This window comes from Rhinoraja longicauda, chromosome 4 (genome assembly GCF_053455715.1).
Source record: "Rhinoraja longicauda isolate Sanriku21f chromosome 4, sRhiLon1.1, whole genome shotgun sequence".
Lineage (NCBI taxonomy): Eukaryota > Metazoa > Chordata > Chondrichthyes > Rajiformes > Arhynchobatidae > Rhinoraja > Rhinoraja longicauda.
The window spans coordinates 1,645,535-1,717,623 of record NC_135956.1 but is presented as its reverse complement, the minus strand read 5'-3'; the positions used below and the strand labels follow the sequence as shown (position 1 = coordinate 1,717,623).

General features: G+C 45.9%; 1 protein-coding gene across 1 annotated transcript; it reads left to right on the top strand.

The window, feature by feature from the left end:
• The first annotated feature begins 15,303 nt into the window (after positions 1-15,303).
• slc30a8 (solute carrier family 30 member 8) lies at positions 15,304-45,954 on the top strand. Its single transcript, XM_078398472.1, has 8 exons — positions 15,304-15,377; positions 18,420-18,616; positions 22,786-22,932; positions 24,006-24,159; positions 28,097-28,283; positions 38,148-38,253; positions 41,937-42,071; positions 45,809-45,954. Exons 1-8 carry the CDS (start codon positions 15,304-15,306, stop codon positions 45,952-45,954), a joined length of 1,146 nt encoding a protein of 381 aa, XP_078254598.1.
• The last annotated feature ends 26,135 nt before the right edge of the window (positions 45,955-72,089 follow it).

The following is a 72,089-nucleotide window of genomic DNA, read 5'->3' as shown; positions in this document are numbered from 1 at the left end:
GACAACCAAGGTACCCATTTCAAAATTTAAATATGGACTTTATTGAATTAACCTCCTCGCAAGGGAAGAAATATTGTTTAGTGATTATTGATGTATTTTCCCGATGGGTTGAAGTTTTTCCCTCTACCAATGCGGACGCTTTGACAGTGGCAAAAGCTCTCCTCAGGGACATCAAGTCAAGTCAAGTTTATTTGTCACATACACATACACGATGTGCAGTGAAATGAAAGTGGCAATGCCTGCGGAATGTGCACAAAAAAGAATTACAATTACATATAAATAAAGTTAATAAAGTTACTATAGTGTAGACAAAATTTAGTCTCTGGAGTTATAAAAGTTGACAGTCCTGATGGCTTGTGGGAAGAAACTCCATCTCATCCTCTCCGTTTTCACAGCGTGACAGCGGAGGCGTTTGCCTGATCGTAGCATCTGGAACAGTCCGTTGCTGGGGTGGCAGGGGTCCCTCATGATCTTGCTTGCTCTGGATCTGCACCTCCTGATGTATAGGCCCTGCAGGGGGACGAGTGTAGTTCCCATGGTGCGTTCTGCTGAACGCACTTCTCTGCAGGGCCATCCTGTCCTGGGCAGAGCTGTTCCCAAACCAGACTGTAATGTTGCCGGACAGGATGCTCTCTACAGCCCCAGAGTAGAAGCAATGAAGGATCCTCAGAGACACTCTGAATTTCCTCAACTGTCTAAGGTGGTAAAGGCGCTGCTTTGCCTTACCCACCAGTGTGGCAATGTGCGTTGCCCATGTCAGATCCTCTGTGATGCGGACTCCCAAGTATTTAAAACTGCTCACCCTATCCACAGTAGACCCATTTATCTCCAGTGGCGTGTACGTCCTTGGATGTTTAGCCCTTCTAAAGTCCACAATTAGCTCCTTAGTTTTAGTGACATTCAAGAAGAGGCTATTGTCCTGACACCAGAGTGCCAGATCAGCCACCTCCTCCCGGTAGGCCTTCTCATCGTTGTTGGAGATCCGGCCCACCACCACGGTGTCATCAGCAAACTTGATGATGGAGTTTGAGCTGAACCTGACCTCATACCAAGGTTCGGGATACCAGAGAAAATATATAGTGACAATGGGAGCCATTTTGTCAACGAGGTAATAGAGAAGCTCACGGTGACCCTAAAAATACAATTAAAACATCACTGCTCTTATCAGCCACAGTCTGCACGGTTAGGAGAAAGGACTAATGGGACTATTAAAAGCAAATTAAGGAAGGCAATGGCAGAAACGGGATTCTCCTGGATAGATTGCCTCCCATTAGTCTTATTAAACATGAGAATGCTGCCAAGTACAAGGGGAATGTCCCCCTACAAAATATTGTATGGTAAACCATTCCAATACCCCGTTCTACAAAAGTTTTCTGAGACAATAAGTGAAGATAGTACCCTAGCACAGTACATGAAGAAAATGCTAATAAACAAATCTCAAGTGTTGAAAGGTTTAACAGGTCTTGACCAAACGGAAGGGAATCTCGTGGAGGAATTAAAGCCCGGATGGAGACTGGGTGTTCGTAAAAATTATCAAAGGAAAAAGGTGGTCAATCCCTCGGTGGGAAGGCCCGTATCAAGTACTACTTACTACTCCCACTGCGGTAAGAATTGGCGAAAGGCCAACGTGGGTACATATCACACACTGCAAAAGAGTAACAATCCCAACTTCAGAGTAGGAGAAAGGGGGACGGACAACGGCTGATGGCCTGTATAGGTTCAGTAACGATCGGAAACCTACATCTCCCAAACCATCAAGTGGGGGCTGATTATTCTGAGTGGAATTACATTAATCACCACAGCATATGCGAAGTATACAATATACCTGACCCAAGGAAGTACTAGCACTTTTGAAACCGACCCACGTCAGTATAAATCTGACAGTTGCAAGGACAAAGCATAAGTAACGGATGGGGTGTATGTCTGCCTAGCACCCTGCTCGAAATGGCATTATGTTTTCCAACACTCTGAGGCCTCAGGCCATAAAGAGACCGGAATCACGCAATACCAGCGGTGGTCGTTAATAAGAAAGTCCTACACCCACACGAACCCTGGCTGGAGTAACCGGGGAAGATGGGGAAATAAATACACAGCCTACTTGGAAATCGTATATAACCGTGAGGAACATCCAGAAGAAAGATGAAGGGTGGTATTACGTGTGTGTCGAAGTTAGTTGGAAGGATCCCTGTAGCCAGTTGGAAGTGAGAGTGGTCGAACCAGCAGACACTAAAGTAACAAAGACGTACAGGTATGTAGGTTAATTGGCTGGGTAAATGTAAAAAATTGTCCCTAGTGGGTGTAGGATAGTGTTAATGTACGGGGATCGCTGGGCGGCACGGACTTGGAGGGCCGAAAAGGCCTGTTTCCGGCTGTATATATATGATATGATATATGATATGATAACAGTAAGGCCCCAGGTAGATAAGGAAACTCGGGCACCACCAAAGACAGGAGAACAAATAATTAAGGTCATCCCAGTAGCAGACCTCCGGAAGAGTTTGGAAATTGAGACCGGATATACGGATGATAATGCATGGCTGGAATGGATGCGTTCCACAGTTAAGTCCTTAAACAGGACGGATTGTTATGCTTGTGCATCCGCAAAACCACAACTTATTCCAACACCCTTCCCGTTAAATGTTCCCAACTCACCAGGCAGAGTCAAATGCATGTCATCATTGAACCTTAGTAAACGCAAGCCACAGAATAAGAATTGCATAGATTTGCATTTTCTATTCCCCCCCGTAGTTAAGGACAGGATCCCACCTCCATTCACTGTACCAACCGGAGGAAAATGTAATTGTTTCGCTAGATGGGATCTTGGAGGTAAGGAACTTGGAAGACTGGAGTTATGTGAGATTATAGTAAACGTCTCCATTCCCACCCCTGCACTATCATCAAGGGTTGCCAGGGTTGAACACAACTGCTCTAGTTGAACACGAGATCGGGAGGGCAGATGTTTGGTGGTACTGTGGAGGGAGAATATTGAGGGCAAAGCTACCTAAGAACTGGAAAGGTACCTGTGCGTTGATACAGCTGATGATGCCATTTACTCTCATAACACTGAAAAATGTGAAGGAGAAATCCGAGACAGGGAATAGAGTGAAAAGGGAACTTGCTAAAGGTTCTTTTGATGCGCACATATACGTAGATGAAATTGGAGTGCCCAGAGAGGTTCCAGATGAATTTAAGGCACGCAATCAGATAGCTGCAGGATTTGAGTCTGTCATCTTCTGGTGGTCAACCATTAATAAAAATGTAGATTGGATAAATTACTTATATTATAATCAGCAGCGATTTATCAATTATACAAGAGATGCTGTGAAAGGGTTAGCCGAACAACTAGGTCGGACCAGTCTAATGGCCTGGCAGAATAGAATGGCCTTGGACATGCTACTAGCAGACAAGGGAGGAGTATGTGCAATGTTCAGATCATCTTGTTGCACCTTTATTCCCAATAATACCGCACCTGATGGGTCGGTCTCCAGGGCCCTGGCTGGACTCACTTCACTGGCAGAAAAATTGGCTGAGAATTCGGGAGTTGACACCTCCTGGACAGGGTTCCTGGACTCATGGTTCGGGAAATGGAAAAATGTTGTTATTTCTGCACTAACCGCTCTCATAGTCATTGCAGGGGTACTGGCCTGCCTGGGATGCTGTATCATCCCCTGTGTGAGAGGACTCGCCCAGCGGCTGATTGAAACGGCCCTCACAAAGAAAATGACTATGTTATACGAACTAATACCAACCAAAGCAGAAGAGAGACAATGCAATGACATTGACTTGAGAGAAACATTCCTGACTGATTGAATCCTCACGAATGATCGAACTACAGAAAGTCAAGAGAACATGTGGTTCCGTGAAGAAACTTGGGGACTTCAACTCGAAGGACATAAATTTGTTTTAGATTATAACATATAACAACATATATAACATATAACAACTACAGCATGGAAACAGGCCTGTCCGGCCCTACCAGTCCACGCCGACCATTCTCCCTGACCTAGTCTCATCTACCTGCACTCAGACCATAACCCTCCAATCCCCTCCTATCCATATACCTATCCAATTTACTCTTAAATAATAAAATCGAGCCAGCCTCCACCACTTCCACCGGAAGTCCATTCCATACAGCCACAACCCTCTGAGTAAAGAAATTCCCCCTCATGTTACCCCTAAACCTTTGTCCCTCAATTCTGAAGCTATGTCCCCTTGTTGGAATCTTCCCCACTCTCAAAGGGAAAAGCCTACCCACGTCAACTCTGTCCGTCCCTCTCAAAATTTTAAAAACCTCTATCAAGTCCCCCCTCAACCTTCTACGCTCCAAAGAATAAAGACCCAACCTGTTCAACCTCTCTCTGTAGCCTAAGTGCTGAAACCCAGGCAACATTCTAGTAAATCTCCTCTGTACCCTCTCCATTTTGTCGACATCCTTCCTATAATTTGGCGACCAGAACTGCACACCATACTCCAGATTCGGCCTCACCAATGCCCGGTACAATTTCAACATTACATCCCAACTTCTATACTCGATGCTCTGATTTATAAAGGCAAGCATACCAAACGCCTTCTTCACCACCCTATCCACATGAGATTCCACCTTCAGGGAACAATGCACAGTTATTCCCAGATCCCTCTGTTCCACTGCATTCCTCAATTCCCTACCATTTACCCTGTACGTCCTATTTTGATTTGTCCTACCAAAATGCAGCACCTCACACTTATCAGCATTAAACTCCATCTGCCATCTTTCAGCCCACCCTTCCAAAAGGCCCAAGTCTCTCTGTAGACTTTGAAAATCTACCTCACTATCAACTACTCCACCTATCTTAGTATCATCTGCATATTTACTAATCCAATTTGCCACACCATCATCCAGATCATTAATGTAAATGACAAACAACAGTGGACCCAACACAGATCCTTGGGGCACTCCACTAGACACTGGCCTCCAACCTGACATACAATTGTCAACCGTTACCCTCTGGTATCTCCCATTCAGCCATTGTTGAATCCATCTTGCAACCTCACTATTAATACCCAACGATTTAACCTTCTTAATCAACCTTCCATGTGGAACCTTGTCAAATGCCTTACTGAAGTCCATATAGACAACATCCACAGCCTTGCCCTTATCAATTTCCCTGGTAACCTCTTCAAAAAATTCAAGAAGATTAGTCAAACATGACCTTCCAGGCACAAATCCATGTTGACTGTTTCTAATCAGGCCTTGATTATCCAAATAATTATATATATTGTCCCTAAGTATCTTTTCCATTAATTTTCCCACCACAGACGTCAAACTAATAGGTCTATAATTGCTAGGTTTACTTTTAGAACCTTTTTTAAACAAAGGCACAACATGCGCAATGCGCCAATCTTCCGGCACCATCCCTGTTTCTAATGACGTTTGAAATATTTCCGTCATAGCCCCTGCTATTTCTGCACTAACTTCCCTCAATGTCCAAGGGAATATCCTATCAGGACCTGGAGACTTATCCACTTTTATATTCTTCAAAAGTGTCCGTACCTCCTCTTCTTTAATCATCCTAATTTCCATCACTACTCTACTTGTTTCGCTTACCTCACATAATTCAATATCCTTCTCCTCGGTAAATACCGAAGAAAAGAAATTGTTTAATATCTCCCCCATTTCTTCCGGCTCAGCACATAGCTGTCCACTCTGACTCTCTAATGGACCAATTTTATCCCTCACTATCCTTTTGCTATTGACATATCTGTAGAACCCCTTGGGGTTTACTTTTAGTAAATTTGTATAAAATTTGTATAAACAGGGGGAAATGATGGAAAATTTATGTATTTGTTACCTTGTCTATTCTGTCTGTGTCTCTACCTATAAGATGATTACTGGCGCGACCAGAAGTTGTTTCGCAAGATCGCTTACCGAAACTGCCTAGGGCACAAGTAATTAACAGGTCTCATTCAGTCAGTCAGCTATCTGTTGATTCCTTTTACCCCGAGGGACTTATCCGTTGCCATTGTCTCCACGCTTTTTGTTTTCAATCAATGTATAAAAGAGGTGTGTTGCAGCATTAGCACAGAGGAGGGGGGGGGGGGGGGGACGGGGGACTCGTACAGACTCCTGTGCTCTGTATGACTTTCTCTCTCTCTCTCTCAATAAAGTTCGTTCAGTTGTACCTCAGTTTTTGTAATAGTCATTTGTTGGAGAATTTCTAACACTGCCCAATCTGCCTTGATCACTATCACAGGTGGTGCGTTCCAGGGCAGAATCTCACCGTGGGATGGACGTTCTTCCTCAAATCCCTTCTAAGTCCTTTACTTCTCACCCTTTACCCCTGCCCTGGAGACCAGTTTCTGACTGTCTACCCTATTTACGTTGCTTGTAATCTTGTATACCTCCATCATGCTCACCTCTCAGCAAGCCCTGCTCCCCAGAGAAACAAATTCAACGCATGCAGCCTCTTCTGCTAATTGAATGTAAGGCAGCATCCCGGTAAAACCCCTGCCCAGATAAGGTGGCATCTGTGAAGAATTAGTAGTTCAGATTGATCACCTTTCTCCACAACTGGGAAAAGTGAGCACATGTTTAAAGCTGCCGAGGAAGGGGAGAGATGGAAGGAAAGAAAGCAAATTACTTTTGTGATCAAATGAGATAGTAAGACACAATAATGCGACACAGTGGCACTGCTGGAATAGCTGCTGGAATAGCTGTAGCCTCACAGCGCCAGAGACCAGGGTTTGAACCTGACCTCGGTGATGACTATGCAGAGATTACACATTCTATCTATCTACTCTCTCTTACAATGTGAATGTTCTAAGGGGGCCTATGCATTATTCCCATCAGAGGTTCACCTGCACCCCCTCCAACCTCATCTACTGTATCCGCTGTTCCAGGTGTCAACTTCTCTACATCGGCGAGACCAAGCGCAGGCTCGGCGATTGTTTCGCTCAACACCTTCGCTCAGTCCGTCTCAACCAACCTGATCTCCCGGTGGCTCAGCACTTCAACTCCCCCTCCCATGCCCAATCTGACCTTTCTGTCCTGGGCCTCCTCCATTGTCAGAGTGAGGCCCAGCACACATTGGAGGAACAGCACCTCATATTTCGCTTGGGCAGTTTACACCCCAGCGGTATGAACATTGACTTCTCTAACTTCAGATAGTCCCTGCTTCCACTCTCTATCCCCTCCCCCTTCCCAGTTCTCCCACTAGTCTTCCTGTCTCCGACTACATCCTATCTTTGTCCTGCCCCCTCCCCCGACATCAGTCTGAAGAAAGGTCTCGACCCTAAACATCACCCATTCCTTCTCTCCAGAGATGCTGCCTGCCCCGCTGAGTTACTCCAGCATTTTGTGTCTACCTTCGATTTAAACCAGCATCTGCCGTTTTGTTTCCTATGCATTCCCACCAGTAACTTTCTTCTTGGTATTTCTTCTAGCATTGAAACTGATCTGACATATTGAGTATCTGAGCTGAGATTGTTTCCTAATGCTATACTTTTCATTTCTGCCACCCTTCTTAAATGTCAAGTTTAAAATATTCCTGCCCCAGTGATGGTCACGGTGAAACCTTGTCTCTGTAGCAGCTATCAGGATATATGAGCAAATCACCTGGTTCTTTGTGCTTGCACTACCATTCATGAAGATAATGGCAGATCTTCTAGCTCAGTGTCACTTTCCTCACTAAACCCACATCCTTTAGTATCCAAAGGTCAATCTTATTGCATGATATTCATTGCATTACAGACACAGGCAGCATAGAAACAGGCCGTTCAGCCCACCCTGCTCATGCCCACCCACCAAGTATGCATTTATACTAATCCCGTTTACCAGCACTTTGTTCAAGCCTTCTATGCCATAGCTGTACAAATGTTTGAGTAGGTACTTCTTGGATTTTGTGAGAATACTTCTGTCTTAGTACTCACTAAGACAGTGCATTCCAGAATCCAATCACCCTCTGATGAAGAAAATCCTCCTCAAGTCCCATTACCCTAAACGTATGCTCTCTTGCTTTATATAACGTTGTTTCCCACTGTCTGTGCACTTTATAATGTTGTACAACCTCAATCACCTACACATTCCCCCTGCCCCTCAAAAAAGTGAACTGAACCTAACCAGTCCCTCCTCATAACTGAAGCATTATGTTCCAGGCACCATCCTGGAATCTCTACTACACCCTCGCCAGAGAAATCACATTCTTCGTAATTCTTTCACCCGTTTATTAAGTTGATTATATCCCTTCGCATCCTCTCTGCAGCCTCCTCACAATCCACAATGACAGCCGGCTTAGCATCATCAGCAAATATGGATATCTGGCACTAGATCTCTTCTTTATGTGGAGACTAGATTGGCATCTAATTCACCCTCACCATATCATCAATCGAGATCGTTTAAAGGCCGGGTCCCCACAATGATTCTTCGTCATTGAACACATGGGCTCTTATGAATGTGCTCGTCACACCACTGTGTTTATGTGTTGACCCTTGTGCCCATCTACACTGATCCCACTTAGCTGCATTAGCATCTTACCCTTCCAGGCCTTGCCTCGTCAATGTCCGTCCAAATGTCTCTTGACCAGAGTGATTGGGTCTAATCCCACAACCTTCTCCAGCACCACGTTCCAGATATCAGTTTTGATAGCCTTACCATAGGTTAGGTATTTTGACTATCTACCCCATCTGTTTAAATTGTCATTTTAAATGCCTCTATGAAATCACCTCAGCCTCCTGCACACTGGGGAAAATAAGCCCAGTCTCTCCCCACACTAATTTCCTGCAGTCCATTCAATGTCCTGCCAGATTTCCCCTGCACCCTCTCCAACATAACCATGTCCTTCCTCTGGTGTGGTCCAACCAGAAACTTTGTAAACTTGCAGCACAATGTTCCAACGTTTGCCTCTTATTCCTCTTTCCCTCGCAGTGCCCCTTAAATCCACGCACAATCTTCGAGCCACTCGTTCAACACTTTAATCTAAAGATTGTCCGTGCCACCTGGTGTTTGGCTCAGGAAAACTCAGAGATTATTTCAAAAGATGCAAGATGCTGGAGTAACGGAGTGCTGGCAGGGCAGTATCCCTGGAGGAAATGGATGAGAGTGGGTGGCACAGTGGCATAGATGGTTGAGCTGCTGCCTCACAGCGCCAGAGACCAGGATTCCATCCTGACCTCATGTGCTGTCTGTGCGGAGTTTGCACGTTCCCCCTGTGACCACGGGACTTTCCTCCGGGTGCTCCGGTTTCCTCCCACATCCCAAATACATGCAGGTTTGCAGGTTACTTGGCCTTTGAAATTGCTATTTGTAAATTGGAGTGGATGCAGAAATAAGATAACAAAGAAAGCAGTTTGACCGGGTGATGGGGGGCTGGTGTGAGTTCAGTGGGCTGGAGGGCTTGTTTCTATAATGCTTCTTTCAATCAAAAAGAGAGAGACTTGTATATCGTACTAGGGATGGGCCCACACACACTGCCTGATCGTACAAAGTGAGGTCTTTTATACATACTCTGAGACGCGGTGCGGCGATGTCACAGCAACATCATCCAATGATACTCTTCGCAACACAGAGCTCGTCAGGTAAAGATGGCTCGTGGTTAGTCTTATCTGCCATCAACAGTTCTGTGTGCCCCCCCTGTGCCCTGTAGCACCTACCCCCACTGGGGCTGGGGTCCTGCACTGGGGCTGGGGTCCTGCACTGGGGCTGGGGGCCTGCACTGGGGCTGGGGTCCTGCACTGGGGCTGGGGGCCTGCACTGGGGCTGGGGTCCTGCACTGGGGCTGGGGGCCTGCACTGGGGCTGGGGTCCTGCACTGGGGCTGGGGGCCTGCACTGGGGCTGGGGTCCTGCACTGGGGCTGGGGTCCTGCACTGGGGGTGCAGGGAATGCCTTAATCAACCCCTACAAATGTCGCACACCACAATCAGATTGGGTATCTCCCCCATACTGCTGCAGGCTCCAAGTGGTCTCCACTGCATTCCCTGGCACCATGCCCTGCCCAGGGGCTAACTCTGACCGTACACGTATCTCACCTCCATTCTGGTGGGCACCAGGCCACCTTTGCACCCATCTCATGGTTTATTTAACAAAAGATCACACTGTTCTCCCTATGTCTAATCCATCATCATGTTTTCTCTGACATTCAGAATCCAAACGTCACACATCATTGGCTACAGATATGTTCCCAATCAGACTCAGCACATGATAAAACCACATCAGTGTCTTTGCCTTATAGTGAAACTTCCTTACTTTCAAAGATTGGAACAAATAACTCAAAGATTCATTGCATTGATTCATACAAAACCCACTAACGTTACATATGTGACTCATTGAGTTACGTCATTTTAAGTTTAGGTTCAGAACTTTCAAAACTCACTACTTGTTGTCTGATATTACCCACTGCCGATGAATCTGGCCGGGCTTCGACGATAGATCTTCTTCAAGTCAGGTGAGTGATGGTCTTCTTCTGTGTTGCTTATGTTCCAGAGTTGCGGACTGTCAGTATCCTGAGGCAGATTCCCTATTCCTTTGTAGACTTCCTAAACATTGCTCTGGGTTTTGGCCAGTTATCTGCCCTATGGTTTCAGTATCTGTAGTTGTTTCTTCCAATTTCTTCAAATTCCGGCTTGGTTCCATAATCACCGCTGCTACCTGGTCAGCAATTATCAGAGAGTCTGTTTGCGCTTGGACAATTTACCAGACTGTCCTAGTACATAGTGTCTCAAGATAGTGCAATGTTCTCAGGGCTGTTCATACCATCTCATTTCATGCTGACCAGCCCTCCTTGCTTCTAATTGCATCTCTCTCTCTCTCTCTCTCTCTCTCTCTCTCTCTCTCTCTCTCTCTCTCTCTCTCTCTCTCTCATAGATAGATACAGTACTTGATTAATATGGGTGTCAGGGGTTACGGGGAGAAGGCAGGAGAATGGGGTTGGAAGGGAGATAGATCAGCCATGATTGAATGGCGGCGTAGATGTAGACTTGATGGGCCGAAAGGCCTGATTCTGCTCCTATCACTTGTGACCTTATGACCTTACACCCGCTTTGAGCTGAGAGGTGGTGGAGGAATGCCGCCCACCACGTTATGTAGGAGAATAACTGCAGATGCTGGTTCAAATTGAAGGTAGACACAAAATGCTGGAGTAACTCAGTGGGTCAGGCAGCATCTCTGGATAGAAGACTTCTTCAGTCTGAAGAAGGGTTTCGACCTGAAACGTCACCCATTCCTTTTCTCCAGAGATGCTGCCTGACCCGCTGAGTTACTCCAGCATTTTGTGTCTGTCCCGCCACGTTAGATTGTCCTTCCTGAGAGTGAATCCAGGGACAACTTCTAGCCCAATGCAGTCCCTGGCTGTATCTCAGGACCTGTGCAGATCAATTGGCAAAGTTATTCACACACATCTTTAATCTCTCACTACATTCTCCAAACCAAGCACCTGGATTTAGGAATCTGCTCCCCCCTCTGCCACCTCACCTGGAGTACTGTGTGCAGTTTTGGTCTCCAAATTTGAGGAAGGATATTCTTGCTATTGATGGCGTGCAGCGTACGTTTACTAGGTTAATTCCTGGAATGGCTGGACTATCATATGTTGAAAGACTGGAGCGACTAGGCTTGTATACACTGGAATTTAGAAGGATGAGAGAAGATCTTATCAAAACGTATAAGATTATTAAGGGGTTGGACACGTTAGAGGCAGGAAACATGTTCCCAATGTTGGGGGAGTCCAGAACAAGGGGCCACAGTTTAAGAATAAGGTGTAGGCCATTTAGAACTGAGATGAGGAAAAACTTTTTCAGTCAGAGAGTTGTGAATCTGTGGAATTCTCTGCCTCAGAAAGCAGTGGAGGCCAATTCTCTGAATGCATTCAAGAGAGAGCTAGATAGAGCTCTTAAGGATAGCGGAGTCAGGGGGTATGGGGAGAAGGTAGGAACGGGGTACAGATTGAGAATGATCAGCCATGATCACATTGAATGGCGGTGCTGGCTCGAAGGGCTGAATGGCCTCCTCCTGCACCTATTGTCTATTGTCTATTGTCTATTTCTGGACCCACAGACCACAATCTGTGAGGATAGGTGACATCCTTCACAATAATTCTCAATACAAAGGCCCTTCTTTCCTCCCAATGCACTCACGATTTTATGGTAAAATTCTGCTCTAATTCCATCAACAAGGTTGTAGATGACATCACCGTAGAGGGCCAAATCACCAAATAATACTGAGAAGAAATGCAGAGAGGAGTTAGAGAACTTAGTGACATGGTGTGGGAAGGAATTGCAGATGCTGGTTTAAACCGAAGGTAGACCCTAAAAAGCTGGAGTATATCAACTGGACAGGCAGCATCTCTGGTGAAAAGGAATAGAAATGCTGTCTGACTGGTTGAGTTACTCCAGCTTTTTGTGTCTATCTTTAGTAACGTGGGATCAGGCAGACCACCTCTCTGCCAATGTCAGGAAGACGAAGACATCGTTGTTGATTTTCGGAAGCATGGTGGGGTACATGCCTCAGTGGTGCTGAAGTGGAAATGGTTGAGAGCTTCAAGTTCCTTCGTGTAAATATTGCCAATCACCTGTCGTAGGCCAACCACATTGAAGCAACAGCCAACAAGCCACAATCTATGTCTCTACTTCCTCAGGAGACAGAGGAAATCTGGTATGTTTCCAATGACTCTTACAAACTTCTACCGATGCACCATAGAAACGTTTGGGTTGCAATACAGCTTGGTTTGGGAACAGCTCTGCCCAAGACCACGAGAAATTGCAGAGAGTTGTGATGTAGCCTCGTTCATCACACAGACCAAACTCCCCACCATTGGCTCACTCCATCTACACCATGCTGCCTTGGAAAAGCAACCAACATTGTTGCTGACAATGTGGTTTGAAGGAGGCAACAATTAGCTGGTGGTCAGGGCCAACCCAACGTAAGTGGGGAAGGAGGTAGTGATGCTCCCTCTCAATGGCGGCACCAGCCTGGATGGCAGGTGTGAAGAGCTCTTGGTGTTGCTAGTGGTTGTTCAGGTGTGGCCCTTACCTGCTCCGCTCCCACCGTGCCACCTTCCGTTTCAACTGGCGATGCAAGATGGAGTATCTCCAAAACCGCTGCAATGCATGTCTCCAGAGAACAGGGGGAAACGTGTACCTAACACCACCCTAACAATGGCCACCTTTCTATGTTGCTGCATCAAGCTGTGCATGGAACAGCATGCAAACGTTGAGTGCAACTACCTCTCCCAGTGTTGCAACGGATGCACCTAACATCGATGCCCTGCAACGTCCCATCCAGTGGGATTTTGGCTACTGCCTGCCCGTTGTAGTCAAGTGCCTTCAGAAAAACACCTTTGCTCACAAGTCAGTAAGGAAAGTCCTACAAGCCCTGCAGGATCCACTGGGATCGTGTCTCCAGCATTCAGCAGAATGTTTCATTGCCTAGAATCTTTCTGTATGGTCAGAGTCTCAATCTCAATGCACATTGCCCTTGGTAGGGCTGGAATTAGATGAGATAACTTCTTGTCTCTTTGTGGACTGTGCATTTGCAAAGAAGGTCCTTGTGGAGGTTCTCTCTGAGCAGCTGTGTGACAGAGGATTCCAAGGCAGTTGTGTAGATGGTGGGAAGTCTGGTCTGTGTGATGTAATAGGAATCCAAGGGGTAACTTTTTCACACAAAGGGTGGTGGGTGTATGGAACAAGCTGCCAGAGGAGGTAGTTGAGGAAGGGACTATCCCATCGTTTTAGAAACAGTTAGTCAGGTACATGGATAGGACAGGTTTGGAGGGATATGGACCAAACAGCAGGCAAGTGGGACTAGTGTAGCTGGGACATGTTGGCCGGTGTGGGCAAGTTGGGCTGAAGGGCCTGTTTCCACGCTGTATCACTCTGTGACTCTACGACTCTGTGGACTTGGGTACATCTACAACTTTCTGTAATTTGGTGCTGTCATGGGCAGAGCTGTTCCCAAGCCGAGCCCTGGTGCAGTTGGCCAGTAGACTTTCTAAGTCCCTGTCACGATTAGACATGATCTTACCGAATGGCGAAGCTGGCAGGACCGTTATGCTCATAAGAGTCAAAAAGATTAACGAAGAGAAGAGCGCAGATCCGAGCATGAGACAGCAATCACCCCCTGCTTACCTGGACATCTCCTCATTGAAACTCAGGACCAAAAGCAAGTCTGATCGTCCAACTCAGCTGCGGGGGAGGGAAAACAAAACGAGATCCAGCGAGAAAATGTGATCGTCACAAAGATTCAGAACGCGAGGAGGGGGAGAAGGCCAACTTTAATCCGTATGTAATTCGATCCATTATCAAATATCTCGAAATGTCCCGGTGTAGCCTTTGCGCACGCACCGCCAACATTGCCCGAAGCCTGGCATTTGTTCACATTGCCTGTGGTCTAAGACAGCAGTCCTCACACACACAACACAACACAACTCACAGCCCACAGCCAGTCAGGGAACACACCTTAAAGTAGTCTCAGCCGCCGGGCAAGAGGCGGCACGGAGCGTGTGTCCCACATAGCTGTGTGTGCTCACTTACACCCCGGGCTCGGAGTAAGTGAGTGAGTGAGTGAGTGAGGTGCAAAGGGAAGCCTTGTTTGACAGGGGAGCTTCCAGGTGCGGACTGCCAGTGTGTGTGTGTGGGTGTGGGAGGGGGGGGGGGCGGTGTGGGTGTGTGTGGGGTGTGGGTGTGTGTGGGGGTGTGTGTGTGTGTGTGGGTGGGTGTGGGAGGGGGGGGTGTGTGTGGGTGTGTGTGTGTGTGTGGGTGGGGTGTGTGTGTGGGGTGTGTGTGGGTGTGTGTGTGTGTGTGGGTGGTGTGTGTGTGTGTGTGTGGGTGTGTGTGGGGTGTGGATGTGTGGGTGTGTGTGGGTGTGTGTGGGGGTTGGGTTGGGGGTGTGTGTGTGTGTGTGTGTGGGTGGGTGGGTGTGTGTGTGTGGGTGTGTGTGGGGGTTGGGTTGGGGGTGTGTGTGTGTGTGTGTGGGTGTGTGTGGGGGTGGGTGTGTGTGTGGGTGGGTGTGTGTGTGTGGGTGTGTGTGTGTGTGTGTGTGTGTGTGTGTGGGGTGGGTGTGTGTGTGTGGGGGTGGGGGTGGGTGGGTGTGTGTGTGTGTGTGTGGGGGTGGGGGTGTGTGTGGGGGTGGGTGTGTGTGTGTGGGGGTGTGTGTGGGTGTGGTGTGTGTGTGTGTGGGTGGGGGTGGGGGTGTGTGTGTGGGTGTGTGTGGGGGGTGTGTGGGTGTGTGTGGGGGTGGGGGTGTGTGTGTGTGTGTGTGGGGGTGGGGGACGACAGGTTCCCAGCTAGCCTGGGTGAATCTCCTCTGTCTAACATTCCCCTGCAGGTTCAAACTTCACTTGATGGAAAAGTACGGGGAGAAATCTCACTTGGTGGTGGAGAAGTCGCCCAATAACTATTCGCTGTCGCAAGCAAGGTAAGATCTGCACCTTCAGCATCCGCGGGGGGCTGGGCTGGGCTGGGCTGGGGTGGGGTGGGCTGGGCTGGGCTGACCCTGTCCAGCGGGACCTTGTGTCCACTGGCAGCGAGCCGGTCGGTGTGTGAGCCGGCAAAGTGCTCCTCTGCTGGGCTCTGCGCTCTGGGTCAACTCTGCCCCTGGGGACAGTCCATGGTTCCCACTTGCAAGTTTTATTTGACGGCGGCGCTCACGCTGCGAGATGCACTGTGCTTCTCACCGCCTCCCTTTTAACTTTCTTTTACAAAAGCAAAACGAAGGCAGAGACAGAGAGTGGCCAAAGCACAACCAGCTGGAGGGGCTGAGCGGGTCGGGCAGCATCTGTGGAGGGAACGATCAGGCGGTCTTTCGGGTCAGAAAGCTTTTCAGACTGATTGTGGAAAGTGGAAACAGAGTCGTGACAAAGTCGGGAATTCACTGGAGTTTAGAAGGAGGATAGGGGATCTTATAGAGACGTATACAATTATAAAAGGACTGGACAAGCTAGATGCAGGAAAAATGTTCCCGATGTTGGGGGAGTCCAGAACCAGGGGCCACAGTCTAAGAATAAAGGGGAGGCCATTTAAAACTGAGATGAGAAGGAACTTTTTCACCCAGAGAGTTGTGAATTTGTGGAATTCTCTGGCACAGAGGGCAGTGGAGGCCGATTCACTGGATGGATTTAAGAGAGAGTTAGATAGAGAGAGTTAGTTAGATAGTTAGATAGGGGCTAGTGGAATCAAGGGATATGGGGAGAAGGCAGGCACAGGTTACTGATTGTGGATCATCAGCCATGATCACAATGAATGGCGGTGCTGGCTCGAAGAGCCGAATGGCCTCCTCCTGCACCTATTTTCTATGTTTCTATGGATCTGATTTGACAGAGGGCAGTGGAGGCCAATTCACTGGATGAATTTAAAAGAAATTTAGATAGAGTTCTAGGGGCTAGCGGAATGAAGGGATATGGGGATAAGGTTACTGGCATTTTGGGACATGGTTCACACATTCCATAATTTCCCCAATGGCTTCCACCATCTCCTGTGGTTGAAAATGAAGATGCTTTGGTCGCCCAGCACCTCGTTCTCTGGATGGAGGTTTGGGGTGGATTTTGTGCTTCCCTGGTCTAGTGCCAGACGTGTGCTCTCTGTGGTCTAACCATCTGAACAACGGCGTGATATTGGCTTGGGGAGGTGGGCATTGACACTGGGTCTCCCAGCCTGCCTGCAGATTTGAGAATTTAGAGGATATTGCTCTGTTGCTATTCAAGTTCATAAGTGATAGAAGCAGAATCAGGCCATTCGGCCCATCTAGTCTACTCCGCCATTCAATCATGGCTGATCTATCTCTCCCTCCCAACCCCATTCTCCTGCCTTCTGCCCATAACCCCTGACACCGGTACTAATCAAGAATCTAAACTGGCTTTACCTTGCACATTATTCCCTTATCATGTATCTATACACCGTAAATGGTTTGATTGTAATCATGTATTGTCTTTCTGCTGACTGGTTAGCACGCAACAAAAGCTTTTCACTGTACCTAGGTAGATGTAACAATAAACTAAACTGAACTGAACTAAAACTATCCATGGACGTGGCCTCCACGGCCGTCTGTGGCAATGTATTCCACAGATTCACCATCCTCTGACTAAAGACATTCTTTCTCATCTGCTTTCTAAAGGTACATCCTTTTATTCTGATGCTATGGCCTCTGGAATGGGTGACGTTTCGGGTCGAGATCCTTCTTCAGTCTGAAGAAGGGTCTCGACCCGAAACATCACCCATTCTTACTCTCCAGAGATGCTGCCTGACCCGCTGAGTTACTCCAGCATTTAGTGTCTACCTTCGATGATTCTGTGTCTAATTCAAATCAATGGGATTGCTCTCCCTACTGCTGTGATATTGTGCGCCAGACATGATGTATCCACACCCTCATTTCAGCATGAGCTCGGCCCCTAGAGTGGAGTAAAAGGTCAATTGACAATAGACAAAATACATTAGACAATAGCTGCAGGAGTAGGCCATTCAGTCATTCAGCACATTCAATGTGATCATGGCTGAACATCCACAATCAGTACCCCGTTCCTGCCTTCTCCCCATACCCCCTGACTCCGCTATTAAGAGCTCTATCTAGCTCTCTCTTGAAAGCATCCAGAGAATTGGCCTCCACTGCCTTCTGAGGCAGAAAATTCCACAGATTTATAACTCTCTGAGTAAAAAAGCTTTTCCTCATCTCCTACCCCTTATTCTTAAACTGTGGCCCCTGGTTCTGGATCAGATGTCACCTGATTCCTGCGGTTCAGGTGGAAGTCACAGGTGAGTTTATGGAGGGTAACCAACAGTTTTGTGCAGAACTGCCGACCAAAGCTAATTGCACTGAGCCACGCTGTAAGAACCTTGGCTCCTGTTGTGCCTCTGTGAAACAAGCAGCAAAGGAACAGCACACGTGTTCTTTCATGTGTGAGAAAAGGCCATCTGCTCAGTCCGCCCGCATGGCAGAAGTTTTATCAAAATTGTTGTTGACTCATTAAACTTGAAACCAATACCTAAGGCGATGGTGAATGGCTGTTTCACGAGATCTTATACCATGGGGGCTACTTTGCAATAAAAAGAAAAAATGCTGGAAACACTCAGCAGGACAAACAGTGTCCGTGGAAAGAGAAACAATTAACATGTCACGCCTGGAACCCTTTTAGAGTTTAGAATACAGCGCAGAAATAGGTCCTTCAGCCCACCGAGTCCACGCCTGCCCCCTGGTTCCGACATCAACACCCCCACAAATTCCCACTGCCACTATCATCCTACACACTAGGGACAATTACAATCTGTATCAAAGCCAATTAACTTACAAACCTCTACGTCTTTGGAGTGCGGGTGGAAACTGGAGCACCTGGTGAAAACCCATGCGGGTCCCTGCCATTGCTGCCAGCTTCTGCTTCCAGGGACCTGGAGGGAGAGGCGATCAATGGTTCCCCGCCTGGGTCTGAGTCAAAAGGGTAATTCGTTACCAACCTGTGCCCTCCCACAGATGGTCACCTCAGCCACGCACGTCAGACGCAGGGAAAAGCCTGCCCCCTGGTTCCGACATCAACACCCCCACAAATTCCCACTGCCACTACAACAGCAAGACGTTTGAGCAGAGGCAAAATGAGCGGAAGCAAGCTCAGAGGAGGCTGGCTGTCGCCCTGGTCATCTGCATCTTCTTCATGATCGGAGAGGTGATCGGTGAGTACTCTTGTCACCACAGTGTCTTTCATTCCTGGCTCTCGGCAGCTCCGGGCTCCTGAGAAGGGGATAGTGCCTCGTGAATCCAACTGTTTCCTTCCTGCTATCAAGGTGGGGATCTCCTAACCTCAGGAGGGAGGAGATTCACAGTCTGCCACCAAATGAGGTTGCACGTTTGCCATGTGCCCGGCCTGGCCACTTTCCCAACCGTAAAGCCAACGAGGCCCAGATCAAATTTGCAATGCCAACTGATGACCTACTGCAGCTTGCTCATTGTAAAGCTGCAGTATGTTACAGAGAGAGGGAGGGAGCATGAAGTCACAGAGGAACTCAAGCCTCGGGATGAGAACGTTAGAAGTGAATTGTCATGCAGCGACCCAGCCTTGGCCATTCGATACAGCAATGTTCTGCAAGCGCGCATGTCAGTGGTTGAACTTGGATGGACACAAGTTTGTGGAGGGTGAAAGATGTGAAGCTTTCCTAGCAAACTGGAATATTGGAACAATCAGGTTGTATTTGTTGTAGATGGGTGTCCATCGGATTAGGTCATTGGACTTGCTCTAAAATCGTACTTCAAAATACTTTCCCCCGTAAAGCACTGGAAGTATGAGCTCACTATGCTGCATGAAGGGAAATGGGATCTAGGGTAACAATGGAACATTTCATATTAGCTTTGATGATAGGAAAACCTCCAGAAACAATAGGGACTGTGTTAGAAGTCACGGACAGATATGGATTGATTTCATGAAGCCAGCATGGATTTCATGGAGATAAGTCTTCTCCAATTAAGTTGATCAGATTTTTATAAAATTAAAAAAGGAAAACGTAATGAGGTGGTATACACCGATCATCCAAAACATTATGACCACTGATAGGCGAAGTGAATAACATTGATTATCTTGTTACAATGGCACCTGTCAAGGGGTGGGATATATTAGGCAGCAAGTGAACAGTCAGTTCTTGAAGTTGATGTGTTGGATGCAGGAGAAATGGGCAGGAGTAAAGACCTGAGCAACTTTGTCAAGGGCCAAATTGTTATGGCCAGACGACTGGGTCAGAGCATCTCTGAAACGGCAAGGCTTGTGGGGTGCTCCCGGTCAGCAGTGGTGAGTACCTACCGACAGTGGTCCGAGGAGGGACAAACCACAAACCGGCGACAGACAGGGTGTTGGGCGCTCAAGGCTCATCGATGCGCGAGGGCAACGAAGGCTATCCCGTCGGGTCCGAACCGTCAGAAGGTCGACTGTGGCACAAGTCACAGAAAATGTTAATGGTGGTCACGGGAGGAATGTGTCACAATACACAGTGCATCGCACCCTGCTGCGTATGGGGCTGCACACGGAGGACCAACAGCATATTAGGCAGGTGGTCATAATGTTTTGGCTCAGCAAGTCATAATGTTTTGGCTGATCGGTGTATATGGACCTTCTAAATACATTTGATAAGATGTTGCATAATAGGCTTGACTTCAAGTCTTTGAAGGCCATGGAATACGACGGCTGTAGAGAATTGTCTAAATAATAGGAAATAGTGATTAATGGTGAGAGTTGTTTATTAGCCTGAAGGGCAGATTACAGGGGAATTTCCAAGGGGTTTGTAATAGGGCTTGTCTTAATATGCAGAATTGATTTGGACTTCGGTATACAGGGCACAATTTCCAAATCTGTAGCCGACACCAAACTGAGAGGTGTAGTAAATATTGATGTGCACACTAATGCGCTTTAAGGAAACATAGACAGACTGATGGAATGGCCAGGTGAGTGGCAGGTGAGTGGCAGGTGAGTGGCAGGTGAGTGGCAGGTGAGTGGCAGGTGAGTGGCAGGTGGAATTTAATGCTGAGAAAAGCAATGCATTATATTTTAGGGAGATGGATAAGAAAAGGCAATGTAAACTGGAGTTCTGAAAAGGTGCAGAGAGATGGTGTGGGGTGGGGGGGGGGGGGGAGGGGAGGGCATATTAGTGCATGGCTAGTTAAAAGAGCCAAGGCAGCTTGAGAAAGTAGTTAAGTAGCACATTGAATCATGGGTTCTATAAATAGAAGCACAGCGAACAAGAGTATAAAAGCCATTGTGAACCTTCATAAAACAATGCATTAATCACAATGTGCATGTTGTCTGCAAGTCTTGATGTCAGGCTTTTGGGAAGATGTAGACACAAAATGCTGGAGTAACTCAGCGGGTCAGGCAGCATCTCTGGAGACAAGGAATGGGTGACGTTTAGGATCGAGAGCCTTCTTCAGACTGATGTCAAGGGAGGGGGCGGGACAAAGAGAGGATGTAGTTGGAGACAGGAAGACTAGTGGGAGAACTGGGAAGGGGAGGGGATAGAGAGTGGAAGCAGGGACTACCTGGTTAGGGAAGTTAATGTTCATACCGCTGGGGTGTAAACTGCCCAAGCAAAATATGAGGTGCTGTTCCTCCAATTTGCGCTGGGCCTCACTCTGACAATGGAGGGGGCCCAGGACAGAAAGGTCAGATTAGGAATGGGAGGGGGAGTTGAAGTGCTGAGCCACCAGGAGATCAGGTTGGTTAAGACGGACTGAGCGGAGGTGTTGAGCGAAGCGATCGCCGAGCCTGCGTTTCGTCTCGCCGATGTAGAGAAGTTGACATCTGGAACAGCGGATACAATAGATGAGGTTGGAGGAGGTGCAGATGAACGTCTGCCTCACCTGGAAAGACTGTTTGGGTCCTTGGATGGAGTTGAGGGGGGAGGTAAAGGGACAGGTGTGGCAGACCATGCAGGGCGTAGAAGAGATTTATCAATATGATTTTTGTGATAAAGGATCTTGGACTTGTGGATAGACTGGAGAGTTTGTAGCAGGATTTTGACTTTAATCTGATCAATACTTAATTGGAGGGAACTGCTCACTCAGCAAGAGATATCAGATACGCATGATAGTGGAGGGATGGACACTGGTCATGGTGAATTGAAGCCAAATGTCCTGAGTTTATAGGTGGATCCTAATGCTGTGCTTTCAGATAATGTTCCTGGTGTAATATGGTCATTGTGTCTGCCTATTCCAGCATCCATGAAAAGACTACAATTCTGTGCAAGTTTGTTATTTGAATTGTTTCCGTTTTGATAGCTGTGCCTTCACCTCACCATTTTCCTCACCCCTCTTAGCCCACTCCAAAAATTCCATGGCTTTGGTCAACCTTTTGGTAATCACCTTATGTGGTTTGATGTTACATTTAATTTTCTAATATGTCTGTAAAACAACATGTAATGTTTCTCTACATGTGAGGTGTAGAAATGTAAGGTGTTGCATGTTGCATCTTGGGAAGTCTAACATGGACAGGACCTATAAAGTGAATGGTAGGGCTCTGGGGAGTGTTGAGCAGAGGGATCTAGTAGTGCAGGTGCATGGTTCCTTGAAGGTGGAGTCGCAGGTAGATAGGGTGGTCAAAAAGGCATTTGGCACATTGGCCATCATCAGTCAGAGTATTGAGTGTAGAAGTTGGGAGGTCACGTTGCAGTTGTATAAGACATTGGTGAGGTCACATTGAGAGTATTGTGTTCAGTTCTGGGCACCATGTTATGGAAAAGATGTCAAGCTGGAAAGGGTACAGAAAAATATTTACAAGGATGTTTGCAGGACTAGAGGGTCTGGGCTATAGGAAGAAGTTGAATAGGCTGGGTAATCTTATCAAGGTGTATAAAATCATGAGAAGAATAGATCGGGTAGATGCACAGAGTCTCCTGCCCAGCGGAGGTGAATTGTGGAGCAGGGGGACATAGGGTTAAGGTGAATGGGAAAAGATTTAATAGGTATCTGAGCGGTAACTCTTTCACACAAAGAGTGGTGGGAGTATGGAACCAGATGCCAGAGGAGGTAGTTGAGGCTGGGACTATCCCAATGTTTAAGAAACAGTTAGACAAGTACATGGATAGGACAGGTTTGGAGGGATATGGACCAAACACGGTCAGGTGGGATGAGCGTTGTTGGGCCATGTTGACTGGTGTGGGCAAGTTGGGTCTGAAGGGCATGTTTACACACCGTATCACTCTTTGATTCAATGACTCTACATTGAAGTGTAGTAAAGAGTGAATAAAATAACATCATATATCCGGGTAATGTATTCAGTAACTGAGTTAAGTTGTGATGATGTTTGTTGGGCCCATGTGAAACATGACATTCTTTGTCGAGCCTTAGCTTTTCTTTCTCTGAGGTGGATATCTGGCGAGTAGTTTGGCAGTGATGACAGATGCAGCACATCTTCTCGCTGATGTCACGAGTTTTCTCATTAGCTTGGGCTCATTGTGGTTATCGTCACGGCCAGCCACCAAGAAGTTGAATTTTGGATGGTACAGAGCAGGTAGGAGTTTCGATAATATTAAAAGTTTCCCTCTTACTTCAACATAAGTATCTGTAACATTGAAAAACGATAACAATTTCTGTTTTGAAATCTAGCAAATGATAATGGTGCAATTACATTTTAGCTTGTGCTTTTCCAAAATGCATCCACTGGCTCTAATTTTAAATGTATCAAATTGGTTTAGCTTAACTGCTCATTGCATCAGCGTATCTGAATTTATTTATTTTTGCTTTGTGAAGTGATTTGACACATGTTTATCCGGGAGAATGCAAAACTGATCTTTGACGTTTTGTTTGTCATGAGGGGAAGCTCTTGGGCAATTTTAATTCATTAATTTTTAGTGTAATGGCAACTTCAATCCTTTTCCAATAAAGTCCTTTCCAATCGCCTTACATCACAGAGGGTAGGAGTCAATGATCTTCACGCAGAGCCCCAGCAGAGAGATCTTAAAGACGTTTCAGTTTAATTAGTCGTTTATTGAAGTAGTAATACAAACAGAATCTGTATCTATCCGAACTTTTCTCTCTTCGCAGATCCGGTAAGAACTATATCTCACCATGGCTCCCTGTGTCTGACCCTCCTGCCTCTGCCTTTCCAGTTATGGCATCTAGTTCTGGCTCCCCCCAGTCCATTATGTCCATATATGTATTCATCCCACGACAGCCCCCAAGTGTCCAAAAATAATATAGCAAGATACAAAATACAAGATACAAAATATGCTAAAACAGCTAATAAACACAGATGGCTTATATTAACAAAGTGCTGGAGTAACTCAGCAGGACGGGCTGCCCGACCTGCTGAGTTACTCCAGCACTTTGTGAATAAATACCTTCGATTTACCAGCATCTGCAGTTATTTTCTTATACTTCTTAAACAGAAATGGCTCCTACATTTAGTTATTTCTTCCTTTTTTAGGTTTGTGCTGTTTATTATTTAATTACAGTGAGGACTGTCAGTTGGGTTTTTTAGTGTGACCAAGAGTCTAGCTGGCCAACCAATAAAATTTCTGTTGTTTCAATGTACAGACATTTAACTGATTCCAACGTAAATTCTTGCCTATTTTGTTTTACTAGAAATTCTTGGAGCACTCTTCTCAGTGATCATAACTTGGCTTCTAACAGGAATCCTGGTCTACCTGGCTTGTGAACGCTTCATCAATGTTGATTATGAGATTAACGGATTGGTCATGGTTATAACATCTGCCTGTGCTGTGGTAGCCAACATAATGCAAGTTAACATTTGAAACTCTTCCGGTATTTCTTCCCACATGCCATTGTTTAAATAAATCAACCTTTGCAGCAATTACTTCTTGGTTTAAAACTGTGCTGATCAGAATTAGCATTACCCTCCTCCTCCCCTGCCCCCCAATCAATACCCACCCCCCTCCCTCTCACCCCCCTCCTTCACAGTGGTAGCAAACCTCAGACAAGACATCAATGGGGATAGTACAGTGAGCCTCAGTGTCGTTCAGTTAAAAGAAGGAAGGCTTCCATTCATTTTACTCCTTTCACAACCTAACCCTAACCCTAACCCTAACCCTTCCTGCAACCTCAAACCCAGGCACACACCTGCGTGGATGGGCAGCTTTCCTTATGGAAATCAAGGTCGTGTTCCTCTCAGACGTCTAGCCTCATATTCAAGGTGGAAACCCTGCTCTTTTCTGCTACACCTCATGGTTTTTTGTTCGTTGCTGCATTCGTTAGATCACCCAAATCCCATACTGGAGGAAAAAAACGTAATCTACTCTTAATTCAGTCTAATGCGCACAGAGACTTGCCTCAATGCAAGCTTCCCTGTTGTAGAGGCATCAATAGACTCAGGATATGTGGTGTTACTCAGAGACTGTACCAGAGATCTTCGGCCAGGAGCAAGTGGCCAAAGCATGCCCCTTGCACAACAAGCAAGCCTCCAGCCTATCCAGGTCCATCCGGCCCCTGCAAGCCTCATCTCATCTCATTCCCTACACATCCAATCACCCCTGTAGTTGAACAACTGCCACGTAGTGTGATGTGCCTTTTGAAGATTGTAGCAGCCAGAGGTTTACCCTGCTGAAAATGTCGTGTGACATTGCACTCAGAAACCCAACAATACTGTTCCAGGATTTAATATCTAGATATTTATGGAACATTTATAGGCAACATCAGAATAACCCATAAACACCTTCACTAAAGCAATCTCCAGGCTCTGATTTGTACACAGTGCTCTCATCAAAGCCCTGTATAATTGCCAGTCCCCTTTGCAATAAAGCTGAGTCTTATCATTTTGTCTTTGCATTTGCATGGTGTGCCTGCATATTAATTTTTAATATGATTAATTGACGAGGACATACAAATTCCTCAAAATCCATCTCTATCAGTCTCACCATGGAAGCATTGTCCTGCTTTTCCATTCTTCCTACAATAGATTTGTTACCTAGCAAATTCTGACATTAGCATTGCCTGCATTCAAAGCCCAGAGGCAAATGTGATCATTCTTAATAAGCCTCTGACAATCAAGATGTCCACTTTCTCTGCATTACTATTAGAAAAGTTAATGGCAGATTTTCAGCAATTTGTCACAGGTCATCGATTAGGCACAAAATGCTGGAGTAACTCAGCGGGACAGGCAGCATCTCTGGAGAGAAGGAATGGGTGTTTCGGGTCGAGACTCTTCAGACTGAGAGTCAGGGGAGAGGGAGACATAGAGATATGGAAGGGTAAGGTGTGAAAACACAGATCAAAGGGGACGATGCTCAAGGAAATGTAGAATGGTACATTGTTAGCTAAGGGGAAGGTGACAATGAGGCATACAATCAGTCATATTTAATCAGGAGGGCAATGAAACTTGTCGGAGAACAAGGATAGGGGAGGGAAAGACAGAGAGGGAAAGCAAGGGTTACTTGACGTTAGAGAAATCAATATTCATACCACGGTTGCAGGGGAAGGTACTTGGGGAGGGGGTGGTTTGGGTGGGAAGGGATGAGTTAACCAGGTAGTTACGGAGGGAACGGTCTCTGCGGAAAGCGGAAAGGGGTGGAGATGGGAAGATGTGGCTCGTGGTAGGATCCCGTTGGAGGTGGCAGAAATGTCATGATGCAAGTTCTCTGTCCAATAACCAGTGCATCATCCCTGATATATTATAAAATCAAGTTGAGAATGTTGGATTGCTGAAGGTTAGGCAGCATCTGTGGAGAGGGAAGCAGACTTAATGTTTCAGGTCATTGGTGACCGGCTTCCAACATTGTTTTGTTTTTATTTTGGATATGCAAATTCTGTAGTTCTCTAGACTTTGAGGTCATTCTAGGTAGTGTGGCTGCTATTTGCTCTACAATCTAATTATCTGACCATGATTTGTTGTGGGAGCTTGCTGTGCAAAAAATGTTACTTGTACAATGAGAAAAATACTTAAGGGACAAAGGATTCAGTTTGAATATTGGTCCTTTTAACAGCACTCTCTCGTGAGAAGTAAGGGCTGGCTTTTCTGTGAGTTTAATAATACAACCTGTCTATTGGTCATCTTAACAAGATTGAAAATCAAACTGGATTTAGTATTGCACCATTGTTTCGCACAAAAGAAACAGAAAATATACACCAGCCTACACAAAAAAAACCCATACATAGAACAAAATATTCTTGTGAATATTTCAGGAAGCAAACTCTCAAGATCAGTCAATATTAATGAGGAGTCAACAATAGGATCACTATAGCTGGCTCTGCTTTTGGACGGAGAAATAAAGTGAAGAAGAATCAGCCTAAAGATCAAGCTGAAGGTGTATGGTGGTGGTGTCACGCCCACCTTACTCTACGGTTGTGAGTCCTGAACACTTTAAGGCAGACATGCCCCGCAGCTCAACCACTTCCACACGTCCTGTCTGCGTGGTGAACTTCACATCAAGTGGCAAGTTTCAGGACGCACAGATTCTGATCCAAACAAACCTTCCCAGCATTTACACATTGTTGAAAGAATCACAGATCAGGTGGGCCGAACATGTCAGAAGATTGTCTGATGACAGAATACCACAGCTACTCCTTTATGGAGAGATGGCTGGGGGTGGACAGATAAAGACTCTAAGAAGATCCTTGGAGCGTTCCAACATTGACATGAACATGGGGAAATAATCGGCATTAGATCATCCTGTTTTGCATACCCACATAAAACGTGGTGCTTGCTCATATGAGAAATCTAGAATGAAGGAAGCAAAGAGGAAAGAGAATCTCAAACATCAAGAACCATTGGTGCTCCAGCACTCCTGCAACTGTCATGGGTGTGAAAGGAACCTTCAAGCCCCATCTCCCTGCACATCCCAACACCATAGACGAGATGTCATGGTCTTATTTAAGAATGAGCGATGATCATCAACAACAAAAAACTGTTCATTAAACTGGAGTAACTCAGCGGGTCTGGCAATATCTGTGAAATACATGGATAGGTGACGTTTTGGGTTGGGACCCGTCTTCAGACAGTGTGGACATAAAACTGTTACTGTCATTTGGAGAAGGCTATTGACTGAGGAAATGTGATGCATCTCATGAAAATCTGACTAAAACATCAGGATTCAAATTTCCCTCTGGACACCAAGCCATACATACACAGGCACAACATTGCTCTACTCCATGTTAAAGATGACTTTTCAACTGCACAGCTCTGGTTGAGTTGGGAGAAAGAATTTCTCGTCTGGGTTTTCTGTCCTGTAAGATTTTCCAGATGGTTTTCCTGATATGAAAGCAGTCCCTAATGAGAGATTCAGTAGAAGGGGTCTATATTTTTTGGAATTTACTGTAGAAGCATGCATGGTAATTTTGTTTGAATGCATAATGCAGTAAGTGGACTCGAAGAGTGGGCTCGAGGAGATGCATTGCCCCTCAGGTAGGGATTTTAGAACATAGTTTATAGTTGTGGGAAATGGGGTTGACCATTTAGGACTTAGTTTGGAGGGAACAGCTCTTCACATGCTTTGTTAAGAATGTTTAGCATTTTCCAGACTACAGAGTTGTATATGTTCAGCCATTGAGAATATTCAAGACTGAGACCAATAGACCAATAGACCAATAGATTCCCATATCCCCTAATTAATAGAAATTAGGGGATATGGGAAAGTGTGAATTTAATGAATGGCAGAACAATTGCAAGCAACCACAAAGCCTTAACTGCTTAATGTCTAATGCAGTTATTTTATCTTTGGCAGAATGGGGTTGGTACTTCATCAACGTGTCAGTGGCCACAGTCACGGTTCGATCCATCTTCACCAATCAATGGAAGTTAACCACAGTCATCGGCCAAATGCCAGCATTAGAGCTGCGTTCATTCATGTGGTGGGAGACTTCTTGCAAAGCATTAGTGTGTTAATCAGTGCACTGGTAGTTCTCTTCAAGGTTAGTTACCAATCTATTATTTGTTTATAATTCCGAATGAGCGAAACGTCTTGATTTCCACTTTATTTTGTCATATTTTATCATGCTAAGAAGGCGGGCAATTTACAAATTGCAGCTTGGATTAGCTGGAGGATAGCTGCATGTGAGTCGTACTGAAACTATCTCTTTCCAAACTATACCGTATGTTTATGATTGTACTGAAGGGGAGAATGATTTATTTCTGCCGCTTCAAAGTTTTGCATTTCTATTTAGAAAAGTGACATTTCAAAGCAAGTTTGCAATACAGCCTGTCAATCGAATCCATTTATGTGAAGCCAGATACGTTTGCTAATGGACTAGATATTTTATTGTCATTTAATGTGCTTTTCAAGTGTTCAACATCTCAAACATCGCCGCAAAATACGAGACAAACAAAAGCAGCAGACCAGACTTGGAATGCCTTCCTAGTTTTACATTCAACTAGACCAAGTGGACCCATTGGGCCCAAACCTCTCCTGCATTGGTGCAGCACCCTCTCCTCCTCCACTCCCCCCTCCCCTCCCCCCACACCCCTCTCCCTCTCCCTCTCCTCTCCCCCCCTCTCCCCTCCCCCCCACTCCATCCCCCTCAACCCCCCTTATCCCCCCTTCTCCTCCCTCCCCTCACTCCATCCCCTAGGAGATAGATTTAAACTTCAAAATGTGAATAACTTAAAAAATATAACACCGATTTCAATGAAACGTCTTCCATTAGCACCAAAGGGACGACGGTGAGTAAGGTGGGCCTAAAATTGTCACGCTACCGTGTACTGTTTTGGCTGTAGTTCAGGAACAAACAAACAAACAAACGAGAGTTTTAGTATACAGATGGAACTAGATACATGAACCCTACGGAGCCCGACAACTACAACAGAAGATGAAGTTTCTTTAAAACCTAGTCCAAACATCATTCTTTTCTCATTATTCTCTTTCACTCACTCTTTGATTAATTTGCAGACTCAATAACTCACTCACCACTGATGTATTTGTTTCCATATATATATCACAATGAAACATAATTAGCACTGTTCACTATGTGAGTTATGTTTCAGCTGATGATTCTCATTCATGGTTCAAACGTATCTTCTAAACTGTTGTAGGCACACCTAAATAATATATAGATCTAAGAGGCACACACGACTTTGCTCCAGGCACTGCAACTCTAGCAGGCATCAATACGGAGAATTTAGATATTCTGTTGAAGGTGTATGATGTACAGTAAATGTCGCCTACCATCATGCAGAACCTGGCGGACTGGTGCTCGGATAACAACCTGTCCCCAAATACCACCAAGACCAAGGAGCTGATCATCAACTTCCGTAGGTCACATAACGGGGAATACGCCCCGATCTCTATCAACGGGGACAGTGTGGAGAGAGTGTCCAGCTTCAAGTTTCTGGGCACTCACATTTCGGAGGACCTAACATGGTCCAATAACACTGCTGCGCTGGTCAAGAAGGCACAACAAAGACTGTTCTACCTAAGAACACTGAAAAAGTCTGGTCTACCCCAACAGCTCCTGACGACCTTCTACCGCTGCACCATAGAGAGCATCCTAACACATGGCATCCCTGTGTCAATAGTCAATCAATAGTCGTTTATTTGTTACATACACATAAATGTGTAGTAAAATGAAACATTACCCGCAGTTGAACAATAAGACCAATAAGATTAATCAATAAAAATGCAATAACACATACAATCACAACTAACACCAAACAAAAAGAAACATCCATCACAGTGAGTCTCCTCCAGTCCCTCCTCACTGTGGTGGAAGGCCAGAATGTCTTTTTCTCTTCCCTGCCGTCTTGTCCCGCGGTCAGGCTGTTGGAGTTGCCACGTCGGGGCGGTCGGGGCTCCCGATATTGAAGCCCCCGCTGGGCGGTGAAAAAAAAATCCCGCGGCCTATTTCAGGCCGCGCCGGATGGTGAAAGGTCCGCGGCGGGCCGACCCAAGCCCCACGATTCGGGGCGGGCGAAGACGCTGTCGCTGCCGCTGCCGGAGCCCCCGATGTCGGCCCCCATCCAGGGGCCTGCGGGCTTCCAACGTCCACGCGGCCCGCGCCGGAGCCTCCGGAGACGAGTCGCAGCCGTTCCCGCAGCATTCGCAGGCAGCCGGCGCCGCAGGTGGTGAGTCCGGGCCGTGGGCTCTGCGAACCAGAGACCCAGGTGGTCCCAGGTGCATGGCCGGTGGTAGGCCGCAACGGGAACGGAGACACGACACAGAAACAAAGGTAGCGTCTCCGTTCTGGAGAGAGAATGTTACAGTTACAGTTCCCGTTCCCTCCCCCCCCCCCCCCCACAAACATAACATACAACACTACATCATATTAAAACTACAATTCAGACAAAAACAACAAAAAACACAAAAGACAGACGGACTGCAGGCAAGCCGCAGCTGCGACGGCAGCGCTGGCTCCTTAGCTGCACGGAGGCAGAAAGGAAAGCTCTACAGCGGGTAGTCCATAGAGCTCAGAGGGCCATCGGAACACAGCTACCAGACTTGGAGGGCATCTACAACACACGATGCCTCAGAAAAGCCACCAGCATCCACAAAGACTCTTCACACCCCTGCAACAGTCTGTTCGAACTCCTTCCATCGGGCAGACGATACAAGGCCTTCTACGCCCGCACCTCCAGACTCAGGAACAGCTTCATCCCCAGGGCCATAGCTGCTATGAACCGGTCCTGCTGAGCCGGATGGTCACAACGCATAGATCAACTTGCACTTTACCCTGTCTAAAACTGTCACAATTGTTTCGTTGGGTTGCTGTTGTCTAAATTACTTAAATGATTGCATCATATGGGAGGCGCATTCCCAATCTCGTTGTACCCCTGGGTACAATGACAATAAAGATATATTGTATTGTATTGTATTGGTTGGATAGCTAGATTGTCCTCAAATGCAAATTCCTGCTATTCAGACCATATGTATCCTACATATTACATACAAGAGGCTGCAGCAAGTATCGAACACCTTACTCTGTCAAGGTCCTGTCATCCACATCTTTACCATGGTGAAGGATTATTCTACAGGAAGGATTGCTGCATGTTATAACTTCAGCATTATCAACTTCAGGCTGTTCTTTGCTTTATCAATTGCCTCTATCTGCTGGATAGCTATTTCTCCCAGTTCCTCTGTAATATGGCTGTTATTCTGCCTCCACTTACCTAATGACCAATTTAGTTTGGTTTACAAACACCCTCTGTGCAGTTGGATTTGGTGGAGGTGGTCTTGGAGGGGAGGATGCTCCTCAAACTGTGGAGCATCCTGGACAATGCAGCTCACCCCCTCCATGACACACTGGTCAACCTGAGGAGCACCTTCAGCAACGTGATCACGTGTGGCGGTGCCTAACGGCTGCGGCTCGCTGGCAGTCTGTTCGTCTTTTTTCCTTTTTTTTGTTGTGTGTCGGTGTTGGGATGGTTTTTGTTTTTGTTTTTTGGCTGTGTATGTGTGGGGGGGTGGGGTGGGGGGTGGTGGGGGAAACCTTTCCTTTTTAGGTCTCATCCTCACGGCGCGGGGCGCGGCTCGGCCGCGGGGCCTTCCATCACCCGGTGCGGCTCGGCCGCTCGACTTTACACCGCTGGTGCGGCTCGGCCGCGGGGCCTTCCATCGCCCGGTGCGGCTCGGCCGCGGGACTTAGCAGCGCACGGTACGGCCGCGGGGCCTTCCATCGCCCGGCTCAGCCGCGGGACGTTTCAGCGCCCGGTACGGCTCGGCTGCGGGGCCTTCCATCGCCCGGCTCGGCCGCGGGACTTTTCAGCGCCCGGTGCGGCTCGGCCGCGGGGACTTCCATCCCCTTGCGGGGACTGTGCGGGTCGGTCGGGGACGAGCTGTCTGTCCGTGGGCGTGGGGAAGAGAGTGGAAGTTTTGTTGCCTCCATCACAGTGAGGGGGTGTTTGGAGTCACTGTGATGGATGTTTGTGTTGGGGTCATGTGTCTTGTGTTCTTTTTTTTTTTTTTTGTGTGACTGCAATGTAATTTCGTTCGGTACCTCGGTACCGAATGACAAATAAAGCTCTGTATTCTGTATAACAGACTGGTCCCACCAAGATGCAGCACAGAACGCCACCGGAGATCCTTTTTCCCTGTGGCTATCAAACTGTACAACTCCTCCCCTTTCTGTCATGAGGTAGACTGACTCCCCTTCCACCCCCCCTCCCCACCCCAATCTTCGCACATCCCCAATCCTGGACTTTCCACTCGTCACTTTAATTTCATGTTTCATGGATCTTGCTGTGTTGTATGACTGTTGGCAGACCAATTTCCCTGCTAGGATAAATAAAGTTCTATCATATTGTATCGTATCTTATCGCATCTTTGTTCCAATGAGCCACATGTTGCAATCTAAACAATTAATTCAACTTCTTTTAGTTACCTTTATTTCGGTTGGTCTAATTTCCCATCATCTTTTCCCGGCACTTAAGGCCTTAGGTTGACCATCTTACAAACTTTCTGTATTTTCTTATGATTCCTGGAATCAGGTCAAAGTAGAGATCCATATTTGTTTACCCCTTGTATGATAACATACAAGGACGTGACGTGAGAGGACGCTGGCGTTGTTTGTTCGACGCTTCTCACCACTTCTCTGTTTGTATTAATTTTGCCGTTTTTGGAAAGATTTTCTCTGTTTGCATAAATCCCTCTGCTTGAACTAATCCTTCTGCTTGACCCTCCTGGTATCATCTGCCCAGCTCTTCCACCGCTGCCTCTGCACCCTTGGACTTCGCACCCTTGGACCTCTCACTCCTGTCTGTGCTCCTGTCTCTGCTGGCTTGGACTGCTCCCCTGTGGGTTACCTGACAGCTAGCGCTGCAGTCATCAACTCGCTAGTTGCTAACGCTAACGCTACCGCTAACGCTAACAACTGCCCGGCTACCTCCTCTGCCTGCACGTCCTCAGCTCCCTATTAACCCTCAGGCTGCTCAGCTTCCTCGATCCTCATAGGCCTTGCTCTGGATCAGCCTGTTGTGCCTGCTGTGACGTTTTGATCTCTCTGGGCTCTATGCTCCTTCGCTCCTGACTGGCATGGCACTGAAGTACTTGGCTGCGAGGCTGCTCCAGCTCAACAACCACTCCACTCCGACATGCATCTCTGCCATCATCAACCACGGACTTCTACGACGACCCAGATACATCCACAGAGGCTCCGGTCACAAGTTTGTTTACTCCCAGACCGGTCACTCCATCCCTGCACTCTGGTCAGCTGATCGGACTTCCACTCGTCCATTACATCATCACAATAATGCACACGAGCGTGCCCCCTGTCTACAAGCCCTGGCTAAATCACCCGTGTCCATCCACACCACACAAAGCAACATGAAGTTCACTCTGCTCAACATCCGGTCCCTCAACAATAAAAGCCACATTCTGAATGACTTCATCCTGGAAAATAAACTGGACTTCCTCTGTCTGACTGAAACCTGGCAACAACCTCTGGACTACCTCCCACTCAACCTCACTACACCCAACGGATACTCCTACATCAATAAACCACGCTCGGAGGGCCGAGGTGGTGGGATTGCCGTAATTCACCGACAGGACTTCAAGATCAGCCTCATCTCCATCTCATCTGCTCCTTCATTTGAACACCTGGCTTTCAAACTCTCTGGCCACACACAATTAGTCATGGCAGTTGTCTACCGCCCTCCCAAACCACACCCATCATTCCTTTCTGACTTTCTGACCCAGTTCTGTTCTCTCTCCCCCTCAATCCTCCTCCTCGGTGATTTCAACATCCATATGGACTCCACTGACTCCACAATAACCGCTGACTTCACTGAAATACTCAACTGCTTTAACCTCACTCAACACGTCAATTTTCCCACCCATAACCGTGGGCACATTCTGGACCTTGTCTGCTCCACTGGACTAAATCTACATCACCTCTCTGGCTCCGACCCCACCCTCTCTGATCACTTAGCCATCACCATGTCCGTCAACATTCCCACCCCAGCTCCAAGGCAAAAACGCAAAATCAACTTCCGTAAGCTGAACTCTGTTTCACCTACCTCGCTCTCATCCTCCCTCTCTGAAATAATGTCCGCCTCTCCCTTCGTTGACCTCCACAGCCCCTCTGACCTCACTGACTACTACAACCACACTCTCTCCTCCTGCCTCGACCAGCTTGCACCTATAAAAACCAAAACAGTTTCCTTCACCCACTCTGCTCCCTGGTTTACCCCTGAACTCCGCGTGATGAAAACTCATGCCCGCCAACTTGAAAGACTCCGCAACAAAACAGGTCTCACAATTCACTCCCAAGCCTACAAAGACCACCTGCAGCACTACAAAGATGCCCTCTCCCGTGCCCACACCACCTACTACTCTCAAATAATTCACTCTGGCTCCGGAAAACCAAAAACACTCTTCTCTACAATAAACAAACTCCTCAGCCCCCTGGACACCATCTCCCAATCATTCACAGTTGACAAATGCACCACTTTCCTTTCATTCTTCCAAAGCAAAATAGACAGCATCTACAACACCTTAACCACCAACGCACCTGCTCCCCCTCAAACCACCTGGCCCCCCTTATCCTGTCAACCCCTGCCTCAGTTCTCCCCAGTCTCCACCACCGACCTCTCTGACCTCTTCACAGGAATAAAAACTGCCACCTGCTCTCTGGACCCCATCTCCTCCAGCTTTGTCAAGGCCTGCCTTCCTGCTCTCTCTCCACTTATCACTGCAACAATAAACTCCTCCCTGTCCACTGGCATCGTCCCGCCATCCCTCAAAATCGCTGCTGTCACCCCCATTCTGAAAAAACCTGGTCTCAACCCTGACACCCCAAACAACTTCAGACCAATCTCCAACCTACCCTTTCTGTCCAAAGTTTTGGAACGTGCTGTAGCTTCCCAACTCAAACACCACCTCTCTACCAATAACCTGTATGAAACTTTCCAATCCGGATTCCGCTCCAACCACTGTACTGAAACTGCGCTCCTCAAAATCACAAACGACATTCTCCTCTCCTCCGACGCTGGCAACCTCAACATCATATATCATATCATATCATATATATACAGCCGGAAACAGGCCTTTTCGGCCCTCCAAGTCCGTGCCGCCCAGCGATCCCCGCACATTAACACTATCCTACACCCACTAGGGACAATTTTTACATTTACCCAGCCAATTAACCTACATACCTACATACCTACATCCTCATCCTACTTGACCTCAGCGCCGCCTTTGACACCATAAATCACTCCATTCTCCTCACCCGACTTGAAACCTCCTTTAACATCACCGGCACAGCCCTATCCTGGTTCAAATCTTCCCTCTCTGACAGACACCAGTTCATCTCCATTAACAACTGTAAATCCCCCACCGCTCCCCTCCCCCAAGGTGTCCCCCAAGGCTCAGTCCTTGGCCCCCTCCTCTTCATCCTCTACCTGTTCCCCCTTGGTCAATTAATCCGCCGTCATGGTCTCAACTTCCACTGCTTCGCCGATGATATCCAGCTCCTCATCTCCACCAAGTCAATCTCCCCCACCACACACTCTACACTGACAAACTGCATCACTGAAATAAAATCTTGGCTTCAATCAAATTTCCTCAAACTCAATTGCAACAAATCTGAAATCATCATCATTGGTCCAAAAACGCTCACCAAATCCACCCAAAACTTCATCCTCAATATTGATGGTCTCCCAGTATCCACCTCCCCTCACATCCGGAATCTTGGAATCATCTTTGATCAAACCCTCTCCTTCGACAAACACATCAAACACATCACAAAGACAGCCTTCTTCCACCTCAAAAACATTGCCCGTCTCCATCCATGCCTCTCCTCCACAGCTGCAGAAACCCTCATCCACGCCTTCATCACCTCCCGTCTGGACTACTGCAACAGCCTCCTCTATGGCGCACCCTCAAAAATCATCAGTAAACTTCAATACATTCAAAACTCCGCTGCCCGTCTACTCACCCACACCCCGATCCGTGACCATATCACCCCCGTCCTTTACAAACTCCACTGGCTCCCCATCCCCCAGAGAATCCAGTACAAAATCCTCCTCATGACCTACAAAGTCCTCCATAACCTGGCCCCATCCTACCTGACCGACCTCCTCCACAGGCACACTCCCACCTGCACCCTCCGCTCTGCTGCTGCCAATCTCCTATCCCCCCACATCCGGACCAAACTCAGATCCTGGGGGGACAGGGCTTTCTCCATCGCTGCTCCCACCCTATGGAACTCACTACCCCAAACCGTCAGAGACTCCTCCACACTCACCACATTCAAAACATCACTGAAGTCTCACCTATTCAGTACTGCCTTCAACCATTGAAGATCACCCCACCCTCTGTCTCCTTTCTCTGTTCGTTTACTTATTTATCTATTTATTCACTTCCCTATGTTCTCTAAATCCCTGTAAAGCGTCTTTGAGTATATGAAAAGCGCTATATAAATGTAATGTATTATTATTATTATTATTATAACATTTCTGAACAACAAAAGCAGTTAACATAACGTGATTCTTTTCAAAACTGTAAACAGTCGGGTTAGGTTGGTCTTCCTGATCTCCCGGTTGCCAAACTCTAACTCCCCCTCCCATTCCCACACTGACCTTTCTGTCATGGGCCCCTTCCATTGTCAGAGTGCGGCCAAACGCAAATTGGAGGAACAGCACCTCATATTTAGCTTGAACAGCTTACAACCCAATGGTATGAATATTGATTTCTTGAACTTCAAATAACCCTTGCGTTCCCCTCCCTCTCCATCCCTCCCCTGCCCAAGTCATTGTACTAGTTTCAGTCGTCTTGTTGACTTTCATTGTCTGTAACTTGTTTTCACCTCGCCCACAGCTACCAATGGCATGTTTCCTTTATCATCGTTACTTTTTTGCAAATCTATCATTCATTTGTTCTATGTCACTCTCTATATCACCGTCTATATCTCTCATTTCCCTTATCCCCTGACTCTCAGTCTGAAGAAGGGTCTTGACCTGAAACGTCACCCACTCCTTCTCTCCAGAGATGCTGCCTGTCAGCTTTGTGTGTCAATCTTTGGGTTGAGAATGTTGTTACATTGCATACATTGACTAAATAAACATTGGCAGTTCATGTGCATCCCGAATCACAGAAGTATCACCTGTCATCTGCAAAATCAATTTCAATTATTTAAATAGTAAATACACATTAGGCACCTTAACAATGATTGCTTTACAATCAACAATGAGTCCAATTCCTTCATTCTATTTCACTGTAATATTCTTAGCATTTACCACGGAGATTATAGAATGAGTATTTTTCAATGCCAGCTGCTGATAAATTTGGTATAAGCTGGCAAACATAGTTCTCCATTACACTTACACAGAAAATCATATTCCATAATCCAATGTGCCTGATCTCGTTTCTGATGCTTTAATAGTTATTTGTCCAATTCTACAATGTTCTGGTGGGTGTTTATAAAAATTTGAAATGGTAGTAAACATTATTTGATATGGTTTCTTTGCTAGCATGAGATACACATTATATATGCAGATGTACATACGCACTTGAGGTAATCTGAACTGTTGGGGATTTATCTAAATGTAGTTATGAGCAGTGCAGCAGTCATATCACCCCGCACCTTGTGCCATACTGATAATTAATAAGCTCACTTTTTAACCTGAATCCTCTAGATGCTAGAAAAATTACAAACATAGGTCAGGCATGCTTCCACAAGAAAGAGGAGACAATGAGAGGAGTTTTATTGTGGGACCAGGGGGCGTGGACCCGAAGAGAGAGAAAAGAAATGCAAAGCATGCAGTTTAAAATAGTTCGTAGTAATTAATGTTATACTTCTTGGATACATCTAGTACTCATCCTGAATTAACATTTCCCTTGTCTTTTCCAGCCCAAATACAAGATCGTTGACCCCATCTGCACGTTTATTTTCTCTCTGTTCGTGGTAGGAACAACTTTCAAAATTCTGCGCGATATTTTGCTAGTGCTAATGGAAGGTAATTCTTAGTTCAACCATTTTCATTTTGGTCCAATTGACATTTTAGTTACAGTAGCTACTTCAAATCTGAAGATAGACACAAAATGCTGGAGTAATTCAGCGGGACAGGCAGCATCTCTGGATAAAAGGAATGGGTGACGTTTTGGGTCAAGACCCTTCTTCAGAAGAGTCTTCAAAACGTCACCCATTCCTTCTCACCAGAGCTGCTGCCTGCCCCACTGTTACTCCAGCTTTTTGTGTCTATCTTCAGTTTCAAAGCTTTTCAAAGGTCTTTTATTGTCACGTGTACCAATTAAGGTACAATGATACTCGTATTACCATACAGCCATACTAAAAAAAGCAACAAGACACACAACTACATAAAAGTTAACATAAACACCCACCACAGCGGATTCCCCACATTCCTCACCGTGATGGAAGGCAATAAAGTCCAATCTCCTTCCCTCATTTTTCTCTCGCGGCCGGGGCAGTCGAACTAGCCGCATTCGGGGTGATCGAAGCCCCCGCATCAGGGTGATCGAAGCTCCCGTGTCGGGGTGGTTGAAGCCCCCGCGTTGGGGCGGTCGAAGCTCTTGCGGCTTGGAGCTCCTGAAGTCGGTCTCTAACTAGGGACCACCAGCTCCAAGACGTTAAAGTCCAAAGGCTCCCGCGGTTGGAGCTCCCAAAGTTGGTCTCCAGCAAAGGCCACCAGCTCCTCGATGTTAGGCCGCAGTGGGGACGGAGATACGATATGGAAAAAAAACCCCCGCATCTCCATCAAGGTAAGCCCCACATAAAGCAAGCTAAAGAACACTAAAACATAGATTTAACACATACCCTAAAACAGAGAAGGAAGGGACTGACAGATTGTTGGCGAGGCAGCCATTTAAACCAGCATCTGCAATTCCTTCCAATGTACTTCAAATCTGAGGCGTTTGAAGCAGTTATCAAGTATTTAACTGCTGGCTTAATAATATTCCTGGAACACTTTTAAATGGATGAAGAAAGTAATTTTTTTTTAGTAATTTATCAGGGAACACATTCAAACAACTCCTATAAAGACACAAATTATGCATTATTGATATGTATTTGGAGAGGTGGAGAGCTGGAGCAAAGATGGTCAGGATTAATCATAATCTATATCCTATATCTATAACATGGTGACTTCCAAGACTACTGCTTATTTCCTAAATTGCTTTTCTTAATTTTGCCTGGTTCATAAACTATTGAATCTTTTCATACAAGAATGTCCTTATTTGTCTGAAACAAAGTCCCAGATAAACCATTGATAAAGTAGTGATAAAGCTTTTTAGATGTGAGGGGTCAGGGCCTGATGCTGTGTTGACGATGATTACTCCAGATACTCACAGTGGGTTCAACTCACATGATGTGATTTATTTATAGTATAGGTCCCCGCATGACACTGTCCCTCATTGTCAGTGCGTATCTACGAGGCACTGCCGATGTTGGGCTTGTCCCAGCAGCTCATTCCTGGTCTCAAAGGAGGAGGCATGTGACCTTAGGCATGTCTCTGCAATTCACCTTTACTTTGAGAGGAGGTGCTGGTGGTCCCAGGCTTGTCCCCACAGTTCACCCTGGCCCCTGGAGGAGGAGGAGCTGGTGATCTCAGGCTTCTCCCCACAGTTCACCCTGGCCCCTGGAGGAGGAGGAGCTGGTGATCTCAGGCTTCTCCCCACAGTTCACCCTGGCCCCTGGAGGAGGAGCTGGTGATATTCAGGCTTGTCCTGCCAGCTCAACTTTGGGCTTGAAGAAAAGGCGTTGACGATTTCAGTCTTATCCTGGCAGCTCAGTCTTTGCTTGTGTGTGTGGAGGCACAGTCCCACATTGTCTGTGGGCAGGTAAGAGGCACTGAAGGTCTCAGGATTGCCCCAGCCACTCAGTTGTGGCCTCTGAGGCGGTGCTGGCTGTCTTGGGGTATGTCTCAGTGACTCAGTCTTCCTCCAAACCCTCATGCTTCTCTGGCTGAGACTTATATGGAGTAGGGTGACAAGGTGGGCCAATCCAATGTCAGCTAATTGGACACAACTATTAGTTATCTGGCTGTGGTCTCAGCTCAGTAGAGCAGACGTCTGGCCTCCGTCTGGCCTCTGTCTGGCCTCCGTCTGGCCTCTGTCTGGCCTCCGTCTGGCCTCTGTCTGGCCTCTGTCTGGCCTCCGTCTGGCCTCTGTCTGGCCTCTGTCTGGCCTCCGTCTGGCCTCTGTCTGGCCTCCGTCTGCAGGAGATGGGGGATCAGAGTGGCATCCTGGGGAGGGGGCGCTGTCACAGATGTTTGTCCGGTGGCGAAGCGGTAGAGTTGCTGCCTTACAGCGAATACAGCGCCGGAGACCCGGGTTCCATCCCCACTACGGGTGCTGTCTGTACGTTCTCCCCGTGACCTGCGTGGGTTTTCTCCGAGATCTTCCGTTTCCTCCCACACTCCAAAGACGTGCAGGTTTGTAGGTTAATTGGCTTGGTGAATGTAAAAATTGTCCCTAGTGTGTGTAGGATAGTGTTAATGTGCGGGGATCGCTGGGCGGCGCGGACCCAGTGGGCCGAAGGGCCTGTTTCCGCGCTGTATCTCTAAACTAAACTAAATTATTGGAAGGATGGGAAGATCAAATGACATCTGTAAGTGTACTGTTGGGCTGCATTCACAGCCTGGAATGGGAACAGCTCTACCCAAGTTGCAAGATTTGTGGATGTAGCCTAGTTCATCACAGAGACCTCAGACATCACCATTGACTCCATCTCCACGTCACGATCAAAGTAATTTCCATTTGCAGCCATTCCCTCTTCTCCCTGCTCCTTTCGGGCAGAAGATACATCAGCGTGAAAGCGCGCACCACCAGACTCAGAATCAGGTGGTTTCCCTTTGTATTCAGGCGCTGAATAGTCCTTTCATAAGTTAGGGTGCAGTCTGATTCTCCTCAACCTCATTGCAGGCATTGGATTTGTCTCTGGAGCTGTTGCACTGTAATGCTGAGAACTATATTCTGCACTCCAATCTTTCCCTTTCCACCTATTGTACTTGAGTTTGGTTTGATTGCATGTACATATTGCATTATCTGAAGATAGACACAAAATGCCGGAGAAACTCAGCGGGACAGGCGGCATCTCTGGGGAGAAGGAATGGGTGATGTTTCGGGTCGAGACTCTTCTTCAGTCTAAGAGCCAGGGGAGATGGACAGAGAGATATGTAAGGGTCAGGTGTGAAAATGAGAGTGTCTCCCTCTCCCCTGACTCTCAGTCTGAAGAAGGGTCTCGACTCGAAACGTCACCCATTGCATCTCTCCAGAGATGCTGCCTGTCCCGCTGAGTTACTCCAGTAGTTTGTGTCTATCTACTGTGTAAACCTGCATCTGCAGTTCCTACATATATAATTTTATCTGACTTTAATTGGATAGCATGGAAAACAAAGTTTTTCACTGGAACTTGGCACAGATGACAACGCGAAACCTAAACCTGGTGACATGGTGGTTGATAACCTTTGTCTTTCAGCAAAAGGAAGAAACTTATGCTATTTGATTAGCCAGTTCATTCTTTATACTGGGTGCAATAGAGTGGGAAATTGGACGGATGACCACTGTGTATCTATAAGACATCAAAATGCATGCTTATATATATTGTTCATGCTCATGCAATGCAAAATGTGATCAGGTCACTGATAGCATTTTAATTATACTTCCATTGCCTTTTAATAAGGTGCACCAATTGGACTAAATTATAACGCTGTGAAAGAAAAGATCCTGGCAGTGAATGGAGTGAAAGCGATGCACAGTCTCAACCTCTGGGCTCTAAGCATGAACCAGGTTGTTCTTTCAGTTCACGTTGCCACTGGTCAGTATGCATCATGTTCCTTCCCCTTCCTCTGGCCTTTGAAAACAGTGTTGGCTTTGAAAGATGCTGGGAACTAATCTTACCATGTTATTTTTGAACATTACTCATTATGTAAATAAGGTATCACAAAATGCTGGAGTAACTCAGCAGGTCAGGCAGCATCTCTGGAGAGAAGGAATTGGTGACGTATGTAAATAATGATGTATGTAAATAAGTTCTCTTAACTCTTTGGTCAGGTAAGAATTCCTGACAAGATGCTGATTAGCAGAGAGTATCAAATGGGATAGTCAAGGATGGAGTTAAAGGGAAAGAGAGTAAAGGGATAGTTAATGACCCCGGAATTAACAGGAAAGGAAGCTCACAAAGGGATAGGAGAACATGGCCAAGTGTAATAGGCATCGATGTGAAGGGTGAGATGTGCAAGGAATTAGAAGTATTGTATATGAATGCGCGAAGTATAAGAAGTAAAGTAGATGAGCTTGAGGCTCAGTTATAGGTTGGTAGATACGACATTGTGGGGATTACAGAGACGTGGCTGCAGGAGGATCAGGACTGGGAACTTAATATTCAGGGTTATACATCCTATAGAAAGGACAGGCAGGTGGGCAGAGGAGGTGGGGTAGCTCTGCTGATGAGGGATGGAATTCAGTCCCTTGTGAGGGAAGACATAGGGACTGATGAGGTAGAGTCACTTTGGATTGAGTTGAGGAATTGTAAAGGTAAGAAGACACTAATTGGTGTTATCAACAGACCTCCAAATAGTAGCCTGGATGTAGGGTGTAAGATGCAGCAGGAGTTAAAACTGGCATGTAACAAAGGTAATGCCACTGTGGTGATGGGGGATTTCAATATGCAGGTAGACTGGGAAAATCATGTTGGTTCTGGGCCCCAAGAAAGAGAGTTTGTAGAGTGCCTCCGAGATGGATTCTTAGAGCAGCTTGTAATGGAGCCTACCAGAGAAAAGACAATTCTGGATTTAGTGTTGTCCAACGAACCAGATTTGATAAGAGAACTCGAGGTAAAGGAACGGCTTGGAGGTAGTGATCATAATATGATTAGTTTTAATCTGCAATTTGAGAAGGAGAAGGTTAAATCGGAAGTGTCAATGTTGCAGTTGAACAAAGGGGACTCTGAAGGCATGAGAGAGGAGCTGGTCAGGGACGACTGGAAAGGGATCCTAGCAGGATTGACGGTGGAACAGCAATGACAGGAATTTCTGGGCATAATCCGGAAGACGCAGGATCATTTCATTCCAAAAAGGAAGAAAGATTCTAAGAGGAGTAGGAGGCAACCGTGGCTGACAAAGGAAGTTAGGGATGGAATATAAACTAAAAGAAAAGATGTATAACACAGCAAAGAGTAGCGGGAAGCTAGAGGATTAGGAAACTTTCATAGGACAACAGAAGTTAACAAAACGGGCAATACGGGCTGAAAAGATGAAGTACGAGGAGAAGCTGGCCAAGAATATAAAGAAGGACAGTAAAAGCTTCTTTAGATATGTTAAGTGAAAAAGATTAGTAAAAATAAATGTGGGTCCTTTGAAGGCAGACACGGGTGAAATTATTGTGGGTAACATGGAAATGGCAGAAGAGTTGAACAGGTACTTCGCATCTGTCTTCACTAAGGAAGACACAAACAATCTCCCAGATGTACTGGAGGACAGAGGATCTAGGGGGGTAGAGGAACTGAAAGAAATTTGCATTGGGCGAGAAATAGTATTGGGTAGCCTGATGGGACTGAAGGATGATAAATCCCCAGGGCCTGATGGTCTGCATCCCAGGGTACTCAGGGAGGTGGCTCTAGAAATAATGGACGCATTGGTAGTGTAAGAAAATAACTGCAGATGCTGGTAAAAATCGAAGGTATTTATTCACAAAATGCTTTGTCTCAACATAGAAACATGGACCCGAAACGTCACCCATTCCTTCTCTCCTGAGATGCTGCCTGACCTGCTGAGTTACTCCAGCATTTTGTGAATAAATACCGTGGACGCATTGGTGATCATTTCCCAATGTTCAATAGATTCAGGAACAGTTGCTGTGGATTGGAGGGCAGCTAATGTTATCCCACTTTTCAAGAAAGGAGCGAGAGGGAAAACGCGGAACCAATTAGCCTGACATCGGTGGTGTGTAAGATGCAGGAGTCAATTATTAAAGAGGTAATAACGGTACATTTGGAGAGCGGTAAAAGGATTGGTCCAAGTCAGCATGGATTTATGAAAGGGAAATCATGCTTGACTAATCTTCTGGAATTTTTTGAGGACGTGACAAGTAAAATGGATGAAGGGGAGCCAGTGGATGTAGTGTATATAAACTTCCAGAAAGCCTTTGATAAGGTCCCGCACGGGAGATTGGTGAGCAAAATTAGACCACATGGTATTGGGGGTAGGGTATTGACATGGAAAGAGAATTGGTTGGCAGACAGGAAGCAAAGAGTAGGAGTAAACGGGTCCTTTTCAGAATGGCAGGCAGTGGTGAGTGGAGTGTCGCAAGGCTCGGTGCTGGGGCTGCAATTATTTACCATATATATAAATGATTTAGATGAAGGAATTAGAAGCAACGCTAGCAAGTTTGCAGATGACACAAATCTGGGTGGCAGGGTGAACTGCGAAGAGGATGTTAGGAGGTTGCAGGGTGACTTGGACAGGTTGAGTGAGTGGGCAGATGTGTGGCAGATGCTGTATAATGTAGATAAATGTGAGGTTATCCACTTTGGCGGCAAAAACAAGGAGGCAGATTATTATCTCAATGGTGTTTGGTTAGGTAAGGGCAGGTGCAGCGAGACCTGGGTGTCCTTGTACACCAGTCACTGAAAGTTGGCGTGCAGGTACAGCAGGCAGTGAAGAAAGCTAATGGCATGTTGGCCTTCATAACGAGAGGATTTCAGTATAGGAGTAAAGAGGTTCTTCTGCAGTTGTATAGGGCCCTGGTAAGACCACATCTGGAGTATTGTGTACAGTTATGGTCTCCTAATTTGAGGAAGGACATCCTTGTAATTGAGGCAGTGCAGCCTAGGTTCACGAGATTGATCCCTGGGATGGCGGGACTGTCATATGAGGAAAGATTGAAAAGACTAGGCTTGTATTCACTGGAGTTTAGATGGATGAGAGGGGATCTTATAGAGACATATAAAATTATAAAAGGACTGGATAAGCTAGATGCAGGAAAAATGTTCCCAATGTTGGGCGAGTCCAGAACCAGGGTCCACAGTCTTAGAATAAAGGGGAGGCCATTTAAAACTGAGGTGAGAAGAAACCTTTTCACCCAGAGAGTTGTGAATTTGTGGAATTCTCTGCCACAGGAGGCAGTGGAGGCCAATTCACTGGATGGATTTAAAAGAGAGCTAGATAGAACTCTAGGGGCTAGTGGAATCAGGGGATATGGGGAGATGGCAGGCACAGGTTACTGATTGTGGATGATCAGCCATGATCACAATGAATGGTGGTGCTGGCTCGAAGGGCCAAATGGCCTCCTCCTGGACCTATTGTCTATGTTTCCATGTTTCTATGTTGAGACAAAGCATCAACTGGTTACTTTTTCCACAGATGCTGCTTGACTGGCTGAGTTCTAAACGGATTTCTGTTTGCACATTAAAAATAGGACTCCGTTTAAAGAGTGATGAAGGCATTATGTTAGATCCTGTTTGTTAGCCAGCATGTATTGAGCCATATGTTTGCAAATATATAATGCATTTGATAATGCCAACTTAAAAATAATGACTTTTCCCATTATACACAGCTGATGCAGTGGATCCACAACATGTTCTGAAGGAGATTACTGAGATGGTTTATAAGACATTTAATGTGCACTCTGCCACAATTCAGGTCGAGCGACATTCGGATCAAGACCCAGATTGTTGGTATTGCCAGGAACCCAAGGATTAAAATTGTATAAAACAATTGTGTTTTTTTTCCATTAGCTTATTCTATGTTTAATAAAGGCAGTTCCATTGGCCTTCAGTGCACCCACTTTCAGTTAGCAAACCTCACCAAAATCCAAGAGAGTATATGTGGCGTTTGCGTATCAATATAATTAAGAGTCTAATAAATAATATGTTGCATATTACATTAGTTTAGTTTATTATTGTCACGTGTACCACGTTACAGTGAAAATATTTTTGTTGTGTTGTCCAGAAAAAAACATACATGAACATAATTAAGTGTCACAGTGTACAGATAAAGGACAAAAAGTTACAACATTTACTCCAAGATAAAGTCGGCTAAAGGCTGATTAAAGATAGTTCAAAGGTCCTCAATGAGATAGATTTGAGCTTTTGAACTTTTCTAGTTCCATCAATGCTTACTGGGGTTTGTGTACTGCATCACTTCCTGAAGTCAATCACAATCTCCCTTGTCTTGCTGACATTCAGGGAGAGGTTGTTGTCTTGGCACCAGGTTACGAGATTCTCAATCTCCTTGTGTACTCCATGTCCTCATTATTTGATATCTGGCCCATTATTGTGGTGTCATCTGCGACCTTTTCAATTGATGTGTAGGAAGGAACTGCAGATGCTGGTTTAAACCGAAGATAGGTTCAAAAAGCTGGAGTAACTCAGCGGGACAGGCAGCCATCTCTGGAGAAAAGGAATAGGTGACGCTTCGGGTCGAGTCTGAAGAAGGGTCTCGACCCGAAATGTCACCCATTCCTTCCCTCCAGAGATACTGCCTGACCCGCTGAGTTACTCCAGCATTTTGTGTCTGTCTTAACTTTTATATTGAGCTGGATTGGTATTTGGCTGCACAGTCATGAGTGTACAAGGAGTAGAATAGAGGCTGAGAATGCATCCTTGTGAGTGTTGAGGATCATCGTAGAGGATGATTTGCCATCTACCCATTTGCAGAAAAATTGCTTGTCTGATTTCCCTCAGCAACTTAAACATTCTATGTTAATTAACATTTGCATCAGTAAAGATGCTACATGAGTGATCAAAAAGAATACCCATGAAATGCTGCGGGGCCTTCCATCGCCCGGTGTGGCTCGGCCGCGGGACTTTACATCGCCCGGTGCAGCTCGGCTGCAGGACTTTTCATCGCTGGTTCGGTTCGGCCGCGGGAATTAACATCGCCCGGTGTGGCTCGGCCACGGGACTTAGCTGCGCAAGGCTTGGTCACGGGGCCTTCCATCACCCGGCTCGGCCGCGAGACGTTTCAGCGCCCGGTGCGACTCGGCCGTGGGGACTTCCATCCCCTTGCGGGGACTGTGCGGGTCGGTCGGGGACGAGCTGTCTGTCCGTGGGCGTGGGGAAGAGAGTGGAAGTTTTGTTGCCTCCATCACAGTGAGGGGGTGTTTGGAGTCACTGTGATGGACGTTTGTGTTGGGGTCATGTGTCTTGTGTTCTTTTTTGTATGACTGCTATGTAGTTTCGTTCGGTACCTTGGTACCGAATGACAAATAAAGCTCTGTTATACTGTTATAATGTTTTTGCCAATTACACTGAGAGTCCGTTTACCAAGTGCTTTCCATTACTTTTTTATTTCTGACTCAAATGAATTGTGTAACAAAACCTAACTGAAATTTTCAAAAATGTAAAAAAGTAAATGTGGTCTAGGCATTATGGTTGATGTATGGAAGTTTTGCACTCGAAACCTAATGCAAAAGGCTCGGTTGCATGCAATCGAAGGCAAAATAGATGAAAGAATGGCTTGGTATTAGGGGGAAGAAGGTAATCGTGGGGGGTTTTGTGTGTGATTAGAATCCCATGGCCAGTTGTGCACCAGAGGGCTCAGGGATCATTGATGGGACACTTACTGTTATACATCCATTAATGACTTAAATGATAATGTATGTGTGTGTGTGTGGGGAGGGGTGTTCTGAGTAAGTTTGCAGATGATATTAAAGTTGTTGATGGTGTGCACAGTGAAGAACATAGCCTTAAGGGCCTGTCCCACTTAGGTGATTTTTTAGGTGACTGCCGGCGACTGTCATAGTCGTAGCAGGTCGCCGAAAAACCGGCGACTGGACCCCCCCTACGACAATGTCTACGACAAGCTACAACAACCTACCACCTAGACAACGTCAAGCTACGGCAAGCTACCGACAACCAGCGACTAAGTCATGACTTAGGACGTCCACCTACGACCACATAGGCGACAACCTACGAACAAACAGGCGACAACCTACGTCAACCGAAGTCAACCTACGAGACAAGCTACGACAAGCTACGACAAGCTACGACCCTGTCGGTGACAACTGAAAACAATTGAAGACAATTCACGTCATTTTAGCCTCCGGTTTTGACGCCGGTACCTGTCGCCGGTTGACGTAGGTTGACGTAGGGAGTCGCCAATGGAATTCACCAAAGTCAGCACCGGCGACAACCTACGTCACCTGGTGACAACCTACGACAGCACCTACATCAGGAGACGTCAAGCTACGCTCATTGGCGTCAAACCCACTGTCGCCAAAAAATGTTCAACTTTCTGAAAATCCAGTGGCGACCAGAAAGACGCTACGACTCTTTGGAGACGACTCACGACCGTACAGGCAACACCCCGGCGACCGTGTGGAGACAGCCTAGTCACCTGTAGTCACCTAAAACATCACCTGTGGGACAGGCCCTTTATTCTTCAGCTGGTAAATTGACAGAGCATTGGCAGGTATGCACTGACATGCAAAGGGATGCCGAGGGTGGGACATTCATAATGAATGGTAGTCCCAGAGGGTATTGGAGACGAGAGAGACTATGGTGCACAAATCCAAAGACCTCTGAAGCTGGCAGCAGAGGTGGGTAAAGAAGGCATGTGTGATGGTAGCCTTCATTGGCCAAGGCATTGAATATAAGCACCAGAGAGGTTAACATACAGCTTTATAAAATACTAGACCATGGACCCGTTGGGCCCAAACCTCTCCTGCATTGGTGCAGCACCCTCTCCCCTCTCCCCCCTCCCTCCCTCCCCCCTCCCATCCCCCTCCCCTCCCTCCACACCCCCTCCTCCCTTCCCCTCCCCCCACTCCATCCCCCTCAACCCCCCTTATCCTCCCTCCTCCTCCACTCCCTCCCTCCCTCCACCCACTTCCCTCCCTCCCTCACCCCCTTCCTCCCTCCCTCCCTCCCTCCCGAGGAGATAGATTTAAACTTTAAAATGTGAATAACTTAAAAGCTATAACACCGATTTCAATGAAACTTCTTCCATTAGCACCAAAGGGACGACGGTGAGTAAGGTGGGCCTAAAATTGTCGCGTTGGAGATGAGAAGATTGAGACCTGACAGAGTATGCAAAACTGTCGTGGCCAGAGACGGCAGATGATGGTAATTTTTTCCCATAGCAAAGGTAATTATAACTAGAGTCATAGGTTTATGGTAAGGAGTAAAAGGTTTAGAGGGGCAAAAGCAAAACAAAACTTACACCCAGAAGTAGGGATGTCAACTGTCCCATATTAGCCGGGACATCCAGTATTTTGGGCTAAATTAGTTTGTTCCGTATGGGACCGCCCTTGTCCCGTATTAGGCCCGTGGGGTGCTGTAGGCCCAGACGTTATAGGTCCGGACAGTGTTGTAGGAAAAAAACTGCAGATGCTGGTTAAAATCTGTGTCTACCTTCCGAACAGTGTAGCCTTGGGGGCCGCTGCAGGTTCAGAGGCCCCAGCACCGCCAAACGGAGGTTGCGTAGCAACCCGCCTCCCGGCCCGGGCGGCCACCATTGGTGGAGCGGGAGCACGTGGCCGCTGGGTGAGTGAGGTCATGTGGGGCACTGAACGGTGATGTCACCATGTTCCGTATTTGGGAGTGAGATAGTTGGCACCCCTACCCAGAAGGTAGATAGAGTTTGGCATGCACTGCCTGAGAGGGTAGTGGGGACAGAGATCTCCATGGGACACAAGAAGTACCTGGAGGAGCAGTGAATCTTTAAAGCAGAGATGACTAAGGACCAAGTGCTGAGTGAATAGAATTGGCATAGATGAATACTTGATGGCCGGCATGGATAGGTTGGGGTGTTGGGGCTGGTTCTGTGCATGACTAAAATAATAATCATTTTTAAAACAAAATCCATCAAATAAAGATAATTTATTTTAAAGCACTGCATTTTTACATCTCAGTGTCAGCCATTGTCAGAAGCTGGGAGAAATTCCAAATGGGTAGCATGGATACAATTATCAAAGTTACCATAGAAACATAGAAAATAGGTGCAGGAGGAGGTCATTCGGCCCTTCGAGCCAGCATTGCCATTCATTGTGATCATGGCTGATCATCCATAATCAGTAACCCTTGCCTGCCTTCTCCCCATATCCCTTGATTCCACTAGCCCCTAGAGCTCTATCTAACTCTCGTAAATTCATCTACTCTTTTGAATTGGCTTCCACTGCCCTCTGTGGCGGAGAATTCCACAAATTCACAACTCTCTGGGTGAAAAGGTTTCTTCTCACCTCAGTTTTAAATGGCCTCCCCTTTATTCTAAGACTGTGGACCCTGGTTCTGGACTCGCCCAACATTGGGAACATTTTTCCTGCATCTAGCTTGTCCAGTCCTTTTATGATTTTATACGTCTCTATAAGATCCCCTCTCATCCTTCTAAACTCCGGCAAATACAAGCTCAGTCTTTCCAATCTTTCCTCATATGACAGTCCCGCCATCCCAGGGATCAATCTCGTGAACCTACGTTGCACTGCCTCAATAGCAAGGATGTCCTTCCTCAAATTAGGAGACCAAAACTGCACACAATACTCTAGATATTGTCTCACCAGGGCCCTGTCCAACTGCAGAAGGACCTCTTTGTAGTTGTAGCAACAATGTAGCTCTTAGCTGCATTATTTGTGTAGCTAATACCCCATTTTTGGTTTGCATTCTGATCATAATGTTAATTTCTGCAAGCTTATTTGTCTTGAAGATTAAAAAAATAATTTTAATGGGTACGGTTTTGCTTCTGCGCTTGGATATTTATTTGCCCGTCATTACCTGTGCTGCCACCTTCACAGATCCTGGGCATGTGCTCCATGGTCACTCTGTTCCCTTGGGCACTTCCATTCACGGTGTATGCCCTATCCTTACTACACTTCCATCAGTGCACCACCTCTTCTGAGTGGCGGTGCTGCCCCTGTTTGTCTTTCTTCTTTCCTTGTCTATTTGTTAGTGTTAGATGTACGTAACAGCCTATATTTATCTGTGTATATGTGGGGGGTGGTGGGTGGTGGGGGAAACCTTTTTCAAAATCTCTTCCTCAATGGAGACGCGACCCTTTTCCGTGTCGTTTCTCCGTTCGCGCTGCGGCCTAACATCGTGGAGTTGGCGGCCTCCAGCTGGGATCGACCTTGAAGCCTCCGGTCGCAGGGCCTGGACTTACCATCTCTGAGCTGGCCGACTCTCGGAGGCTGTGGTGGCGCTGTGACCGTGGCTGCGACTTTACCTTCGGAGGTTTCAGCCGTGGGCTCAGGAGCTCGCAGGTCCTTGGCTGGTGACCGGGTTTCGGGAACTCCAGCCATAGCAGCTTCGACCGCGCCGAATCGCAAGGCTCGATCGGCCCGTTACAGGACCTTCATCTCCCTGCGTGGCTCGGCCGCGGACCTTCCTTCACCCGGTGGGGGCTTCAAAAAAATCGGGAGCCTCGATCGCCTCGACGCCGCAGTTTGACTGCCTGACCGTGGGAGAAAAACAAAGGAGGAGATAAGACTTTTTGCCATCCATCACAGTGAGGAGGTGCCTGGAGGAGTCACTGTGTTGAATGTTTATGTTAAACTTATGTGATTGTGTGTTTGTACTCTTTATAGACAATAGACAATAGACAATAGATGCAGGAGGAGGCCATTTGGCCCTTCGAGCCAGCACCGCCATTCACCGTGATCATGGCTGATCATCCAGAATCAGTGGTCCATTCCTGCCTTCTCCCCATATCCCTTGACTCCGCTATCATTAAGAGCTCTATCTAACTCTGTCTTGAAAGCATCCAGAGAATTGGCCTCCACTTCCTTCTGAGGCAGAGAATTCCACAGATTCACAACTCTCTGAGTGAAATAGTTTTTCCTCATCTCCGTTCAAAATGGCTTACGCCTTATTCTTAAACTGTTGGCCCCTGGTTCGGGACTTCCCCAAAATTGGGAACATGTTTCGGGAACATGGACTCTAAGGTGTCCAATCCCTTAATATGTTTCAATAAGATCCCCTCTCATCCTTCTAAATTCCAGTGTATACAAGCCTAGTCGCTCCAGTCTTTCAATGTATGACAGTCCTGCAATTTCCAGGAATTAACCTGGTAAGCCTACACTGCACTCCCTCAATAGCAAGAATGTTCTTCCTCAAGTTTGGAGACCAAAACTGCACACAGTACTCCAGGTGTGGTCTCACAACTGTACAACTGCAGAAGGACCTCTTTGCTCCTATACTCAACTCCTCTTGTCATAACTGTATGACAACGACATTTTGTTCAAATTTATTTTGAATGACAATAAATGCTTCAATTCAATTCAAATGAATTCTCAGAATTCCTTTGCACTAGCAATTGCTCTGGTCTCTTTGCCATACAGTCAACGGCATGGTATGGCGTAAAACTGTCCTCCCTGCAATCATCAACAATCCAACTGGTTGTGTAATAAGCTCTCTAGCTTTATTCACCTCGAGTATGCATTCCTGCCTTCTCCCCATATCCCTTGACTCCGCTATCATTAAGAGCTCTATCTAACTCTGTCTTGAAAGCATCCAGAGAATTGGCCTCCACTTCCTTCTGAGGCAGAGAATTCCACAGATTCACAACTCTCTGAGTGAAATAGTTTTTCCTCATCTCCGTTCAAAATGGCTTACGCCTTATTCTTAAACTGTTGGCCCCTGGTTCGGGACTTCCCCAAAATTGGGAACATGTTTCGGGAACATGGACTCTAAGGTGTCCAATCCCTTAATATGTTTCAATAAGATCCCCTCTCATCCTTCTAAATTCCAGTGTATACAAGCCTAGTCGCTCCAGTCTTTCAATGTATGACAGTCCTGCAATTTCCAGGAATTAACCTGGTAAGCCTACACTGCACTCCCTCAATAGCAAGAATGTTCTTCCTCAAGTTTGGAGACCAAAACTGCACACAGTACTCCAGGTGTGGTCTCACAACTGTACAACTGCAGAAGGACCTCTTTGCTCCTATACTCAACTCCTCTTGTCATAACTGTATGACAACGACATTTTGTTCAAATTTATTTTGAATGACAATAAATGCTTCAATTCAATTCAAATGAATTCTCAGAATTCCTTTGCACTAGCAATTGCTCTGGTCTCTTTGCCATACAGTCAACGGCATGGTATGGCGTAAAACTGTCCTCCCTGCAATCATCAACAATCCAACTGGTTGTGTAATAAGCTCTCTAGCTTTATTCACCTCGAGTATGCAGTCTTTTACTTTGCGTTCTTCTTTTACACATTTCACCAAGGTTTTCCTCTGGTCTTGAATTTATACTCTATATAAATGATATTTGTATGGTGTCAAAATTGTTACATTTAGTTATATTTGCGGATGACACTAATGTATTTTGTTCAGGGAAAAACATGAAGCAACTTTTGGACACAGTTAAAGGGGAATTGGAAACCCTAAAGAAGTGGTTAGATACTAATAAATTGTCATTAAATCTAAGTAAAACAATATTTATCGTGTTTGGAAATCGAAAAATAAATTTGGAGGTAACACTTATGATTAATGATGTAGAAATTGAAAGAGTGTATGAAAATAAATTCTTGGGAGTGATAATAGATCATAAACTCTGTTGGAAACCACACATAAAACATATCAAATCAAAACTGTCTAAATCCATTGCAATACTGCACAAAACTAAGGCCATCTTGAATCAAAATTCACTATTTACGTTATATTGCTCACTCATTATTCCATATATTACATACTGTGTAGAAGTATGGGGAAACACCTACAAAACTAGCACTAATTCAATCTTTATATTGCAAAAAATAGCAGTAAGAATTGTCAATAACGCTGGTTATAATGACCCAACCGACCCATTATTTATGGAATCATATGCCCTAAAATTTATGGACCTAGTAGACTTTAAAACTCTACAAATAATGTTTAGAGCAAAAGAAAGAACACTTCCTGACTGTATCCAAGGTTTGTTTTCAGTGAGGGAGAGCAGGTATCCATTCAGGGGTAATTATATATTTGAAAAATTGAGGGTAAGAACCAATGTGAAAAATAGATGTGTGACTGTTAAAGGGGTCAATTTATGGAATAGTTGCAACGATGAATTAAAAGAGTATAGTAATATGTGTAAATTCAAGAAAATGTTCAAAAATGTTATATTTGAAAGATACAAAATATGTGATCAGCACTGAGAAATTACTGACATGATAGAAATGATGGTTCTTGACAATATTTGTGTTTCTTTCTATATTTTGTTTATCTGCTTCCGACTTATGATGATGTGTTTTTTGAAATTATATTTTGTTAAGTATTAAGGGTTGGCACAATAAGTTTTGGCTTCTGCCGACACCTTTATTTTTTGGTCAAAAAATATCATATTGTTTTATTTTTGAGACAATGATTTTGCACTATTTAACTTTCACAACTGTATGGTCAATCTGTTGTATTGTATTGACCGGAAAATAAACAAACAAACAAATAAATAAATAAATAAAAATGAGTTCAGACTGCTATCGCCATTTATTCTTTGCCCTGGGAAATCTTCAATGCCTGTGCTCTCCAGCTAATGAAGGGTGTGGGAATCAGCCACAGCATGGTGTCATTCCTGATGTTTGACCCATGATATGTATTCAGTGCCATGCAGACTCAAATCTATTGCTGGAGGTGTTCATTTTTCACTTAAGATTTTTTTTAATGAGGCCTCCTTTGAAGATACCATTAGATGTAAAATTGCTGGAAATTGAAAAATAAAAACAGAAAATCGTGGAAACACTCAGCAGTTTGGGCAGAAACCCCCCCAGAGTTAATGATATGGATCAACAGACATTCATATCTAGAAAAAGTGCTGGAGGTTTGTGAGGAGAGAGCGATTGGAGAAGGTCAGTGATATGGTGGAGACTTAGACAATGGGGATGACACAAATGGTGTTGCCTGATTTCAATATATCATGGCTGTTCACTCTGCAGTAGGTGCAGATGCTGTTCATTGTTGGATGAATGGATTCTTCCCCTGTCATTGCTTTTTGTAAATGATTCTTTATGCAGCAAGCAATAACAGGGTCCCTTCCTTTCACCACTCCAACTTGTAATTCAGGGACTTCCCCGCATACTTCAAGCTTATTAATCCATGGTGAGGGCACATGTACCTGTTCCACAGAATGGTAGACACGAGTAAAAATTACAAAGCAAAGGCAGCACGCTGCTGAATTTAATTTCCCTGAAGACAGTGATGAACGTCTCCTGGCCCTAATCAGGCCAGGAGCTGCAAGTTTGAACAAGAACCCGGAGCCCTGGGTATTGCTTTTAATTACAGGTGAACTGCAGCATCTGCTGTAACTGCAGGTGTGATGTGGCCAAAGACAAGAACCATTTTCGCCACTTGTTGGTTGAAGCCGACAGAAATGTTCTGGAAAGGGGGTGCAGTGTAAAATATAAGGATGGGGAGACACGGGGCAGCAGAGTTGGAGTGCAATTTGTTCTTGAAACACCGCAGATTACAATGTGTTAAGGGAACAGCTGTAACCATTGTCAGCTGCAGTCGATCCCTTTAAGAACTGCTGGCGAGACCACTGTGTAGAAGGATAAATTAGCAATATGCATGGTTTGTTGAGTTTTACCTTAATTGCAGAAAGATCAGAAACAGACTCATTTAGTCTGCCATTGCTGATTCTAGGTGGTTGCCAATGAAGCCTAAATATGTTCAAACACAAATGACACTTGCTGTCCACTGTCACAGTAGAGCTAATAGGACTTGATGTTTCAATCCCTGTGGTAAATTGGCACTCTTGATGTTGGCAGTGGGATTGGAGTGGTGAAAGGGAGGGTAGGTACGTCAATGGGGTCATCAGGTGGGCACCCTCCTTCTTTGATAAGCCCACGACATCTCCAGAGGGCACAAGGATGATACCTGGCATCCCAGGTACACACCCCTCAGTTCCATACCCTCCTGTCTTCATCTTGCAGCTCAGCTGTTGTCCTTCCTCTTAATCCAAAGCCAATTGCTGCTTTTTTCTGCTGCATTTGACAAGGACTTGGTTGCTTGTGAGGGAGCGACCCCTCACCCCCCATTTTCTTCAATAAACTGGTCATAGATGTGGCAACGAGTCCCCTGCATCCCACCTACAGGGAAAGCATACACACATACACACAGGAAAGGTTTTAAAGACTGGGCTTGTATTCACTGGAGTTCAGAAGGATGAGAAGGGATCTTATAGAGACATTTAAAATCATAAAAGGACTGGACAAGCTAGATGCAGGAAAAATGTTCCCAATATTGGGGGAGTCCAGAACCAGGGGCCACAGTCTTAGAATAAAGGGGAGGCCATTTAAAACTGAGGTGAGAAGAAACTTTTTCACCAAGAGAGTTGTGAATTTGTGGAATTCTCTGCCACAGAGAACAGTGGAGGCAAATTCACTGGATGAGTTAGACAGAGCTCTAGGGGCTAGTGGAATCAAGGGATATGGGGAGCAGGCAGGCACGGGTTACTGATTGTAGATGATCTGCCATGATCACAATGAATGGTGGTGCTGGCTCGAAGGGCAGACTCCTGCACCTATTTTCTATGTTTCTGTGTTTGTGTGTTTCATGTTCACCTGGGGAAACTGTGAGTTGTGACTGATTTTAATTTCACCCTTGTGTCCTTGTGTCCTTGTGTCCTTGTGTCCTTGTGTCCTTGTGTCCTTGTGTCCTTGTGTCCTTGTGTCCTTGTGCCCTTGTGTCCTTGTGTCCTTGTGTCCTTGTGTCCTTGTGTCCTTGTGTCCTTGTGTCTTCCCTTCATTTGATGACCTTCATTTCATTCCACTGTTGGTCCCATGTCACAAGCTAGTATTTAGCAACGACTTTTATTTATGTAGTGACTTAAATGTGTCAGAATGTTTCAGGGTGATTTACAGGGTCTTTATCAAACAAATTCATCACCTCAGGCGATGTCGTGTCACCTCAGCAAAATTCCGATTGAGGACGGAGTAACAAGGAGCTTCAGTGAAGCTGGAAGAGAGGTTTGAAGACAAAGAGGTGCAGGCAGGCAGTCACACTGCGAACAAGAATCAAGAGAAATTCATTCTTACTTGCAGCAGCACAACATAACAACATAAACATAGTACTCTGTAAACACAATAATAATAAAGAACAAACAAATAATCTAATCTTGTAGGAATGAACTGCAGATGCTAGTATACACTAAAGATAGTTTCAAGAAACTCCCTGGTTAACTCATCCCTTCCCACCTAAACCACCCCCTCCCCAGGTACCTTCCCCAGCAACTGCAGGAGATGCAATACCTGTCCCTATATCATATCATATCATATATATACAGCCGGAAACAGGCCTTTTCGGCCCACCAAGTCCGTGCCGCCCAGCGATCCCCGCACATTAACACTATCCTACACCCACTAGGGACAATTTTTACATTTACCCAGCCAATTAACCTACATACCTGTACGTCTTTGGAGTGTGGGATATCTCCTCCCTCGACTCTGTCCAAGGACCCCGACAGTCCTTTCAGGTGAGGCAGAGGTTTAGTTGCACATCCTGCAACCTCATCTAATGTATCCGCTGGTGTGGACTCCTGTATATTGGCGAGACCGAGCACAGGCTCAGTGATTGTTTTGCTGAACACCTCCACTCACTCTGCCAAAGCCTATGGGATCTCCCAGTAGCTAAACACTTTAACTCCCCGTCCCATTCCCACACTAACCTTTCTGTCCTGGGCCTCCTCCACTGTCAGAGTGAGGCCCAGCGCAAATTGGAGGAACAGCACCTCATATTTCACTTGGGCAGCTTACCACCAAGCAGTATGAATATTAATTTCTCTAACTTCAAGTAACCTTTGCTTGGGACGAAGCTGCTCCTGAAACTGAACTCAGAGGGTTGTAGAATTGAGGGAGATGAGGAGGATAAAGGGTTTGAACTCAGGTTAAAAAGTTAAAAATTGAGATATTGATTAAGCGTAAGCATAGGATAATTGAACGAGAGTGCAAATTAGAATATTTGTACAAGGAGAACATTTTTAAAGAGGGAATTTTAATTATATCCAACCAAAAAAAGCATTTTAATGAAGTGTGTGCTACAGCAGATTACATTTCCATTAAATATTTATTATTTCCAGATGCTTTGAATTGCGATCAACAATAAAATGGGCCAGTCAGGTTCACTTTAATTCACCATTCATACTGACCTCCTATTGTTCTGAAGGAGGTAAATATTTCACTCCCCTTCCTCTTCCACCTTTTCATACCACTATTGTCCCCTTCCTCATGTTTCCAATCAGATTAACTATCAATACAAATGCCTGTCCAACATAAGGGAAGATATTTATTTGCTGAAGTTCGGCTTTGAGTTCATGTGGTTACATATCTATTGCTTGGGGCTCCGCAAGTTTGTAAATATTCTTACTGCCCAATTTAAAATGCAACAAAATGAAAGTTAAGTTGGGAAGTGGAACTTTCTCTGTTCGGGAAGTGGGTCTGGAAAAGCATCTGAAGAAGGGTCCCGACCTAAAATGTCACCTATCCATTTTCTCCAGAGATGTTGCCTGACCCACTGAACAAGTGAGTGGGTGATCGTTGGTCGGTGAGGGCTCAGTGGGCCTATTTCCACTCGGTATCTCTAAACTAAACTAAACTCATCCATTTTCTCCAGAGATGTTGCCTGACCCACTGAGTTATTCCAGCACTTTGTACCTATTTTAGGAACTGGAGATGTGGATTGCCCAATGGAGATGCCTTTCTAGTTTAGTTTAGTTTAGTTTACAGATACAGAGTGGAACCAGGCCTTTCGGCCCACCGAGCCTTCATTGACCAGCGATCAGTGATCACCCACTCACTTGTTCTACCCTATACACTAGGGGCAATTTACAGAAGGTTTACCCACAAACCTGCACATCTATGGAATGTGGGAGGAAACTGGAGCACCCGGAAAACCCCACACGGCCACAGGAAGAACGTACAAACAAACAACACCCATAGTCAGGATCAAACCCGGGTCTCTGGCACTGTCAGGCAGCAACTCGACTGCTCTGCCAATCTGCCCCTCTTCCTAAGTTTACAAGAAGGGCATTATAGATTGAGGGGGGTCACAGAAAACACTCAGGAGGCCGAGCAGTGTTTGTGGAGGAGCAAACCTTAGCTTCACCTGCCTGCCCCTCCCATCTTGAAAAGATCCCCCTTCCAAAATGCTGACCTAGCCCTCATTCTAAAGCCACCGGCTGTCCAGTTGAGCAGCCCTGACAATCTACACTCCTGTACTGGAACCGGCCAATTCTTACAAACTGAAGAGGTTGGTTATCTGAAATTATTGAATTCAATGTAAAACCCTCCAGACTGCAGCGTTTGTAGAGAGAAGCTGAGATGCTGTTAGTTAAACTTGCATTGGCTTTCAGTGGAACAGTGTAAGAAAACAATCAAAGGCAACTTCAACTTATGATCAGCCTTGCTGACTGAACAAAGGTGTTCTGTAAAGGTTTTATCCATTCTGCTTTGGGTTTCTCCAGAAAAGGGAAGAGTATTTTGTGAGTACCAAATGCAGAACACACTAAATTGGAAGAATACAACTGAATTACTGCTTCACCTGGAAAGGGTGTTTAAGTTTTTGGGTGATAGAGAGGGAAATGTGAAAAATATTGCAGACAAACCTGATTGCCTTTCTCAGGTATACCATTGACCTTCAGTGATTAAAGATGCAATTACAGGGATCTTTGGCTTACATCCAAACCAAATAGTTATAAGATGCATTAAGGATGTAAAGTGCCGGGTCGATAGTGGAGAACAAGTTGGAGTAGTGTATTTGGATATTTAAAGAGCATTCAGTACGATGCCATACAAAGGTGACAGGGCATGACACTGGGGATAATACACCGATCAGCCAAAACATTATGACCACCATTGTGCGATGCACTGTGTATTGTGACACATTCCTCCCGTGACCACCATTAACATTTTCTGTGACTTGTGCCACAGTCGACCTTCTGTCGGTTCGGGCCAGATGGGATAGCCTTCATTGCCCTCGCGCATCGATGAGCCTTGGGCGCCTAACACCCTGTTGCCTGTTTGTGGTTTGTCCCTCCTCGGAACACAGTCGGTAGGTACTCACCACTGCTCACATGATGCTCACCACTCACCACGGTCTTCAGTTTGTAAGACCGGGAGCACCCCACAAGCCTTGCCGTTTCAGAGATGCTCTGACCCAGTCGTCTGGCGATAACAATTTGGCCCTTGTCAAAGTCGCTCAGGACTTTACTCCTGCCCATTTCTCCTGCATCCAACACATCAACTTCAAGAACTGACTGTTCACTTGCTGCCTAATATATCCCACCCCTTGACAAGTGCCATTGTAACAAGATAATCAATGTTATTCACTTCGCCTGTCAGTGGTCATAATGTTTTGGCTGATCGGTGTATATTAGCATGGAAATATGTTGACTAATGGAAAACTAGGTTGGGATAATGGTTTAGTCTCTGGGTGCTAAATTGTAGGTAGTGCAGTGCCAAATGCAACAATGCTGGGGTCTCAGTCATTTACAGTCTGTACTAGTGACTTACATAAAGGGATTGAGTGCGGTCACAGCCTCATTATCCGACAATACAAAGAAAGGTAGAAAACCCAGTCTTGAGAAGGTTTAAAAAAATTGCAAAGAGATACAGACAGAGTGAGCAAAATCTGTCTGGTGAATTACGATGTATAGAAATGTGATTTTATCCACAGTGGCAGAAAAGTAGAAAAGCAGGACATTGTTCAAATGGAGTTTCTGTAGAATGATGTAGTACTGTTATAGGTGTCCTGATAATATGAAACATAGTAAGTTAGCACACAGCAACTGCAAATATTTAGAAAGGCATCTTAATCTCCGAGATCTTCGGTTTCCTCCCACACTCCAAAGATGTACAGGTTTGTAGGTTAATGCTTGGTTTAAATGTAAATTGTCCTTAGTGTGTGTAGGATCGTGTTAATGTGCGGGGTTAGCTGGTCGGCGTGGTCTCGGTGGGCCGAAGGGCCTGTTTCCGCGCTGTATCTCTAAACTGAACTAAAAGGCATGTAGCATGTTGGCCCTTATTGCAAAATCAGGGTAATTCAATACACTGGGCATTGTGGAGATCACACCTGGAGTACTGCTGACAGTATTGACTTTCTTATTTCAACAGGGAAATACATTAGAAGCAGTTCAGAGAAAGTTCAATACGTTGATTCCTGGTATGAATGGACCGTCAAAAGAACAGTTGAGCACATTGAGCTCACACTGATTAGAACATTGTTGAGCACATTGAGCTCACATATGGTTACAAATAAACATATTGAAAAATATGAAATTCATCTAGCAATCTAGATGTGTTGGTATCTCCTCTTATTGAGAAGTCCAAAACTTGGCAGCATAACCTCTGAATAAAGAACCACCCATTTGATGCCAAGAAGGAATATCTTCTCTCAAAGAATCATAGATCTTTGAAATTTTCTACCTCAGAGAGCTGTGGAAGCTGAATTGGAGTAGATGTTCAAGGATGACTTCCATACAGCAGGAAGATCAAGAGATATGCAGATCTTTTTGAATGGCAGAGTAGTCCCAGGATGCCAAATGACCAACCCCTTTTCTTTTGAACCTACAGAAGCTGTGACGTTATGATGCAGTTGGACAAGGCATTGGTGAGGCTGCATTTGCAGTATTGTGTTCAGTTGTGGTTATCCTGCTTTGGGAGAAATGTCATTGAACAAAATGGTACTGAAATGATTTACAAATGATGTTGCTAGGGCCTGAATTAAAGGGAGAAGTTGGTCAGGCTTGGACTTTATCCCTTGGTGTACAGGAGACTGAGTGGCGATCTTATTGAGCTGTATAAAATCATGATGGACATGGATCGGGTAAATGCACACCATCTATTTCTCAGGGTTGGAGGAATCAAAAGATTCAAGGTGAGAGGGGAAAGATTTCACAGGAACATAAGGGGCAAACTTTTGTATATGGAACAAGCTGCCAGAGGAGACCATTGATACGGGTTCACTAACAACACTTAAACACTTAGACAAGCCCAGGACAGGAAAGGTTTAAAGGGACAAGTCAAATGCAGGCAAATGGGGCTAGATTAGATGGGCATCTTTATCTGAAAAGCCTGTTTCAATGCTGTTTGAGCTATAACTATGATTTATGCAGTTATTAGAAACATTTTGTTGGCATTTTGTGAAATGTGAGAAAAAAATCGAAAATGAACCAAATTGTGAAAAAGATTAAAATGTTGTTTGTTAACGTCTTTAGAATTAATTGTCCATTAGAATAAAGGGGCCATTTAAAACTGAGGTGAGAAAAAACTTTTTCACCCAGTGAGTTGTGAATTTGTGGAATTCTCTGCCACAGAGGGCAGTAGAAGCCAAATCACTGGATGGATTTAAGAGAGAGTTAGATAGAGCTCTAGGGGCTAGTGGAATCAAGGGATATGGGGAGAAGGCAGGCACGGGTTATTGATTGGGGACGATCAGCCATGATCCCAATGAATGGCGGTGTTGGCTCGAAGGGCCGAATGGCCTCCTCCTGCATCTATTTTCTATGTTTCTATGTAGGTGCAATGTAGCACATAAAAACTTTAGCCTTTTAGAGGTACAATGTGGAAACAGGCCCTTCGGCCCACCAAGTCTGCGCGATCACCCCGTACACTCACACTATCATACACAATTAAATTATTCCTTTACCAAAGTCAATTAACCTACAAATCTGGAAGTCTTTGGAATGTGGGAGGAAACCGGAGCACCCGGAGAAAACCCACGTGCTGACAGAAAGAACGTACAAATTGTGTGCAGACTGCACCCATAGTCAGGATTGAACCCGTGTCTCAGGTGCTGTAAGGCAGCAACTCTACCGCTGCACCATTGTGCCACACCTTGGAACATGTTATGTTCTGGGAAAACCTTTAATGCAAAACAAGGATTCATTTTTGAGTTGCTGTGTTAGACTTTCTTGAGATTGAGATCGCCATTTCAAAATTTAAGTTGAATTGTCTCTTCCGCAAGTAAATGACTTGTCTTTAATAGTCCCAGCACTACATGCAGATCTCTGCAGTTTTCACAAAACTATGGCTTAACATAAGCAAAAGTGGGTCTACAGGTTCTCCCTCCATCACAGGAGATAGATTATCGACTGACATCTATTATAAATCTACTGAATCCCATAACTATCTGGACTACACTTCTTCCCACCCTGCCTCCTGCAAGGACTCTCCCCTCTACTCCCAATTCTTCCATCTACGCCGCATCTGCAGCCAAGATGAGGTGTTCCATTACGAGGACATCGGAGATGTCCTCATTCTTCAGGGAACGGGGGTTCCCCTCTCCCATCATAGATGAGGCCCTCACTCGTGTCTCCTCGGTACCCCACAGCTCCGCTCCTGCTCTCCCTCCCTCCCCCTAGTCACAACAGAGACAGTTCCCCTAGTCCTTACCTTCCACCTCATCGCATACAACACATCATCCTCCGGCATGTTTGCCACCTCCAACGGGATCCCACCACTAGCCACATCTTCCCATCTCCACCCCTCTCCACCTTCCGCAGAGATCGTTCCCTCCACAACTCCTGGGATAACTCATCCCTTCCCACCCAAACCACCCCCTCCCCAGGTACCTTCCCCTGCAACCGCAGAAGATGCAACACCTGTCCCTAAACCTCTGCCCTCGACTCTGTCCAGGGCGCTCGACTCTGTCCAGGGCCCTCGACTCTGTCCAGGGACCCCGACAGTTCTTTCAGGTTAGGCTGAACTTTACTTGCACCTCCTCCAACCTCATCTACTGTATCCGTTGTTCAAGTTGTGGAATCTTATACATTGGCGAAACCAAAAGTAGACTGGATGATCGTTTCGCTGAACATCTTCGTTCAGTCCGCTTGTGCCTTCCTGATATCCCATTTGCCAAACACTTTCATTCCCCTTCCCATTCCCACACTGACCTTTCTGTCCTGGGCCTCCTCCATTGTCAGAGTGAGGCAAAACGCAAATTGGAGGAACAGCACCTCATATTTCGCTTGGACAGCTTACATTCCAGTGGTATGAATATTGATTTCTCTAGCTTCAAATAGCCCTTGCATCCCCTCTCTCTCCATCCCTCCCCCACCTGTCATTGTACCAGCTTCAAAGTCGTCTTGTTGAGTCTCATTGTCTGTAACCCATTTTCACCTCACTCTCAGCTAATAACGGTTTCTTCTATCACCGTTACTTTTTTACATATCATTTAACATATAACATATAACATATAACAACTACAGCATGGAAACAGGCCTGTCCGGCCCTACCAGTCCACGCCGACCATTCTCCCTGACCTAGTCTCATCTACCTGCACTCAGACCATAACCCTCCAATCCCCTCCTATCCATATACCTATCCAATTTACTCTTAAATAATAAAATCGAGCCAGCCTCCACCACTTCCACCGGAAGCCCATTCCATACAGCCACAACCCTCTGAGTAAAGAAGTTCCCCCTCATGTTACCCCTAAACCTTTGTCCCTCAATTCTGAAGCTATGTCCCCTTGTTGGAATCTTCCCCACTCTCAAAGGGAAAAGCCTACCCACGTCAACTCTGTCCGTCCCTCTCAAAATTTTAAAAACCTCTATCAAGTCCCCCCTCAACCTTCTACGCTCCAAAGAATAAAGACCCAACCTGTTCAACCTCTCTCTGTAGCCTAAGTGCTGAAACCCAGGCAACATTCTAGTAAATCTCCTCTGTACCCTCTCCATTTTGTCGATATCCTTCCTATAATTTGGCGACCAGAACTGCACACCATACTCCAGATTTGGCCTCACCAATGCCCTGTACAATTTCAACATTACATCCCAACTTCTATACTCGATGCTCTGATTTATAAAGGCAAGCATACCAAACGCCTTCTTCACCACCCTATCCACATGAGATTCCACCTTCAGGGAACAATGCACAGTTATTCCCAGATCCCTCTGTTCCACTGCATTCCTCAATTCCCTACCATTTACCCTGTACGTCCTATTTTGATTTGTCCTACCAAAATGCAGCACCTCACACTTATCAGCATTAAACTCCATCTGCCATCTTTCAGCCCACCCTTCCAAAAGGCCCAAGTCTCTCTGTAGACTTTGAAAATCTACCTCACTATCAACTACTCCACCTATCTTAGTATCATCTGCATATTTACTAATCCAATTTGCCACACCATCATCCAGATCATTAATGTAAATGACAAACAACAGTGGACCCAACACAGATCCTTGGGGCACTCCACTAGACACTGGCCTCCAACCTGACATACAATTGTCAACCGTTACCCTCTGGTATCTCCCATTCAGCCATTGTTGAATCCATCTTGCAACCTCACTATTAATACCCAACGATTTAACCTTCTTAATCAACCTTCCATGTGGAACCTTGTCAAATGCCTTACTGAAGTCCATATAGACAACATCCACAGCCTTGCCCTTATCAATTTCCCTGGTAACCTCTTCAAAAAATTCAAGAAGATTAGTCAAACATGACCTTCCAGGCACAAATCCATGTTGACTGTTTCTAATCAGGCCTTGATTATCCAAATAATTATATATATTGTCCCTAAGTATCTTTTCCATTAATTTTCCCACCACAGACGTCAAACTAATAGGTCTATAATTGCTAGGTATTTGTTCCATATCTCTCTATATCACCGTCTATATCTCTTGTTTCCCTTCCCCCTGACTCTCAGTCTGAAGATGGGTCTCAACTCAAAACATCACCTGTTCCCTTTCTCCAGAGATGCTGTCTGACCCGCTGAGTTACTCCAGCTTTTTCTGTCTATCTTCAGTTTAAACCAGCATCCGCAGTTCCTTCCTACACATCCAGGGTTTGTCTACAGATTTATTCATGCAGGCTCTCAGGCATCAGTTGAAGTGGCCCACCAAACAAACACAATGTGAAAAGACACAAATTGAGCTCACCATAAAGAGTGTAAGAAAATAACTGCAGATGCTGGTATAAATCGAAGGTATTTATTCACAAAATGCTGGAGTAACTCAGCAGGTCAGGCAGCATCTCAGGAGAGAAGGAATGGGTGACATTTCGGGTCGAGACCCTTCTTCAGACTGACCACAAAGAGTGATCCCTAAGGAAGGATATAGTATGATACCAGGTTTAATGATTTCACACATGGTCTGTGAATGCGTCTTCAAATGTTCTGCTCAACTCCTCCCACTGTCATGGTTCATATTGAATGGCCAAATGGCTGATTCCTGCACCTATTGTCTATCTTTCTATGTTTCTTTGTTATCACCCACCACCAAGCTATCAAACAGCTCACTGGCCCATCATTTCATGCCTCACACACTTACACCACCTGATTCACACACAAACCTCACACCTTTCTCACTTCCTTAAATACGTAGATACATACATAAATACACGTAAGGCTATTGACACACTTACCTCTGACTTGCAGCAGAAATTGGTGAGAAACTGAAGCCAGCAATAGCAATGGACCAGCATGTAATAACAGCAGCCAGTGGAAATTGCTGAAGCAGGTACAATAATAACATTGAAAAGCCATTTGGACAGGTACATGGATGGGAATGAATTAGAAGGATGTGGTCCAACCAGGGGTAAATGGGACTAGCTTAGAAGGTCGGCTTAGATGAGTCTGGCCGAAGAAGCTATTTCCGTGTTGTATGACTCGATCACTCTATCAAGGAGGAGAGGGTGCTGGCCATAACTGGAGTGAGTATGATGGGGTCCAGGCCCATTGAAGATTCATATATTTCCCATCCCACTTCTTCCTCGGCACACAATCTTTTCCATTTACAAGCTGCGGCAGGTGCAAATATGCATCTCAAATTCTGCACCCTCTCCTCACAATAATCCTTTCATGTATAAATTCCAAGAGGGTGAAAGTGAAGGCACCCCTTTGTTCAATCTGACTCTGGCAGCTACCAGCTCAGGGACGAAAAACTTGGCAGAGGTTGGAGACAGGATCTACATGTACTGAATTATTGGGCTTAAGTAATGTGTAGCCAGCAATGTCCTGTGGGGTGGGTCACATGAGTTCTGTTGGAGTGGACCTAGGTGAGATCTTCATTGAACCAGTAAAGGGAGAAGATTGAGAAATGAAAGTCTGCTGCTTGTCTTGGAGAGCTTGCCTGCAAGTGTCAAGGAACATGAGACAACCATCATGGCGTGTCCAATGACCAAGGCTGCCGTTACTTTCTCCTGTTGCCTCAGTGGAATCGAAGTTCTGCCTATTCGCAGATAACTCTCAGGCAAAACCAGCTTGCTGCCATGCCGACTCGGACAACTGAAACCAGAGCTCTGGGTATCAGCGTTGAGACACTGGGCCAGGGAGCAGCTGTGGCTTTGCAGAACATGACTCTGATGTCTTCAAAAATGTCTCTGTTTAGGATCTCACCACTGCTACTGCACGAGTGCCTTTGCAATGGCCTTGTAGACATACAGTGCAAACTGCTAACAACCCAGGCTGACAGTGCAGTATAAAGCTGGGATTTCATATCATATCATATCATATATATACAGCCGGAAACAGGCCTTTTCGGCCCACCAAGTCCGTGCCGCCCAGCGATCCCCGTACATTATCACTATCCTACACCCACTAGGGACAATTTTTACATTTACCCAGCCAATTAACCTACATACCTGTACGTCTTTGGATCAAGGATCAATAGCTACCTGCGGTCACTTTCAAGGCCACCTGTGAGTTTGCACTTCCAAATCTTTCGAGTCTGCGATATTGCTTGTGAGTTCAAATTTATGTTATGGATTTAGGTAGTATTCTCCAAGCATTCCGGACTGTGGGAGCGTTGTTTGAACATGCTAAAGGTGTGTGAGTGGTAATATCTCTGTCTTTGAAAGCATGTTTTGTTCTGGAGTGCGGTTTTTACATATGGAGTCCAGAGCAAGATAGGGAGGAGATACCTCTTTAAGTAACCATTCTTTGGTCTGGCTTGATGACTAAAAAATGGAAGGCAGACACAAAATGCTGGAGTAACTCAGCGGGTCAGGCAGCATCTCTGGAGAGAAGGAATGGGTGACGTTTCGGGTCGAGACCCTTCTTCAGACTGATGTCAAGGGAGGGGGCGGGACAAAGATAGGATGTAGTCGGAGACAGGAAGACTAGTGGGAGAACTGGGAAGGGGGAGGGGATGGAGAGGGGAAGCTTGGACTATCTGAAGTTGAACTATAAAAAGGAAGGCCTGCAGGCCATTGCAAAGTGAAAGCGTTGTGGCTGCGACACAGATAAAGGACATTGTGATCCTTGAGGTGCAGTTGCAGCCCAGTGCACCATCATTGAGTGAAATCCTCTGCAGTTGTAAAACCACTGCACAGGATTTAAATGCAAACCCTCCAATACAATGTAATCTGTGTCAATATTACCTTCAATTTCAGTGTGAAGGAGGGTCTCAACCTAAAATGTCACCTATTCCTTTTCACCAGAGATGCTGTCTGACCCGCAGAGTTACTCCAGCTTTTTGCGTCTATCTTCAATATTACCACCAGGCCTGGGAATGCCACAGTGCTGACAGATACGATGCTTATGCTGCCTCCTAACTCTCTCTCTCTCTGGGCCTCAGGACATCCATGGCCTCACAAATGCAGCAGCTTGCTGCAAATGGTGAAACACAGATACTCCCTGCAGCAGACTGCAAAGAACAATGGCTGGTCACGGTGGCGCAGCGGTAGAGTTGCTGCCTTACAGCGAATGCAGCGCCGGAGACCCGGGTTCCATCCCGACTATGGGTGCTGTCTGTACGGAGTTTGTACGTTCTCCCCGTGACCTGCGTGGGTTTTCTCCGAGATCTTCGGTTTCCTCCCACACTCCAAAGACATACAGGTTTGTAGGTTAATTGGCTTGGTAAAATGTAAAACTTGTCCCTCATGGGTGTAGGATAGTGGTAATGTGCGGGGATCACTGGTTGGCGCGGACCCGGTGGGCCGAAAGGGCCTGTTTCCACGCTGTATCTCTAAATCTAAAAATCTAAAAAAATCCAAACAACAGATATGAAAATCAGTGGCCATCGAGCAAATTTCTGGCTACTTACGAAGCTGCTGTGGCAGTGCCCTGCATTAAGTAGGGGATACAGCATTTGGTATATCACCATCAGTATCTCTTTTGGGAAGAGTTGCTTCAAATATCGCTCATCACTTAAAAACATGTAGAACTGGTCTCGAAATTCTTTGATATAAAGAGTCTTCCATGTTGCCTCATCTCCCTTTCATCTGCCTTCATCAGCGTATGAATAAAAGAAGATGCAGATAGATATAATGCCCCTTGTACACAATCCACCATTCTGCAAGGTCATGGTTGATCTGGTTGTGCTCTCAACTGTGGCTTCTGCACCTTCCCCATAATCCTTGATGCCATATTGTCTTAAAACCCTTCCACCTCAGCTTTGCATGTGCATACACAAATACCTACGGTCGAGACTGCTGAAGATTCACAAGATTTGCGGACAAGAGACGATTCAGTTTTAAATGGGCACCCCTTTATTCATAGAGGTAAGGTTTGGCGGAAACCCAGAATGACAAACACATTTTTGCCACACACCCAATAGACTATTGAGACAGAAAACCAGAAGCGAACAAGTTGTGCCAAATAGCAGGCAAAACACAAAGCTCAATTTCACAGTTCGTAAACTAAAAGTACAAACATATCACCACGATGTTGCCCATTAAGTTTAATGGTCAGTAAACTGCAGCAAGCACACACCTGAGCTTGCAATATGTGAAGGAGTGTTTGAAGCACTAAGGATGGGACTTCATGCTATCCACTCATGCCCACATTTCTCTCTGAACAAAGTCTTTTATTCTGCCTGACTAGTTTTGAGCTCAGGTTCCAGGGTGAAAAGACAGCATTTTGGGTCACCATGAGAACCAGTTGCAAAGAAACTAATCTGTAAACATGAGCTTAAAAATGGAACTCAGACAGAAGTCTGACTGTAACTGACAAAGTCATTTTCTCATAGAAGGCAATTTGTTTTTTAGAGATTACTGCTCAATATTGTACAATCTTAAATCTTCCAAGACTATGATGCAAATATAAAACAAGACAACCATTGTCCACCTGATTTGTCCGTGTTCTATAGAAAGCATATCCTTTCACTCAGCATTGTAGGTTTAATTGAATATAGACTACTGCTGTTGACAATTGATTGCAGTTGATGAAAATGAATCGTGCCTTCGGTAATTATGTCTGCTATGTAATTAAGAATTTGTGTCTATGAAAAAATAAAGAAGCTTGTTTTGTTTAGTTTGATTATATCCAGGTGAAGTGAGATTTTTACCTCAATTTGTTTCCTCAATTCCAACAGTTACATATTAAAAAGAGAATCTATAAAGACAATAAAAGAATAGCAACACACAAACCTTTGAATGATTTAATTGCTTATTTTGTGCAAGTGTTTACTTGTTTATTTCTGTGCATGTGAAAGGCAAGGAATCATATGGCAGCTCTTATGATTATTGTAAGTTTAGAGTGGCTGTGTCACTCTAGCAAACCTTCGCTTGACCTGCCTGTCTCTCTTCCAAAATGCTGACCTATCCTCCTTCCAAAGCCACCGGCTTTCCCGTTGAGCAACCCCACCTATCTATATGGTGAAGCCTCAGTGGCAGGGCCTCAACAGCGGCAGGGAAGCCTTGCGGCAATGGAGCCTGAGAGGCGGTGAAGCCTCACGGGTCAGCCCACGGTTGGCGGAAGATGGGAGCGTGGGGGACCGCCGTGAGGGAGAGGGAAGAACAATGGACAATGGGGAGGGAGGGGGGAGAACAGTGGACAATGGGGAGGGAGAGAGAACAGTGGACAATGGAGGGGGAGGGGGGAGTACAATGGACAATGGGGGGGAGAGAACAATGGACAATGGGGAGGGAGGGGGGAGAACAGTGGACAATGGGGGGGAGAGAACAATGGACAATGGGGAGGGAGGGGGGAGTACAGTGGACAATGGGGAGGGAGGGGGAGAACAATGGACAATGGAGGGGGAGGGGTGAGAACTGGACAATGGGGAGGGAGGGGGGAGAACAATGGACAATGGAGGGGGAGGGGTGAGAACTGGACAATGGAGGGGGAGGGGTGAGAACTGGACAATGGAGGGGGAGGGGGGAGAACAGTGGACAATGGGGAGGGAGGGGGAGAACAGTGGACAATGGGGAGGGAGGGGGAGAACAATGGACAATGGGGAGGGAGGGGGAGAACAGTGGACAATGGAGGGGGAGGGGGGAGAACAATGGACAATGGAGGGGGAGTACAATGGACAATGGAAGGGGAGGGGGGAGAACAATGGACAATGGAGGGGGAGGGGGAGAACAGTGGACAATGGAGGGGGAGGGGGAGAACAATGGACAATGGAGGGGGAGGGGGAGAACAGTGGACAATGGGGAGGGAGGGGGAGAACAGTGGACAATGGAGGGGGAGGGGGGAGAACAATGGACAATGGAGGGGGAGGGGGAGAACAGTGGACAATGGGGAGGGGGAGAACAGTGGACAATGGAGGGGGAGGGGGAGAACAGTGGACAATGGAGGGGGAGGGGGAGAACAATGGACAATGGGGAGGGAGAGGGAGAACAATGGACAATGGAGGGGGAGGGGGGAGAACAATGGACAATGGAGGGGGAGGGGGGAGAACAATGGACAATGGAGGGGGAGGGGGGAGAACAATGGACAATGGGGAGGGAAGGTGAAAATAATGGACAGTGGGGAGGGAGGGTGAGAACAAGGGACAATGGAGAATGGCAATGACGTAAGTGTGAGATTACATAAGTCGCCTTGTGCATAAGGCGGAGAGCATATAGGTCATATAGTATGGGGGCGTGGCTGTGTTCTGCAGCTGTGGCTCACCGGCAGTCTCTCTGTCTTTTTTTTTGTTTTTGTCTTTGTTATCGTTTAAATGTTTCTTTTGATTTATTTTAAACTCTGTATATGTGGGGGGGGGGGGGGAACCTTTTTTTCCCAATCTCCTCCTCAACGGAGATGCGACCTTTACCGTGTTGTG

Coding starts and splice junctions, on each gene's coding strand:
- slc30a8 (XM_078398472.1), top strand. CDS start 15,304: ATGGAAAAGTACGGGGAGAAATCTCACTTGGTGGTGGAGAAGTCGCCC. Junction 18,617..22,785: donor CATGATCGGAGAGGTGATCG/GTGAGTACTCTT, acceptor TCTTTCTCTGAG/GTGGATATCTGGCGAGTAGT. Junction 42,072..45,808: donor TTCAGTTCACGTTGCCACTG/GTCAGTATGCAT, acceptor CATTATACACAG/CTGATGCAGTGGATCCACAA.